Source organism: Pituophis catenifer, unplaced genomic scaffold, assembly GCF_029215685.1.
Source record: "Pituophis catenifer annectens isolate HBS135680 unplaced genomic scaffold, rPitCat1.0.hap2 SCAF_3, whole genome shotgun sequence".
Taxonomy (NCBI): domain Eukaryota; kingdom Metazoa; phylum Chordata; class Lepidosauria; order Squamata; family Colubridae; genus Pituophis; species Pituophis catenifer.
In genome coordinates this window covers 75694718-75761331 of record NW_027256883.1, presented here as the reverse complement: position 1 = coordinate 75761331, position 66614 = coordinate 75694718, and the positions used below count along the sequence as shown (strand labels likewise).

General features: G+C 38.3%; 1 protein-coding gene across 1 annotated transcript; it reads left to right on the top strand.

Annotated features, from left to right (window-relative positions):
• The first annotated feature begins 13197 nt into the window (after positions 1-13197).
• On the top strand, positions 13198-43921 carry ZCCHC2 (zinc finger CCHC-type containing 2). The gene is made up of 14 exons (XM_070940758.1): positions 13198-14396; positions 16434-16539; positions 17199-17275; positions 18532-18603; positions 24707-24819; positions 27208-27302; positions 30500-30583; positions 31236-31293; positions 33441-33573; positions 34573-34637; positions 35345-35439; positions 37546-37674; positions 39105-40532; positions 42171-43921. The coding sequence occupies exons 1-14, from the start codon at positions 13368-13370 to the stop codon at positions 42239-42241; spliced, it is 3555 nt and encodes a 1184-aa protein (XP_070796859.1). The 5' UTR covers positions 13198-13367; the 3' UTR covers positions 42242-43921.
• Positions 43922-66614: the final 22693 nt, after the last annotated feature.

Here is a 66614-nt window from a genome sequence, read left to right as displayed (position 1 = left end):
TGTTCATTTAAAATATTTCATATTCATCACTTAAACATTTGTCCATGAACTTAAATTTTTCGAAAGAAAATTGGAATTTCTCTCAGTCCCAGTTAAGAACTAGCTTCATGTCACCCTACACTCCTGCTGGGTTGTGTCGTACTTTTTTAAAAGTTTGCCACTGAATGAGTAGGAAATTGTGAGTTGTGCTTATAGAACAGCCCCATCATTCACTGTTTCAATTGCTATGAAGCCCGCCATCCCAAATTAAAACAATAACATTTAACACTTTGTGTGTGCCCACAACTTCTTCCCCCCATGTTCTCATTAATGGTGTGAAAAAAGACTGACTGCTCATGAGCACTTTTTCTCAAGACAGGCAGGGAAGATGGGCCTGTCTATTTTAGATACGTAACTTAACAACAATCCAGCATTAGCATTGTTCCCAGTCATGGAGTGGCTGAGCAACTTGCAGTACAGTATACACCAGTGGTGTCAAATTCAAGGCCTGTGGGCCAGATCTGGCCGACGGGTTGCTTAGATCTGGCCCGTAGGACTGATCTGGAAACAGCAAAGGAGTGGCCCGCGGTGCCTCTGCCAGTGCTGGCAGGGGGTTGGAGGAGGCTGTTGTACCTGAAAACGGAGTTCGCAAAATTATATGCGGCCCTCCCGAGCTCCATTTTTACTGACAGAGGGTTGCAGGAAGCTGTTACAGCTAAAAATGGACCTCAGAAGCCTGTTTTCGCTGGCAGAGCGCTTGGGCCACCACAGGCACCCCCAACATGAGTGACATCGAGCTGGCCATGCCCCCAGCCCCTCCCCAGGTCAAACACAACCCTGATACGGCTCTCAATGAAATTGAGTTTGACACCCCTGGTATACACAGAAAAGCTGACTGGTTCATTTAATATCAAATGACCTTAATCCATATCTGAGGCATGAAATACAGTCCTTTGGATTGCATTGAGACTGAAATTATATTGTTCTGTATTGATGCTGGCATACTAAGGCTCCAAAGCTTCAAGGGACATCTCTTGACATTAATGACATGCTGTATGCAGTGTATCTTTTAAAACTACAGTAATAATTTTATGAAATGAAGTCAGTTTTTAGGCAATGTTTATAATAGTTTTATTTGCTAAAATTCTAATTTTGAAAAAAAAAAAACCCCACTAATATTTTACCAGCTGTCCCTTTAAAACTCACTAGCTGTGTATTATCTCAATATTTCCAAAACTTGTGGGTGGCTAGTAATTACTCCAACAACTTTGATGGATGAAGTACCAAAGAGTCAAAAGTTCAGCTTTCCCCCGGCTTTATTTGCAACTTTTCATCTTTTTCATCTACAAGTATCCCTTGACTTAAGACCACAATTCAGCCCAGAACTTCTGTTGCTAAGGGAGATGGTTATTAAATGAGCCATGTTCAACTTTATGAACCTTTCGTTGCTGTTGTTAAAGAGAATCACCATGGCCGTTAAACAAGTCTGACTTCCTCTGTTGACTTTGCTTGTCGGAAGCAGGCTGGGAGGTTTGCAAATGGTGATCATGTGACCCTGGGATGCTGCAACTATTATAAATACATGCTGGTTGCCAAGCACTCAAATTTTGCTCACATGACCACTGGGACTTTGTCATGTGAGGATCAATTGTAAATCACTTTTTTCAGCAGTGGCGTAATTTCAAATGGTCATTATACAAATCGATGTAAGTCGAGGACTGCTTTTATTGAATGAACACCTATGGGTAAGAGTAAGAGTAACGGAACAGACTGACGCAAATATGGCACAATGTCATTCTGCTACTTCTCTAATTTTGAGTGGAAATTAGACTTCATTTATTAGGAATATGGAATGAAAAGAAATGAATGAAATCTTGAATAAAGGGTACAGATTCATACATAGTGAGGTCTGTGTTTTGTACGTAATTTCTTTTCAATCTTGGAGGAAAGAAAAAGGTATAAAATAGATTTGAAGATACTATCATTTACTGTGTACTACAAGCATATTGTGTTGTGAGGACAGATAAAAAAATCTATTCCATGATACAGAATAAAATGTTAAACATAATGGTTCTAATGTTAAATATATACAACCCCACCCCCAAAATATATATAGTGTCCCATTGAAATCCAGTATCCAGAATTCAATAAGCACTGAAGTTGAACACATACCATATAAGCAGCGTTAGTGTTTTTGTAATACATAAGCAAAATGTATACAGGTAGTCCTCGACTTATGACCACAATTGAGCCCAAAATTTCCTTTGCTAAGCAAAACAGTTAAGTGAGTTTTGCGCCATTTTACAAACTTTCTTGCCATGGTTAAGTGAATCACTGCGGTTATGTTACTAACACAGTTGTTAAGTGAATCTGGCTTCCCCATTGATTTTGTTTGTCAGGTTTCAAAAGGCGATCACATGACCCCAGGACACTGCAACTGCCATACATTCCAGTTGCCAAGCATCTGAATTTTAATCATGTGACCATGGGATGTTTCAAAGGTTGCATGAAAAATGGTCATTAAGTCATTTTTTTTCACTGCCATTTTAACTTTAAGCAATCGGTAAACAAATGATTGTAAATCAAGGTCTATTGTAAATCATTTTTAGAATAATCAAGAGAAACATTGGAATGTGCTGCTTTTGGTAGATGGGCTACCTAGCTTAGAAATAACTATTCCACAAATCGGCAGTTCTTCAGTGTCTTCCTATTACCTGCTTTTAGGATCTGTGTGTGGTCTATGTTAATCTTTGAGACACTATTATGATCAATCAGAGGGGTTTTTTTTAATGGATTTTCTTTTCAGTCTTAATCTCTTTCCATTTGTTGTCTGCTATTTTCTGTTATCATAATGAATTTTTTCTACCAATATTAGTTACATATGTGGATTTTAACATAGGTTTTTCCAATGTCTATTTTTAGTGAAATCTCTAGGAAACGTTTAATTTCCTCAATGCAATTTTAAAAGAAAATTCCCTGATGTTGTTCAGTTGCTAATTTGTGTCCGACACTTTGTGATCTATGGACCATAGCTTATCAGGCCTCCTCATCTCCACTGTTTCCTGGAGTTTGCCCAAATTCATGTTCAGTTTGTCAATGACACTAGCTATCTCATCCTCTACCATCCGTTTCTCCTTTTGCCTTCCATCTTTCCCAACATCAGGGTCTTTTCCAATGAATCCTCTCTTCTCATTCTGTGGCCAAGGTATTTGTGCTTCAGCTTCAGTATCTGTCCTTCCAAAAACGAATCGGTATCGATTTGCTTTAGGATTGACTGATTTGATTTTGCAGTGCAGTCCATAGAACTCTCAAGAGTGTTCCCTGATACAATGCATGTTTTATTCACACCTTTGTCAAACATATACTCTTTTGTGGACTCATCTTTTACAAATAGATGTGTTGTGCAGACGCTTCACTGGAGAATAATAGACAGTAGCAGACTATTTATTGTTGCCACGGGAGATTTTTATGAATCACATTCACAAGATATAAATGGTATGAAATCTGAGATCACACTGGCATTATAATATTGAAGTGATTATGTGGAAAATTAGGAATAATTTTCGAGAAATGTATCCTAGAAGAAATTAGCTTCATAATTGACCTAAAGCATTCACTTTAGGTCAACTTGAACTTGAGTATTAAAAATTAATTATTAAAAATCAGGATAAAGTTGTTCAGTGGCACTCAGAAAAAGATATTACAGAATTTAATGTTGCACTAAATATGAGATCAGATTCATATGAATGATACAAAGATGAGGTGCATTTTGGTGCATTAAATAAATATTAAGTTGATATGTAAGACTATTTTCATTTATGAAGAGTATAAGTTCTTAAAACATTTTAAACGCATTTGTGTAAATCTTGATTTGGCAGCAAATCAAGGCTTGGTGGAGGGAAGGCCTGAAGAATTACAGGTAATCCTTGACATGACCATATTGGAGCCTGACCATTAGGCTTGCAAGCCATGATGGTTGTGAGAGGGCAGGCTGCCTAGAAAATGGCCAACACCTGGGCAGCTGTTGCCTTGACTCTTTAAACCCTCTCTCAAGCAGCGCAGAAACCTTGGCTATAAAAGCTGTGTGGAGAGACAACTGAGAGCGTTGAGGATAGGGAAGCAGGTGTGTATTCTTGTGTGGAAATAAAGCAACCTGAAGCAGGTAAAACTTCTCCAGTAGTTGGACTCACAAAGAGAAGTTGGAAGAGCAGTAGTAGGACGTATGGTGGTGGGGAAAAGTTAAGTGGTGATGAACAGTGAGTACTAGATTGTGGATGGTTGTGTGTGTTGGCTAGGAACCTGTGTTGTTGTGTTGGCTCTCTTGTGTTTTGGAGCCCACTGACTTGGGTATACTTAAAAGAATCTATGACAAAGTGAGGGTAACAGTAACAGACTTGGAAGGGACCTTGGAGGTCATCTAGTCCAACCCCCTGCTCACGCAGGAGACCTGTACTAGGGATTCGAACCGCCAAGCTGCCAATCTTTCTGATCAACAAGCTCAGCGTCTTAGCCACTGAGCCACCTAGCCAGGGTTTATGTTAAGTGAGGTGATCACATGATCATCTTAATAACCCCCATCTCTGTTCTCCACAATGTGGTCATTAAGCACAGGGTGCCTTGGCTGGGAGAGGCCATGGTAGGCCTAATGAAGGTTCAGAACTACCTGGCCCATATCTCCCATGGCCTCCCCACCTATCCCAAGGCACCTCATGCTCTGCTTCCCACCCTGCAAACCTTGGGTCTGCTTCCTCCCCCATGTCTCCACAGGAGTTAGGCTTCTTCCCACCCCACCAGGCCTCACATCCTTCTCACCCTTACTCTCCCATCACACACTTGCCTTTCAAAAATGTATGTAGTCCTCAGCTCACATTAGGGAAGCTACAAGCTGAAATAACCTTGAATTTCTAGGACAATGAACCCTATTGTTTGTTCTACAGCAGTTTGTGTTATATCTCTGTTGTGTGCCAGACACAAATGCCTAATGCAATAACTACTGAAGAAGTAGGTGTTTGAAAGGCCACATGTGCTTTATTGCCTATGTTTATAATGCAAGAATGTGTTATGGGCCAGCTATAGTATTGCTTTTGTGGCAGAAGCTAAATGTCATATTCCAATTTTTTTTATTGTTAAAGGGAGCGTAGGCTGCAAAACAAAAATGTATGTTTATTTACTGCAGTACGTTGGCAATCAAATTCCTAATAAGTTATTGCGAGCCAACTATTCCTACAGTTAAATGAAAGCAAATGAAGAAATATGTATCCTACACATAATTAATGAGAACATATAAACAATGAGTGAAAAAGAAAAATTAATAGAATGTTTTAGGGAATATATCATGTATCACACATCTGTATCAAAAATCCTTAATGTAACAACAGATTTAACTCACTTCCGCCATGGTCATTAAGCAAGTCGCCATTAACCCATTACACCACACTGAAACAAAATATCACCAGAGTATATTAATAAAAGGGAATACTTACACCCTGAAGGAATGTTCATCTTTATTTCAGGCATGAATAATACGCAAATGTAAACAAATTATCAATAGGTTGCTGTGATCAGATTTGTTCCCATCTGTTCCTGTCCTACTCAAGATGGGTGTTTCCAGCTATAAAAGCAGCAATTGTAGAAGGATTACTGGGAGGAGAGGAGAGATCAGGCCATCCTGTGACCTTGCCCACCTTTGCAACATGTGAGTTGCAAGAATGTGTGATGTGTGCACATTGGCAATTTCCAATAGTAGTCCTCAGAACCAGAAAGTTGACTCCTTGTATTCACCCAATGCACGTACACACATGCGCATCAGGGGTGGGATTCAAAAATATTAGCAACCGGTTCTCTGCCCGGTTGCTGGGTGGGTGTGGCCATGGTGGGCATGGCTTACTTGGCCTCCTGCACTATGGTGGAAGAGGCGTTTTTGCCCTCCCCAGGCTCCAGAGGCTTTCCTCGAGGCTCCAAGAGGGCAAAAATGGCCTCCCTCGGGCTCCAGAGGCCCTCCAGACACCAGAAATGGGCCCATCACCAGATTTCAGGAAAAATGCCCATTTTTTGTCCTCACAGAGACTCTGCGCGGGCCCTGCACTTATCTGGCATCCAAAACGGGCTGTGTGGAGACTCCTGGGAGGGGCGGGGTGTGCAGGGCCAGCCAGTCCTTGCAACTACTGGTTTGGCGAACCAGATGTAAAATTAGCATCCGGTTCACCAGAACTGGTTCGAACCAGCTGAATCCCACCCCTGATGCACATGCACACAAACATACATAGAGACAACATAAGAGGTAACAGACAACAGAAACACAGATTCAACATGTTGCCAGAAGAAAATATAAATACTACTTGCTGGCAGCTGCTGTGAAAAAGGTTGGAAAAACTTTCAGAAGCTGTACTCTGCATGCTTTACCTATGTTCTAAAATTACTTGAATATTTATTTTTAACAATATCTATGCACATTGTTTATAATCTACCCATAACATCATGGGGAATGACTCAACTTTGTGTGAAAAGGGTACTGATTTGGAAAATATGTATTAAACACCCAATATTATGTACTTGCACGACTAACACAAATAAGCAAACTAAAGTTTTCATTTTTAACAGTTCGTTTTTTAAAAGAAGGAGTTTTATATTGGAAACTTAGAAAGGCAACATAAACATAGCAACAAAGTTCATACCATCTTTCAAGTTTTATAATTTGTAATGACAAATATTATATTCTGAAATAATGGTTATTTCACCAGCAATTTTTGATGAAGTTAATGGCAAAGCAGAATATAAGAAAGGAATATACTAGGAAAGTGAAGAAAACATACACTTTTTCTAATTTAGACTAATACAAACAATGGATTGTATTTCCATCCATCACAATAGACAGTACAGTATTCTACTGCTCATAATAGCAGATTTGTTTGTTCCTGATTCTTTTTTCTAGTGAAAAAACCCAAGTATTGTCTGTTCTGATTACCTAAAAACAAGCTGATTGAATATCTCCTAAATTTCACCAACTTCCTCCCTCTTCAGTACTTAGAAAGGATCAGTAAAAGAGCCAAGTTATAGGCTAGTCTGACTGCAGTATGGAGCATCCCCTAATGGTCTACTTAAGGAATGCTATATAGAGTCCCCCTACTGTTAAAGTCTCAAGAGTGGAGAGATACACATGTTGCATTGTGTCCACCCATGTGCAGCTTCTACATATCCACTTAACTCTTGGGGGTGGAGGGAATCATTTCTCTATTTATACACAGTATGTATCGTATGTGGTATTTTCGGCTACATTGACCAGAAGGAGGCGCCCATGACTGGTTTTGTCCTTATTGAAAGAAACTAATGTGATTTCAATTCTCTCTAGACAGTTCAAACCCAATAGAATAACATCTGGTTACCGTATCTAAGGAATCCTAATATCAACAAAGCCAGTCATGGGAGCTTCCTTGTAGCCAATATAACTAAGGACCTTGCTATATTTTTGGGTAGACAACACAATATATTTCACTACATACTTTAAAGCCAGACATGAAATAACCTAATGCTGAATTAACAAACCACACAGATCAGAGCACAGGTAGTTAAAACTGTAAACCCGTATTTATAAAACAGGGCACGACATCCAGCACATGACTTTTTTTTCATAACCAAGGTATATGTCATAATACCATATTGTAATATATAATGGGCATTTAATATCTATACTTATAAGCTTTTTGCTTCTTTTCCTTTGCCTTCTCTTCACTTAATTTTAAACCCTTCTCAACTGTATTTCATCTCTCAAACTGGATGCTAAAATGTAATTTAACCAGGTCTTCGAAGCAAGCCATAATTGGCCAACCTTGCACAATTTGCTAAACTATTTACTAAACCTTATAAAGCATAACAGCTTTAGTTCACCTAGTATTCTTCGGGAGGAGGAGTTGACTTTATCTCAGTGTTAATTCCTGACTATAGCCTGAACTAATCCCTTTCTTTCTAATCCCCTTCACTGCGTCAAGGGGACGCAGTGGCTCAGTGGCTAAGACGCTGAGCTTCTCGATCAGAAAGTCGGCAGTTCGGCGGTTCAAATTCCTAGCACCTCATAACGGAGTGAGCTCCCGTTACTTGTCCAAGTTTCTGCCAACCTAGCAGTTCAAAAGCATGTAAAAATGCAAGTAGAAAAATAGGGACCGCCTTGGTGGGAAAGTAACAGCGTTCTGTGCACCTTCGGCGTTTAGTCATGCCAGCCACATGACCACGGAATTGTAATCGGACAGCGCTGGCTCTTCGGCTTAGAAACGGAGATGAGCACCACACCCTAGAGTCGGGAACAACTAGCACGTATGTGCGAGGGGAACCTTAACATTTACCTTGATCCTTTCTTGGCAAGATTTGAGAAACGGTTTGCCACTGCCTGCTTCCTAGAGCTGACACAGAGAGACTGACCCAAGGTCAGATGGCTGACTTTGTGCCCAAAGCAGGATTAGAAGTTAAGGTTTAGCCTAGTCTGGCACTTTGAACTACTTCACCAATTTTTTGGTCTCTTTCACATACTAGAGACTAAACCAAAGCCAAGCAAACTGTCTCATATGGCTTATTCACACATGAACTCATCCTGCATCTTCCTAAGTCGTACAAGAGCAAAACAAAAATGTAGATATCAGTTCCAGAAGTAAGTAAGAAGCAAATGTTAATTTGCTTGAAAGACACTACTATAACGGCTTTTCATTGCCTTCTTTTCACTCCAACTAGTTTAGCTAAACTAGTTGATATGTATCTGGAAAAACATCATGGCTTAAGCTAAGGAGGTTATCATCTTGTCATTAGGAAGAAGGGTTAGGGTTTTAACAATATTACCATTTCTGAATTCTTCCCAAGAAAACTACAAAGACTTGCCCAGGCAGTAGCCAAGAATCAACAATGACTTAAAGACACGGACACACAGACATATGGGTATTGTAAAAGCGTAATTAGTTTGTAAGTCTGATCAGACTTCCACTTTTCGTTACCATTATATGCCAGCCTCCCTCCAAAACCACAGACCAGTTTCAGCTTTCCCACCACCCTGACTTAGCTGAGAAAAGTGAATATTTAAATTCTTTTATCTGCTATATTTTTAACTACTTAGCTATTAGCTTACAACATTCCTGCTTACAAGCGCTTGTAATTGCTATTGTTAAATAAACAATAATTTATTGCACTCCATAGGCTATAAGCATAGTGGCGCTTATGTCTGAGTTATACCATAAAAAAGGCTACCATGATCTAAAGCCCTAGCAATCTGCATGATCAGAATTAATTTCCAAATGAATATACTTGCTGGAAAGAAATATACACCTGGTTCAGTTCCAAGCTGGGAGAAAGACACTTGAAACATGGAGGCTGATTGAAAAGATGGTTTAATGATGAAGCAGAACCACTGTTTATTGTTCTGGCGCAGCTGACAAAATGGAGTTGAGAGTGGGGGGAGGATTATACCTTCTTTGGGCTTTGTATTTGAGCTTCATGTTCCTGTGCAAGAACATGTCCTTTAATATTCTATTGGCTATTATCAGATTCCTACGGGGTCATGTAGGGGTCATAGCTGGCTCTATAGGCAAAAGAGGAAATGCAAATCTTAGGTGTTTATTTGAGCTAATCTGGTCAACCTCTGGTTTATTGTTTATCTGAGCTCCAGGTTTCTTTGAAGTTTGGACTGCAATGAAGGGGCTTGTGTTCTGAAAGGGTGTTGGGCAATTCCTATTGTGGCTAATTGGCTTTCGTCCTGTGTTGGATCTTGGGTGAGGGGCTGCTTCTAGTCATATCACTCTGCTGTCAAACTTTGCTGCAAGCAGTTTCAAAATATCCTGTCTTGAATGGATTTCTGCCTGCAGTGTTTGCTTTGCTTATGAATAGAGCTATCTATATAGTTGACTTCTTTCAATAAGCTCTTTATCTCTTAAGTGCTGACATCTGCTATGGGCTATTAAGAAAAGTAGGGGCTGTTTTCTGCCTCTAAAACATGTTTCTCCATTTCTCCCTTTGGAGAAATATAGTAATCTGCCTTTTTAATATTCTTCAAAATATTTCATTCTTCTAGTGGGGGCTTCCCACATATTCAAGCTGATTGTAAATACTTTTTCACCTCTTTCTTCTGCTGGTAGAAAGACAGGCTGCAGAGCAAGCACTCACAGCTTTAGAAATAGCTCTAGGTTTTGCTTTCATTTCACAGTCAGCAGAGCAAGTTAACTTTCATTTCTCCTTCTCTATTAAGTTCTCCTCCCATTTCCTAATGACTTTTCTCATTCAGTTCTGTTTAGTTTCTTTATGTCAGAGTTAACTATTCCCAGAGTTCTGCTGGTTATAATCTAATATCCCTGCAGTTTACCAAGACTTACTGCAGTTTTATTGAATCTAATAGTTTTCACTTCTGGCACCCTAGTTTTTTGACGTCTAATTCTGAAATGTTCTTCCAATTGGTTTACTCACATTTTTCCTGAGCAAACAGTGCTCAGTGGGGGATGAATTTTAATTCACAGCTTGATTTATTTCTCATTGATATTTGCATATATTTTATTGCTGCTTCAGTCTGTTATTATTTTGACAAAATTGCAATTTTTTTTGACAAAAAAGCACCACGACATTTTCTGTAGACCAGAGTGCATGAGATTACAATGCAAAACGGGTAGACCAGTATCAAGCCAATGGATGTGGCCAGGTTTTTCATTTTGGTTTCTTCCTTACAGGAAGAATTACTGGAGAATATGCAGTATTGTCTATTTGGGGCTTATGTGACAGTTTTTGTATGTTTCTCGTCAAGCAAAAGTGCTGCCAATTTTCAACACTCCTACTCAAAGGAATTTAGGAAATTTCAGAAAAGAGGCTTGGAGGCACATGCCACCTCAGGCCGTTGGCTGTCATTTGTGCTCTAATTAGCTGATTCTTGGGGAAACTTAGAACTAGATCACATCTTTCACTCCCAGCCTTCTGGTAACAATTTGATTTTGTGACCTATAATAAATGACAACAATACAGTCTAAGAGCTACACAGCAGTAATGTAGAGCAGCAGTGAGTTTTCAGCTAAATACACATCACAGATTGGGATAAAAATAGGATGATGCCCATGAAAGCTAATGTCATAGTATTTTGAGTCATTTAGATCAGGACTATCAAACTTCCGGGCCATGGGCCAGATGCATCATGTGCTGGCCATGCCCACACCGTTTAGCAAAGGGGGAAAAAGTCCTGATACGTCACATGACGATGCCGTGATGCAAGTTTGACACCCCTGCTTTAGATCAATCCTCCTCAACTTCACCATGTATACTTCAACTACCAGAATTCTCCAGCCATCGTGCTGGCTGGGGAATTCTGGGTTGGAAGTTTATAGTTAAAGTTGATAAAATTTGAGAAACACTGTTTTAGATGAATAATTTATTTAGCTAAGAACCAAATGGCATTTTGCAATTATTCCACCCCTCATATCAATGATTTTTTATGGGGTGGGATGGGTGATGGTTAAAGCATGTGTATTGTAAGATTTAAGCTGGATGTATATAGCACCTGTTTGACTAGTTTATAATTCAGTGTGATGGTGAACCCAGCTTGCATAATTAAATCATGGTTAATTTAACTATTAGCATGTGTCTGTATGCTATTAATGACTAGTTTCAGACAACACACTGGGCCAGATTATTTGCTTGTTTATGTTTAGCGTATTGTGAATTTAACCGTTATTAGCTTAGCACATTATGAAACCACAGCAAGCCCTGAAGAGATATTACATGTGGGAAGCATAATTAACAAATGAAAAGGAACAATCTTTTTGTTCTCTGATGCAGTAACTTTCTAGGAATAATGCTGCCTAAACAATTTAGGGAATTATTATCGCACTGATCTGCATGGCAGCAGCAGGAAAATGCTTCTCTAACCTAGATACTCAAATTAGAAATGGTTTCAGTATATTGTCTAAATTAGATATTGTGGGATGATGAATGCTAACCAAATTTGGGGGTGGTTTTTGTGCTACCCTAGGGTTTGGGGGTATATCTTTGCAGAATTCTAGCTGTTCCATGTAAACATGGCTATTACCATGCTTAAACTGATTAGTGGTTTGTATAATCAGCTAACCCATGATTAATTGAAACATGACTGATTGAATTAACCCAACTTAGATTAATACAAGTTTTTAAACCATAACTGTATATTGAGAAAATTTACACATGTTGAGGTACAAAACTACATTTTGGTAAATGAGCTGTAAATCCAGCCATATTCTACTAGTCACTGTATTATAGAGTATGTGCTTACTAACGCGTTTAAGATTTGCCCAGTGTTGCTGTATCAGTGAGATGGGTAACATAGAAATTTAATAAAAATATGCATTTGCAATGAAGAATTTATGGCATATATGTATTTCTTGTAAATCCACGATTTTATGAACCATTTTTTACGGTGATAGAAAACGAAACTCGGTTATAGTATTAAGTTTATCCATCCAGAGATTCAAAATTACAAGAGTATTGAAATAGCATAGAATCCATATTCAAGAGTGTTATTTCTCAGACTAACTTCCTAGGAATATTGTTATGTGGAAGAATGGGAGAAGCAATGGCTTTATACGCTACCTTGAGACTTTGGAGGAAAAATATGATATAAATTCAATAAATCGACTGAGTCACTGGGTTAAGCTCCCAGTAAATAGGAATAGCATCGCAGCCTCCATAATACACCGCTGAAATACGAAACTTATTTCTCTAATCATAAGATGGATACAAATATAGGCTGCACACATTACCCACAGCCGATTACGAAAAGGAGACGATTAGACCGTAGAGCACTTTGCTGGACCTCGGCGGGACGCTCCCCGCCAAGGCTGTGAGACCTCCCGAGGGATCTCAGAACTACGCGTAGTGACGCCATTGGCGAACTCGCCCCCGATTGGCTGTCGCGGAATGTTCCACTTCGATTTCGTCTTCTCTTTGCCTTGTTCGCCGATTTTTCTCTTCCCCCCTCCCTACTCCGTTGAACTCTCCCGGTTCCTTCCCCGCCCCTCCTCCTCCCTTCACACTTTTTTCTTCGCTGGGGTTCAAAAAGAGAATTATCGTAAAGCGACAAGGGGTGACTTGCGCAATCCGGGCCGTTCTCCCTTTCGCTCGCTAACCCCGCCCGCCAGGTCTTCACGCGCTGCTTCAGCGGCTGACAGGAACAGCGGCCGCCATTGTCGTCATTGCCTCCTTTCCAGCCAGCGCCGTTGCAAAGCCCCCCCACCACTCCCGCCGCCCTTCCTCAGCTCGAATCAGGGTTTCCTCTCTGAAGGGCGGCGGGAGGGGAAGGAGATGAACGGCGGCGGCGGCGGCGGCTCTTGACTACCAACACGGCGGCGGCTGCGGCGCTGAGCCCGCCCAATTCACGCCCTTTCCCGTCCCCCTCCGTCTCGAGGATGCTGAAGATGAAGCTGCCGGCGAAGCAGCAGCCGCAGCAACGGCAAACGATGAGCCGTAAAAGGGCGGAGGAAGAAGACGCGGGAGCGGCCGCCGGAATCCCACTGAGGCCCCACGGCAGCTGCGGGGGCGGAGGCCTAACTAATCACCCGCCTCGCAGTGAAGCTGGATCCGGGGCGATGGTGGCTCCGGGCTCCGGCGGCTCTTCGGCGGGTCTCCGCTGCCTTTGCGGCTGCTCGGCCGGTGGGGCCCGCGAAGCCGTCTACGAATGGTTCGGCCTGGCTTTGGGCTCGGCTCAGCGGCTGGAGTTCGCCGTCGGGCTGCTCGACTTGCTCAACCCGCTGGAGTTGCGTTTCCTCGGCTCGTGCCTGGAGGAGCTGGCCCGAAAGGACTACCATTGCTTGAGGGACTCGGAGGCCAAAGCTAACGGGGCCGGGGGCGCCGCTTCTGGAACCGCCGACGCTGCCCCGGCGGGAAGCAATTCCGCGGCAGCCGGGGGCAGCCGAGAGCAGCAGCAGCCGCCGCCAACGCAGCTGCTGACGGCGCCGCCACCCCCGGCTTCTCCTCCCGGGGCTGCGACCGCCGGCTCCCCCCCTCCGTCGACTCCTCTCCTGGCGTTGGGCGGCAGCGACTTCCGCGACCCTGCGGTCCGCTCCAAGCTCATCGTCTATTTGGCCCTCTTGGGATCCGAGAACCGCGAGGCTGCCAGCCGCCTGCATCGCCTGCTGCCCCATGTGGATGCCATCTTGCAGAGCTGTCGGTCGCTTGGGCCCTTGCGCCCGGGAAGAAAACGAGGGGAAGAGGAAGAGGAGGCGGCGGCCGCCTTAGCCGGACCGGAGGCGGCGACGGCGGAGGGTCTGGGGCTGGTGGCTCAAGAGGAGCTTTTGCTCCTTTTCACCATGGCTTCTCTGCACCCTGCCTTCTCTTTCCATCAGAGAGTCACGTTCAGAGAGCACTTGGAGCGGTTGCGGAGAGCCCTCTGCCGGGATGAAGACGACGTGGAGGCCTTCCCTTGCCGTGGGTCACGGGTAAGGGGTATCCCTTCCGACATTCGCACCGCTCTGCAGCCCTTCTCTTGTCTATGGAGATTCTCAGTCATCCAGGGCATGGTTGCCCCAAAGGTGCTTTTTTTCAAGAGGCAACTGGACTTTCTGCTTTTTCTGTGAAGACGTTTCGCTTTTCATCCAAGAAGCTTCTTCAACTCTCCTGAAGGCCATCCAATAAGCTTCTTGGATGAGAAGCAAAACGTTTTCAAAGAAAAACCAGAAAGTCCAGTTGCCTCTTGAAAAAAGCACCTTTGGGACAGCCCTTCTCTTGTTTAATCCATACTCTTTTTCAGAAAGCATCTTTGTGCTGCTTCTACCTGCTGTAATAAAGGCACAAACACACTTTTACTCTGATAACACAGTTTCCATCTTCCTCATCCAGCAAGGTTAATAGCAACGCTATCTGAGGAATTGTAATACGTCATATGCAGAGGAAGCTTGTTTGGGGAAGGCCAGTTGAGTAGTATTGTCAACTAAAGGCTGTTTCTCATCCTTTTCTAAAAACTCCTGTGGTTTTGATTTTACCTGTTTGTAAAGTAATGCACAAACAGGATTAGGTTACTGTAATTAATAACATAATCCATTGGTAGGTAAAAGGTGGTTTGGTGAGCTCTTTCCCCATGACCTACTAACTTAAATCTGGAGGTGTCTCAGCACCTGTATTGAGGGGACAGAAAATTAATAATGCCATCTTTTGCACTTCCTATCACAATAAACGTAGAGCCCAACTTCACTTGGTTATTTGGGGTGGTTGTGAGCATGTCCCTTCACCACTTGGTCCTTGGCTGCTAATTTTCAGTGCCATTTGCCTTTTGCATGACCTTGTCAAGCCTCTTCCAAATGTACCAAATAGTAATCTTTTACAAATCCTGCCAGACCTGATAATAGATCCTTGGGCTACTAAAGATTGGAGTTATGAAAACAGAAATAGGGGGAGGGGCTTTAATTGTTGATTCTTCTGTCTTTTGGAAATGTTTTTATATAATTTTATTAAAATTATAATTATAAAACTAATACTTCTTGTGTAAAAAAAAAAAAGTGCAGAAAAAAATGTAAAAAAATATATGAAGAAATGACTTCCCCCCTTCATCACAAGTTTAAACAATTTTAGTAACTTATACTTTCTTTTAACATAAATAATTTCTTATTCCCATATCTTACCTTATAAAGAAATCCTTAACATTTCATCATTTCAGTCCTGATCAGCAGAAATGCATTAAGGGTTACCAGAGATAACATATCAATTTTAACTTTGGTCACCTTTATATTCCTTTCACTTTGAACAATCTTGATCTTTAGTTCCTTCAAATAATCATCTAGCACTTGATTTCTTTTCATTTTTTTCTTTGACCCTTCTCACAAAATTTGAATATAGGAAAATTGCCTAGGTTACTCTCTTGGTTTGTTGTTTGTATATTCTTTTTAATTATTAAGACATTAGCCAGCTTCTTTTGTATGTCCAATGTATCTTTTTCCATATCATTCTTACAACCTGCTATTTTTAAATCCACTTTCAGAGAATCTCTGGCTTGTCAGATATAACTTGCTCCTCTTTTATAACATCCTTTAATCAGTCTATGTTCAGAAGCACACACTCTTAAAATTAATTTCTGAGTTCATTGTTCAAAAAAACATCCTTCAGTATGTCCAGTTTTAAATATTTTGCTTTGTTCTACATTAACCAAATTACAGTGTTTTTGTCCTTTAGTTTCTTCTGGATCCCTCTAGAGGAGGGCTGTCAAACTCCCGGCCCATGGGCCAGATGCCTCACGCACTGGCCACGTCCATGCCCGGTTTAGCGAAGGGGAAAAAAGTCCTGATACATTACGTGACACCACAATGAGTTTGACACCCCTACTCTAGAGCATCTTAACTTTGTGGAATGCAAGTAGGGAGTGAAAAATACCTGAAACTTTAAGATTGCAGTACATTTTTGAGTTAATGCATTTTGATTTTCTGTATTTCTAAAAGTGATGACATTTATATGTAACACTGTAATTTTTCTTTCCTTCAATTTAGAACTTCTCCCATAACTGCATGCCAACAAGTGAGAGCAGTTTACTTGAACCAAGGGCAGCAGTTCATGATAAACTTATGGTGGCCACTCACAGACCACAACAAGAAGGTATTTCAATATATTTATATCTTGAAAAGCTTGACTTCTAGGAAAATCATTTATCATTTTATATTATTACAAACTAGCTGCGATAAGTATTCAATTAATGTCTGGTAAACTTGTAGTTTCCTCCAATTTTTGTACCTGATTAAATGAGTGAGAACATTCAATAATAACTATTGACCATTAAGCATTTCATTAAGCCTTTTGGAGGCCAGAAGTAGAAGCATAATTTATATACTTTGTATTTGTTTGCATTGTTGAATCTACGTTAACTATTTCAGGGACAAGACCTATTTAGTAACAGAGTTCTATGCTATATCCAGTCTTACATGAGAAGTCTTTCATTTCACATGCTCAGATTTGTTTCAGACACTTGGACTGCTCAAAGCAATCACAGAATGGATAATAATGAGGGGGAAGACCTTCAGTGCAGTTACACAGTTGCTTATAATCCATAATTAAGGATAATTATGGATTGTAATTATAATTAAGGTATTTATTATAAAACAAAGTGTAGAAACAAACTGATATCCCATTGATCTCTTGAAATTCTATTAAAATTTAAATTTCCAGTAATAGTGACATGATGGCCAAATAAATGACAAAGTTCTATTAAATTTTAAACAGTACTGTGAATTACTGATTTGTGTTTTCTTTATTTTCAGCTGTACACATTCAGAAAATAATGCTGAAAGGAATACCTAGGAAAAGATCTGATAAACATTTGGAGTATACTTTCAAAGTAAGTTATCTATCTGAAGGTCATATCTATGTAATTTAAAATTACATGAGATCTAAAAAATTGACTCATGCATGCATTAGTCATAATGGTAAATCTTAATTTAGCACCATGATTAAAAAGGACCCTGTTAAAATGCTGGACTTTCATCTCCACTTTTTTTCCCCACATAGCTGGGAAAAAGGAATAAAACAAATTTATCTGTCCCAGAATAATGACATTAAATACGAATAATGGGTAAAATTTGTGAATGAAACAAAGACATTTATCTGTGTTTTAGGTTTATAAGGGTTCAAAAGTTGGTTTGTTCTTGTAATCTGGCTCAAAGCCAGATTAGTGATCTTGAACCAGTCAATTTTCTCTCAGCCCTAGGAGGGGAGCAATGGCAAACCACTTCTGAAAAACCACTTGCCCAAAAAACTGCATTGACTTGCTCAGGCAGTGTTCAAGAATAGGACATGATGGAATGAAGTAAAAAAGAAATGGATAAGCTGTGGAATTTTTACATGTAGCAATGATCACTAGTTTAGATAATTCTAAAGGGAGATTAAATAAACTCATGGGGATCTTAAATGTTGCTAACTACCCTGGAAGTATGGTCCAAGATTAACAATAACCTCTGAAATTAGCATAGCTGCTTGAGATCAGCAGCAGAAAAAGGCTATCCATAGTTGTGAACTTCTTATATCAGATTGGTCACTTTGTGTTAAGACTGCCGGACTAATCAGGCTATTGATTGGAACCAGTAGAGGGTTTCTTAATTTTTCTTGGTTTTTGTTTCTAAAATCTGTCTTAGTTACTTAGTGTTTGAGTATGAAATGCAGGTAGTCCTCAATTTACAACCGTTCATTTAATGAACATTTGAAGTTACAACAGCACTGAAAAATGTGACACATGACCGTTTTTAACATTTACTACTGTTGCATCATCCCTGTGGTCACATGATCAAAATTTGGATGCTTGGCAACTGGCATGTATTTATGACTATTGCAGTATTCTGGGCTATGTGATCACCTTTTGTGACCTTCTGACAAGCAAAGTCAATGGGGAAGCCAGATTTACTTACTGTGTTACTAACATAATAAACTGCAGTGATTCACTTAACAATTATGGCAAGAATATCATAAAATGGGCAAAATCAATAATTGTTTTGCTTAGCAATGGAAATTTTGGGCTCAATTGTGCTCATAAGTTGAGGACTATCTGTATCTTAGTTTTATAGAAACAGAACTCTTAAGGTTTTTTTCTTTTTCATTCAGGTAACCTGGTCTGATCATTCTTCATCCTGTGTAAAAAAAACACACCAGGAACTACAAGAATTTCTCTTAAAGGTAAATATTCAAAGGCTTATGTAATAAAGCTAAAAGGCATGATGTTTTACTTCAAATTACAGTGGTAGATTGGTTTTGATATGCAGAGTTGGTACGTTAATCTGTCAAACATTCATATATTCAATTACTAGATGAATATATACAGATATTATTTCTTATGAAATATTAACTATGTTATAATTGTTTAGGAAGCAATAAATTGTTTCTAGTGATACAAATATTGTTCTAGTTGCAGAAAAACCTTTCTTCAACGTGTGCAAGATTCAAATCAAATATTTTGATTCCACTTTGAACAAGTTTATGCATATCACTTTATAATTTCATGTGATTCTGTGCTTGTGCTGATTTTGCTGATTTTTTTTAAAGAAATAACCTATCAGGGAATGTTGGGGTAGTTGCAAAAAGTTATGAGTTGAATGTGCACTATTGAGACCAATTGAAAACACAAAGAGAAGGTACACTTCTGCTCATCCAATTTACTTTTGATGAATATGAAAATATAAATAGAGCCAAGTACCATCATAGTTCAGCATTTTGTTACTCACATTGCTGACCATATTATTCTGGAACCAAAATGCCCGTTTTCTGCCATTATTCTCTTACAATTAGTGTTTGAAGACATCTACCCCAAATATAGATATAATACGAAGTTTTCAAAATTAATTGTCTCTGATAAACCTGTGTTCCACGAATTTGTTCATCATTTATTTAAGCCATGCAACAGAGGTCATCCACATGTCAGGGTTCCAAGTAACACCCCCAACAAAATAAGACTCCAAGGCTAGAAATTCCTCAAAGTTCCATTTGGTACATATCATATTGGCACATCTGGGAAAACCCGAATCTGAAAGTTTCCAGGTTTTCCCCACTCAAAGTCAAAAGACCTTTCTCCCTGCACCCACATGTCCATCACAGGGTGCGATCAATGCACCATCCCAACTGGAGATGCCTCCCAATCATGCCACTCCAGGTGCAGGCTGGATGTCCTTGACTCTCAAAGAAAGAATGTTATTATGGCTAAATATCCCTGCAACTCCATGCAACCCCCTTTCCCAATTTTCCACAGCACTAAGTGTGGCAGCCCTGAAGATCCAAGAAAAAGATGGCGTCTAGGGCTGACAGGCTGCTCCCCCTCAACCAATGATCGCGTCCTGCAACAAGAGGAACATAGGGGGTTAATTCCATATTCCCTAACCATCTCTTCCCCCCCACCCACCCCAGGGGGACCCTTTGGCTTATCAGGAAATTTATCATGGAATTGCTTCACTAATCTCTCTGCATTTACATCCCAGCTTTTAACCCAAGTAGCTTCAGACAAAGGGTACCCTTTCCAATGAATATTGGATAAATATTGTAATTGACCTCTATACAGTCTAGGGTCTAGGATTCTCTTAAGTTCATAGTGAGTCTCCCCTTGCACCACTATAGGCTTGGGCGCCAGTTGGCCCTGTGGTCTCAGTCTTGACCCGACTCACCCCCATCTGCTGTTCTCAAAGCATCATCCCAGTCATCAACTCTTGGGGTGGGGCGGCTCCCGCAGCTTCACCCCACAGAAAGGAATCCAGTTGAATGGCTTGCCAGGACGCCGGCTCTTTGGGCCGGGCGCCCTGTCGGCGTTCCGCTTTGGTAGCCTCCGCTGCCTTCATTACAGATTTAGAAGGGGAGTAGAGGGTCTCTACGTGGACTATTGAACCAGTCTTGGTGGTTCCCTCTGTGATCGCCATTCTCTCATCCATCTTCCCTGAGTCTTCACGCCGTCCGGTGTCAGGTTGGCGCTCAGGACTCAGACCCCGGACAGCACCCCAGAGGTTGGGGAGCTGGTTGAAGTTTTAAGGCAGATTCGGGTTAATGTCAGGATTCCAAATAACACCCCCAACGAAAGAAGACTCCAAGGCTAGAAGTTCCTCAAAGTTCCATTTTATTAGAGATGTCATATTGGCACATCTGGGAAAACCCGAATCTGAAAGTTTCCAGGTTTTCCCCACCCAAAAGAAAGTCAAAGACCTTTCTTCCTGCATCCACATGTCCATCACATGGTCCAATCAATGCACAATTCCAACTAGGGATGCCACTCCCAGTCACACCACTCCAGGTGCAGGCTGGATGTCCTTAACTCTCAAAGAAAGAATGTTATTATGGCTAGATATCCCTGCAACTCTATGCAATCCCCCCTCCCAATTTCCCACAGCACTAAGTGTGGCAGCCCTGAAGATCCAAAGAAAAAGATGGCCCCCAGGGCTGACACATGTACTGTGGGAATTAACTCCATAGATTAGTTAAGTGCTTAATCTTCCATTCAGTTTTTACTATCATCCCTAAATTTGCCAGCTCATGTTTATCTATACTTCAAGATGGTTTATGAACAAGTTAAAAAGCACTGGTCCCAGCACAGAGTCCTACTTTTTATTTCCCTCCATTAAGAAAACTATTTAACTTCTCTTTATTTTTCACTTTTAAAAAAGTTAGTGATCTATAATATATTTGAGTTCTCTTGTTCCATGACTGCTAATTTAATTGAGCATCTTTGAAGAACAATTTTGTCCAATATGTGTTTTTTTAAGATACATTATTAACAGTTCCACATGCCTCTTAGTGCTCTCAAATCTATAGCATAAGGCTAGTGAGGCAGGATTTACTTGATCAGAATTCATGTTGATTTACCTTAATTCTTGTTTTATATGTTGGTATTTGTATGTATTTTAATTAGGTTACCATATGTACTAATCTTCCTGGAATAGATACTAAGATTACTGGCCCTATAATTTTCCCAGATCCTCTTTGAATCCCTTTGAATTGGCTACATTCCAATACTTTTGCTGCTTGAGCCCAGTTTGAGGGCCAAGTAATTAATTTTTATTAGGAAGTCAGCATTTTTGAGTTATTTAATTCTTGGATGGGATTCTATCAGGATCTGATGGTTTGTTATTTGTATTCTCTCAAGATGACTTAGAATTCAGATAACTATATTACCATAGTTTACTTTTGTTCTCCTTGCTTCTAAAAGTCAATATAAGCTTAGGTATCTATCCAATTTCTTTCATACTAAAGATGGATAGAAATAATTCATTCAGTTTCCCTGCAGGCTTCATACTGTCTTTGAGTATTCCTTTTACTCTGTCATCTAATGGCACAACCACTTCTTTTATTGGTTTTCCATTTATATATTTTGAATACTCTATATACTCTAATCATCTACCAAGAAGAAAATCATACCTCTATCGATACCATCAGGACAAGCTTCTATATAAAAATGAACAAGCACCACACTCACAGGCATTGATGATGTTATCTAGTTGGGTAATGAAATGTCTGCAAGTGAACAACCAAGCTCAGGGGGCATCAAGAACTCTACATCAAATATATATTTCAAAATTCTTAGTGATTCCCTTAAGATTTGTTGTATGCTGCTCAGATTCTCTCTGAGAACCTGTCATCTTAACATATCTTCTGACAAATCAGAATGTATGTTTTACTCCTTTTCGGTTTTTCATTGGGGCAGGCTTTTCATTTCTTCATATTAAGACTTCTTAACTGTTAAAAGTTTCCTGAACCCTGCTATAAAGTCACTTCAGCTTCTAACTGGAGCTTCAATTATTGCATTTTGATAAAATCCTGATGTATTATTTATTTCATTTATTTAATTGATATCCCACTTTTATTATTATGTTTTATGAACAACTTAAGGCAACAAGCATATCTAATAGTCTGTCTTTATATTTTATGCACATCAATAACCCTTTGAGGCGAGTTGGGCTCAGAGAGAATGACTGACCCAAAGTTACTTGGTGGCTCTCATGGTTAAGGTGGGATTAGATCTCACAATCTCCTTGTTTCGATCTTGATGCCTTAACCACTAGATCAAAGGGCTCTCTGGTCCCTTTGACTTTTCCTTTCAATCTTTTTATTTCACCAGTCCCCCTTTTAAAACATTTCCTCTTTTGTAGCAAACTGTTATACTTGCTGCAATTTTTCTACTTCCATGTATTTTGAATGTCGTAGCATTGCGTTTATTGTTTCCTGTTGGTTCTTCAAAACTTGCATCTTGCACCAGATGATGCTCACAGTTTGGGATTAAGTCTAGTTTAATTTTCAGACTGTCCATTCCAAGAAACAGTCATTTAAAGTTTCTGAAGATATGGTTTCTTTGTCATGGCTTGAAGATGAATATACACGCTCTAAGTGAAGATAATTGAAGTTTCCTATTATTACAACTTTTCCTTTGCATTCCTTCTCATTTCCTTGCACCATTTTAGGAACGTTCTTGACATTTTGATTAGGTGGACAGTAATATATCCCTAGATTTATCCCAAAGGTGCTTTTTCAAGAGGCAACTGGACTTTATGTTTGTTTGTCTTTTAAGACGTTTGGCTTCTCAGCTAAGAAGCTTCTTGGATGAGGAATGAAATGCCTTCAAAGAAAAAACCAGAAAGTCTAGTTGCCTCTTGAAAAAGCACCTTTGGGAGAATCATGACCTGGATGACTGAGAATCTCCATAGACATCCCTAGATTTATTTTCCTTTTGACTACATGTTGCCACTGGTGATTCTGTGAAAGTATCCAGCTTTTCAATATTTCATACATTCATATTGTAAAGAACAATATCACCACCTATGTCTTTCCATGTATGTATTTTTTATTAAGTTGGATTCAGGAATGACTGGATTCTACTCTGTTCCACCTAGTTTCTGTTTACCCATTATATCTATGTTTTTGTTTACAATCAGATATAATTTCTTCTTCATGGCTCAGAGACTTGCAGCACTAGAATAGAAACATCTATATTATATTCAAATGTTTTTGGCATTTGATTTAGCTTGTCCTAGAATGTTTCTCCATGCTTAACAAAAAACTACATTCCTATTGCTGGCTCGAGCAGTTCACCCACACAAATTCAAAAGCTTTGCCTATCTAGCTGACCCTGTATGTGAAATAAATAGGACTTTTGAGAATACTGTTTGGCAGCCCTGGAATTCAACCTGCTACCTAGCAGCCTAGATTTGGCTTCCAGAAGTGACCAATTTTTCAATGGTAGAATACCAAAATGGAGTATGTCTTCTATTTACAGTCTAGCAACTTACCTGGGCAGTGCATGACATTCACTCTATTTGCATCAGTCTAGTAAATTATCAAGTGATTTACATACCTGTCACAAATACATTTATCTATTTTTCTAATGACTGAATTATCTACAAGCAAAAGTTCTCTATCTTTCTAGAGAAGGTTCCCTGGTACAAGATACAGGTTTATTATCCAAAAATTGTATTCCTCCTATAAAACGTATCTCTCTCATCCTCACAATTACATCCTTCTCCCCAAGACTCTTGTTAGAAGAGTAGCTTAGTAGAAAGGAGGATGTCATCTTGAAAGTGAATCAAAGGTGTTGACTTGAAGGTGTTGTTTACAATCTCTGTGGCACTTGTGAACATTTCCAGTAAGAAAAGTTGTGAACAGGAATGGGCTTGTTTTATGGGAGTCAACAGCGCATTGCATGATGGATAAAGACATGCTTTTGCCCCAAAGGCAGATAATAAATTTGACATGTGCCCTAGCACACGAGTGCACGATCTCTCTCTCTCTCTACACACACACACACACACACACACACACCCCTTTATAACATATTTTAAAGCGCTTGGATACTGGCTTCCTAACATAATTCACCTTGTTATTTGGATATCTGGAGATTGAGTGTCAATATGCTTTGCCTTGCAAAACTCCATCTTTACCCTTTTGTTCCTTACTCTCATCATAACTTATAATTGTATCTCCTGTTTCTAAAGATTTCTGTCTGGGTGGGTTTCATCTTTCATTAAATAAAGATTCCATATCCGATTGTAGAAAATAAAGTTCAGTTGACTATTCTACTAGAACTGGATACTCTGCATATGGTGAGGGCCTTTTCACCTTCGACATGCTATATTACTCGGTGTACTGATCCATTTAAATAAAAATAAGTCAAAAATAAATCAAAGCGTTGATCTGTGAATTTCTGGAATGAAGAAAGGAGTTCTAATAGGGTCAGTTAAATGTAACAATCATCTATCCATTTACCTATGATAAATGTTATTTTTTCTACAATAATTAATAATGTGCCTTTCATCAGCTTCCAAAGGATCTTTCTTCTGAATCATTTGACAAGACTATTTTAGCGGCATTAAATCAGGGATTACAGAAACAAGAAGAAAGGAGGCATTCAGAGTTAGAGCCTATGATAAGGTAAAACTTTTGAGCAATGAATATAGTTATTTTTACTGTAAATTTATCTTGAATTCATCACTTCCTTTATTATGTATGTTGTTCAGTTAGAGATCTGAGAAATCAATGTTTTATATAGTCATGTTTAGTTCATTTACCTCAGGGTAAAGCAATCTACATTTTTCTCAATTCTGCCAGGTCCAACCAATGTGTCTTAATTACCAGGGGTTGCTGTATACTTAACATTCAGTGGGTATCAAGATATCTATTCCTGATCCAGCTAAATACTGCTAACTGTGTTGAACATACAAATGTTTAAATGTTGACCATATTTTGTACCATTAAGCTATAATCCTTCTCCCTACTTTGCTATAGGCCCTAAGCATTTTATAAAAGTCTCTATACAAAATCTGCAAAATTCCCATTTGTGTGAGGCTTTGTCTTTAAAATAATATGCTTATATATAGTATCATTTCTGTCCCTGTGTATGTAGAATGTGTGTTGGATGCAATATTTGAATTATACATATGTAGGCATGGATATTATGAAAAAAACATGAGTCTAAATGGCTTAAGTCCTTTAACATCTAGATATCTGCTATGTCTTTTGGCTCATACTATAAGATTTTGTTCACATGGTTTCTGTAACATTTTATTATACAGATGTACTTAGAATTTTGTGAACCCTTTTGATTTTTTGTATTTCTGCAAAAAATATGATGTAAAACATATGTTTTCCACAGAAGTCCTAAAACTACATAAAGAGAATCAGTTAAACACATGAGTCAAAAGCATTATACTTGTACATTTGTTTATTGAGGAAAATGATCCAAAAGACATACTTGTTTATGGCAAAAGGATGTGAACCTCTGAGATTATCAGTGCATTTGAATGGGAAATTAGAGCCAGGTGTTTCCAACAATGGAATGATAATCAGGGGTGACTAGAAAGTCCTGCCTTATTTAAAGAACAGAATTCTGGGTATTTGCCATTAAAATCAGATCTTCGTGATACAGGCCTATCGGTCTGTCATGGCTTGAATAAAACAGAGCTGTGAGGACCTCTCAGAAACAGTTAATGCTTACTAGACTGGAAAAGACTACAGAACTATTTCCAAAGAATTTGGACTCCCATCTGTTCACTGCATGCAGATTATATCTAAATGGAGGCAATTCAACAACATTGTTACTCTCTCTCCAGCAGTAACAAAGCTCAAACCAAGAGTAAGGGTTGCAATCCTCTGGGAGATTTCAGAGAACCCCAGGGCAGGGTTTAAGGACCTAAGTACCTCTCTTGCACTGATAAATGTCAGCGTTCATGGGCATGCCATCAGGAGAATGCTGGACAACAATTATTTGCATGGCAGGGTTGGACGAATAAAGCCAATATTCTCCAAAAAGAACACTGCTGCCCATCTACAGTTGATGAAAAAACATGTGGAGAAGTCAGAAGACTATTGGAAGAATGTTCTGTGGAGAATGATACTAAAATAGAACTTATTGGCTTGAATGAAAAGTGCAGTGTTTGATAAAAGGCAAATTCTGCCTTCCAGCATGAGAACTTTAGCTATGAAACACCATAACAATATCCTAAATTGGGCCTGCTTTGCTGCCCTTGGATCAGGACAGCTTGCCATCATTGATGGAACTATGGATTCTGATTGTACCAGCAAATTCTATGGGATAATGTTAGAGTATCTGCCTGTGGATTGAAGCTCAAGAAAAAGTTGATCATGCAGCAAGACTAGAGCCCAAAACATACAATTTATACAACCAAAAAATGGTTAAAGCAGAAGAAAGTTAATATTTTGAAATAGCCAAATTAAGTCCTGACCCTTAATCTATATTATAGAAATGTTGTGGATGGTCCTGAAGTGGGCAGAACGTGCAAGGAGCCCACCAGCATCCTCGAGTTGAAGCTGTTTTGCAAGGAGGAATAGGTTAAAATTATTTCAAGCCGACATGCAGGACTGATCAACTGTTATTGGAAACATTCAGTTGCAGTTTTTGCTGACCACAAGGGGAAGGGGGGAATATCACTTTCTGAAAGTAAAGGTTCACATACTTTTACCATACACAAATATGTTTGGATTATTTTTCTCAATAAATAAACAAACAAATATATTTTGACTTGTTTATTGAATTTGTTTGAGTTCTAGGACTTACGTGGAGAACAGATAATGTTTTAGGTCATATTTATGCAGAAATACTGAAAATTCAAAAAGATTCACAAACTTTTAAACATCCATGACTTTGACCATAATAAAATCTCCTTTCCTTTATTTCCTTCCTGTTTATGTAAATCTGTTTATTTGCAATGGAGAGGTTTGATGCACAGTGGCATTTCTCTATGTTAAATATTAGTCTTAAATATATTCCTTTGTACATTTGATTTTTCTAATATGTTTTAGGCAACTTTTTGCAAATACTTCCCCAGCTTTTCTCCAGAATCAGAGAGTAAACAACTTCTTTCAGACTCTGTCTTCAGAAGATTTACATTCTCATAGTAAGAAACTCTGATTTTTGTATTCTGTTATGAATTTGTATACAAGTTTCCTATTTAGAAGCATATTTGATCTTTATGCCAGTTAAAATTATAGAATTTGAATGCTATCTCAAGTTCTTGATCAGTTCATTTTTATTAGGTGTTCTTGGTATATTTGCTTTCAGGATAGTTGTTAATGGGTGGCCTCTTTTAATTGTATGTATTGTAACTTGGTGCATGCAACCAATTTTTTTCACCTTCTGCAACCCTCTGGACTCAAAGCATCCTACTAGCATCACATTTCTGTTGAGTGCAGCATTTAGATTATACATATGTATGCATAAGAAACAAAGACAAATGTTGGGTTATAGCAGAGAAGGTGATTGTATTACCTGAAATGACAAGAGATCTGCAATGAAGAGGAGTGAAAGAGAATGATTGAACAAACTACCTCCTATTTGCACAGCCATAAAATACAACCCTATTTATTTATATTCTTGCATTCATGCATTCGTTCATTTACCACCCATCTTGCCTCAAGGCGATTCTGGGTGGCTTAACGTTAAAAGCCAATAAAACCATGAACAAGAAATATTTCTAATAGTAAAATTACAATTAAAAAGATGGGGAGGAAGTGAACAGGATGCTCAGAGGGGAGGTGAACTCCTGATACACCCTGTTGGGGCCCTAAGCCAACTGGCAGAGCCAGGCCTTCAAGCCTTACAGAAAGTCAGAAGGATGGAAGCGAATCTTTCTTCAGGGAGCAAGATGTTCCAAAGGGCAGGCACCATGGCAGAAAAGTCTTTTCTCCTGGGCCCCATCGGCCAAGATTTCTTGACCAATGGGGCCTCCAGCATGCCCCTTCTAAGGCTGGAATGGGTGGGGTGAGCCAATCCCATTGGGGAAAGAAAAAACCCTTCCTTTTTATGACCCTGTAATCCCTTAATTCGGGGTAGAGTCAGGGTGACTGGATGGAGCTGAGCATTTACTGGCTGGATGCTCTTTCTGATGCCACACAGAGTTCGCAACAGATATTTTTTCCTTGCGCCCCAGCAGAGAAACATCTGCAGCTACCTAGGATTGAACCCTCAACCTTATGAGTAGGAGACATGCGTCTTCACCACTATGCCATCTGGGGTGAGACAGTTCCTCAGGTAGCCTAGATCCATGCCATGCAGTGCTTTAAAGGTGATAACCAACAGCTTGAATTGAATACAGAAGCAAACTGGCAACTGGTGCAGCTCACGGAACAACAGTGTAACATGGGCCCTCTAGGGGCCCCAAGAACTTCCCGCACCACCACATTCTACCACTTGCAGCTTCCAAATGCTCTTCAAGGGTAGCCCCAAGTAGAGGACATTGCAGTAGTCTAAACATGAGATGACTAGGGCTTGAGGGCCTAAGTGGAGGGCCTCCCAATCTAGGAAAGGGTGAAACTGGCACATAACATAGAGTTGTGCAAAAGCTCTTGTAACTTCGACTGCCACCTGCTCTTCTGGGTCTATCTAAGGTAGTGCAACCCCACCCAGAACTAAAAGTCCTGGATCTTGAAGCTCCATGCACCAAAAAGCCATTCTGTCTTGCTGAAGCCAGTTACCCTCTATCCGGACCCCCATGACTTTGCTTGTCAGAAAGTTGTAAAAGGGGATCACATGACCCCGGGACACTGACTATCACAAATGTGAGTCATTTGCCAAGCATCTGAATTTTGTTGACTTGACCATGGGGATGCTACAACGGTTGTAAGTGTGAAAAATGGTCATAGGTCACTTTTTTCAGTGTTGTAATTTTGAACAGTCACTAAACGAACTGTTGTAAGTCGATCACTACCTGTATAGATAAGATGCAGGTAATTTACTGAATCGTGTGAATTATTTTTCCTAAATTGTATGCACTGTTGACTTCAGCTCCAAACTATGAAGGCATTCAAATTGTGTGTATATCAGCTTGAATGAAAATTAAGTGAATTATTAAATGAGAATATATGAAATGAACACTAACATAATGCTTATAAGTAGTCTTTGACTTATGACCACTCATTTAGTGACCGTTTGAAGTTACAATACAACTTCAACAGAAGGAAAGTGACACATGATTTGTCCTCACACTTATGACCATTGCAGTGTTCCTATGGTCACATGGTTGCAGTCTAGGCACTTGGCAATCAGCTTACACTTACAACAATTCATGTGATCACCGATTTGTGACCTTTACAGCTGACCTTCAGCAAGCAAACTGAATAGGGAAGGTCACAAACCATACTCATGTGATGTTGTGCTTTAACAACCACAGCAAAAACATAAAAGGGTCCAATTGTGCAATGCCTCACTTAATGACCACCCCAGTTAATGACCAATTTTCCAGTCCCAATTGTGATCATAAATCAAGGATTACTTATATATAAAAAATACCTCAATTCTTAATGGATGCTAATTTATTAGGAAAGCTACATTCTGTGGTAGCATATAATATCTGATTTCAAAATGATAAGCAGGGTCAGCCCTATAAATACTTAAGTGGAATACCAGGAAGAAATAGTAGCGCTGTAAGCTTGCCTAGAAATTTGAAAAAGATTCAGAAGAAGATAATGCCAAACCACTTCTGTAGACAAGAAAACTAGATGAACATGCCCATGATGTTGGCAGATATTTGATAAAGACTTTTTTTTTTATTAGGAAAAATTCCAAAATTGCTTATTAATTACAAATATACTGCTCAAAAAAATAAAGGGAACACAAGCAGAAGACATCTAAGATCTGAATGAATGAAATAGCCTTATTAAATACTTTGTTCTTTACATACAGTAGTTTATACACTGCTCAAACAATTAAAGGGAACACAAAACTACTGTGTGTAACGAACAAAGTATTTAATAAGGCTATTTCATTCATTCAGATCTCCAATGTCTTCTGCTTGTGTTCCCTTTATTTTTTTGAGCAGTGTACATTAAAGTACACATTTTTTTCATTGTAGCCTTCTAGTATATATATTTCATTTGGCGTGCCTATAGATGCTGTTTAGAAGTATTATAAATACTGTCTTCCTGTGAGCATTGCATTGAGTATTGCTAATAGCAAGCATTGATTTCTGCTGACGGCAGCTGTTAGAATTCACTTGTTCTAACTTCAAATGTTCAGATTTTTGTATATCTAGTTTATTGTTCTACTTAAGCTTTTAAAATAATTATATTTTATTGTTTAATGGCTGTTACTCTTCAGATAACTACCAGTCTTCCCTGAAGACATCTAAAATGCCAGAACATTTCAAGGAGGATAGCTCAGAAGCCTCAAGCCAGGAAGAAGGTTTGTTCCAAGATTAAATGAATGAAAATCTTGGAAATCTTTCTGAGTTGTATTTTGTGGTTTCTCAGTAATATATCTTTCCTTTGAGAGGTGTAATAAATGATGCTAGTATAAGATAGTTTCAGATTTTCTTCTCTTTTTTTATTCACCTTTTATCACCTGCTTCCGATTTCTATTGCTCGCTACTATTTTTTTTCTGTTGTTTTCATAGAGTTTTTTACACCAAAGGGGAATAGTGTGATAAATATAAATGTATGTTTTAAGTAGAAGATGCTCAAGTCTAAAAATGTTTAGAAAGTAAAAACCAAAACATTACATAGTTCAGTTTTTGAACTGAATGTTGGCTATACTGTGCCATCGGACTTGTATAGGTGTAGTACTTCATTTTAACCATATTGCAATGTTATGAACAAGAAAGTTACATTTACCAGAATAAATATAGGTAATTGTAAAAGATACTAATTAGCAATTGAGTTGATTACTAAGTTACTAAATGCATTACTTTATAGTACTTCAGGTATTGCGGTCATGATAATATACTAAAAACATAATTCTGTAATATTTTATTTGAAGGAATTTGTATGATATTGTATAATAAAGCCAGTATAATGTAATATTTAACTAATAGCAGAACACTTTATTTTCTATCTAGATATGATACAGCACCCAGTGATTCATAAGAAACATAATGGGAAATGTCCTATTGCTAAGTAGGTGTTAAATGTTTTGTTTTCATTTAAAGTAGTGTTTGGTATTTGATTCATTAGATGAATTTAAAGTTATTTTCATAACTTGCTAAACCTGGATAAGTTTGGGAGTTGTTAAAATAGGAGCTGTTATTATACAAATGTTCTGATGGCTGAGTGACTTTGGGCCAGTCATTATCTCTCAATCCAACCCACCTCACAGGTTTGTTGTTGTGGGAAAAATAGGAAACTAGTATGTATGTTTGCCACCATGAATTATTTATAAAAATAAAGGTGGGATATAAATAAATAAATACATTGAAATTTTCTTGAGAGCACAGAGATTAAACAGTTAGGCATAATTGAAGAATCCTGTTTTGAAATTTAATTCATAATGTAGACCTGATAGTTGCAAAATAATAGCTGCCCAGGCTAGAACATACAGGTAGTCCTTGACTTACAACCACAATTGAGTCAAAATTTCTGTTAAGTGAGACATTTGTTTAGTGAGTTTTGCCCTATCTTACAGCCTTTTTTGCCACAGTTGTTACGTGAATCACTGCAATTGTTAAATTAGCAACATAGTTGTTAAGTGAATCTGGCTTCCCCATTGACTTTGCTTGTCAGAAAGTTGTATCACATGACCTTGAGACACTGCAGCTGCCATAAATCTGAGTCAGTTGCCAAACGTCTGAATTTTGAACATGTGACCACGGAGATGCTGCAATGGTCGTAAGTATGAAAAATGGCCAAGTCACTTTTTTCAGGGCCATTGTAAATTTGAGCGGTCACTAAATAAACTGTTGTCAATTGAGGACTACTTGTACTTAGCTTGTTTTCAATATAATATATTATTAAAGCTAAAAAATTCTAGTAGGATTCTTTAAAATTGAAGAAATTAATCAAATCCATCATTTCATATCAAAGTAATAATTATGTTCTATAGAAATGTAAATTTTATACCACTCTCTGCTTATGCTCTATTCCAGGAACCTTTCTGGTTTTCATAATTAATATCAAAATGCCTGGAATGTTACAGATACAGCTAAATTTTTTGAATGGACATTGGTTTTTTTGAAAGTTTTATTCTGTTTTAAAAAAACGGAGAATTTCAAGTACCAGGTATTCTGTAATTGCAGAATATAAATTTAGACTGAGAATAAATTTCATTGTAATTGCTATGAATTATACTCAGTGAATCTTTTATTGTAAGTACTATATTATTCTGTTAAATAAAAAAATAATGCTCTGGAACTATGTGGGGCAATAAAGCCAATAAATCAGACAACTGGCTATGACAGCCATATTTGACATCATCCAAAGGAGGCATAGAAACTTTTTCTCACCCAGTACATTCACTATAATACTAGTGCATAAGGAACCAAACTTCATGTTTTAGGCAAACAGAAAAACTCTGGTGACTTTATATTAATTGTATAATTTATATTGTACCATTCTCTGATAAACAAGTTGGCTAACAAAATTTCAAAGGACGTAAAGTTAAAAATGTACATTATAATCAAGACTGAGTACATCGAGGCCTAATTTATCTCTTGAAAGTAGTTTTGAAATCTCATTTTTACAAAAAAAAAATTGAACTGCTCTTTAGAGACTCTGCATCTCTGATAAGATAGACAATGACTATAGTTGTATTTCTTCAAATGGACATCTGCATATATACAATATTTCTCTTTCCCTGATATAGGCGATATCTTTTGAAAGGTATTTCCTATGCTGATATTTCAGGCCTACCCATATTGGTTAGTGAAGCAACTATTGTGAATGAATGGGATAAGAGTAGGTCTACTATAATAAAGGTCAGTTGAAGATCATTCTGAAATAATAATCTGCACAAGTCCAAAGTTAATCACCCAAAGCTCTATAGTCAAAAGATAAGCAGCAATCATTTTTCTGGAGGGAAATATACTTTAGGTCTACAATTCTTAAACTGTTTCATCCAATTACCCTCTTTCTTAGTCTCAAATAATGCTCTCATTAAAAAAAAATGGAAAAACAAGATAAAACACAAATGTCTTGGCAGCAGTAGCCATAAACTGGATGCTTTGCCCCAGGATATGCCCATTTTATTCCCAATAAGAACTACTGGTTTGGATGGTTGAAAAGTCAGCAATCTGTTTAATTATTGTTTCTTATTATTCATTTTATAACAGCACTATTAATTCCAGATGTTCTTCACTGGATGGTTTTGACATAACACATGCTGAATATAATGGTGTAGCAGACTGGAGAAGAAAAGGCTGGGCTCTGCAGCAGCATCCAGAGCATTGCACAATACTGGATCAGGTATTCTGTTTTTTTCATCTTAGAAAACCTATGCAAGAAAATGACAGGAAAACTTCATATAAAGAGGCATATTTCTGACACATTGAATTGATTGGTTTCATTTTAAATATTAGATTTTTCTAGTAGAAATTTGTCATCTCTTTAAGGTGGGAAGATAATGCAGATAACTTTCCACACTATTTAAGTTGGGTAGGTTGCAAGTTATTTCATAAGAAATAAATAAAAGGGACGTAGACTAAGTTAGAATTAAAGTAGAGGCTTTTCAATCGTTTCTTCTTTTTTGCTAGAAAATAGCAAGTTAATACATCTAAATATGTGGATCTTTTTCTGTTGTTTTCTTAACTTGGGCAGTGCTATTTCTTATCTGACACAGGGTGTCAGGAATTGTTGTTTTCATGAAAGCACTGATTACTGTTGAAGTTTTTATAACTATTTACTGTCAGACAGTGCCATATGGTTTATCTTTCTGATGTGATTAAATTTATAATTTCAAAATTGTAAGCAGGTTAAACATGTTAAATAAAACATAATCACTCTTCCGTTCTTACACATATACACTCTATGGCTGAACTGCTTATTTCATATGGTATATGAGACATATACAAACATGTTACAAACCTCAGCCTGAAAAATGACACCCAACTTTTGTTACTCAAAAATAGAAGGGTGACTTTCAAAGATTGAAAGAGGAGAGATGATATTATGTATCTTAAAAAGACACATAAAGATATTACGTGTTATTGTTTCAGATTGTATCTAAATTCTTTAGCACTGATACCAGAGAATGAAATCTTTTTCATTCATATAATACAAAGTAAAGAGGTTTGCTGTGCATGTATGACAATGCTAAGTTCTTGGAAGGCTTAAAGCTGCCTCTAAAGTAATTGCTAATTGGCAACTGTTACATATGAAGGCAACAAATGCAACTAATATCATTACATTTTTAAGTGAAATTGTACACAGATGGAAAACTTCTGATCTGTTTTTTATTTCATCTAGCATGCAGGAGAGAAAAGGAATTTACCTGTATTAAACAAAAAGAAAGGAAAACAGCAACCAGAAAAGTAGGTGTTAATTTCATTTTTAAAAGAAACTGAGTATTGTTTAAATGTTTTCCTCAAATATACCCAGTATCCCTGGAATCAATTATATTACTATCTGTTACTAAAAAGTGAATATTTATAATTCAGACAAATGTGGTTGATCTTGATTGCTAGCAATATTAGACAGATGAATGCATATTAAGAAAAAATTGATAAATGTAACTTAAAATTAAAGTTGAACGTAATAGGATATAGTAGATTTCTGAATAAACACAAGGAGGAGTTTGCTACTATTAATAGTTAATAGAAGTTTGAAGAGTTAGTATTTTTTAATTTTTAATATTCCCTGTGGACAAAGTGATATCCCATTTCAAAAATAACTAAATTGACCTTATGTATTTTTCATAATTCTGAACAACTTAGGTTTTGCAGTTTGATGAGAAATTGCCTAAAGAATTTCGTTGAGTTTGTTTGGGGCTTTGAAAGATTGGCTATTGTAGAATTAACCATTTGAAAACTCTTATTATTACCATTGATTCATATTTTGGAGTTTCTGGGCAAGTTTGCCTTTGTTAAAAAAATATTGGAGAGACATGTTCTAAACACAACCTGAATATCATGTCATTTTAGACCTTCACAACTTGATGATAGTAGATGTTTAGAATTCATGGTTCCATGAAGATAATTTTATACTTATCCTTTTGATTAATGTTTTTATCCCTGCACAGAGATAAAATAAAGAGGACTGATTCCAGACTAACCATGAGAGCCAACTATGTAAGAGTTGCAGATGCTCATCACCTGCATCCAGGAACCGCAAAAGGTACAAAACACTTTTCGAATACATTAGAGATTATTTTAATATTCTTCTTTGATTTATATAGTCGGCAATACGCTTAGCAAATATGCAGCATAATACTATTACTTGTGGAATAGTAAGGGGAGATAGCAAGACATATAGAGATGCTGTTAGTCAGAGTTTAGTTTAATTCATGTAGATTCTCTTACATTATGAGTCACCTTTGTTCAGTCTTCATATGGATTCTGCATGTTCATGCAGTCTACTTGGCATATCAGGGAATTGCTGCCCACAATCCTTTATTATAGCAGGAATGTTATTTCTTTTATTTTCTTTGTTTTTTGTTTATTTCTATTCTGCCTGTATTATTTTTATAAATAATTCAAGAGGGCAAACATACCTACTACAATGCTTCTTCCTCTTCTTATTTTCCCCACAACAATAAGTTTGAGAAGTGGTTGGGCTGAGAGAGTATGACTAGCTAAAGTCACCCATAATATCTCTATGCATGGGCTTGCTTTGAAAAGCAAGGCAAATGCCCATATTCTTTCTGACTGCTATGATAGCGGTGACTTGGAGGACTTAGAAGAGAACATTTCCTATTGAATTCTTGAGCTCTAGCATATTCACTGGAGGACTTTTCCTTTTCTTCTATTTTTCTAAGACAGCAATCCTGTCTTTTTTTAATCGGTGATTTCAATGGTTGTGTACCCATGCCATAATAGGAACAGAAGTTGCTTGAAAAATGCCATTAGTGTCAAGATGTTAATAAATAAATTGCTAATTTTGTGCGGTCATAACCTTTACTTCTGTGAATATGACCAAGAAAAACACTGTGATACATACTGGTCTGTGTGAGCCTTTGTATTTTCATTACCATCAAGAAGCTCAATTTATTATCCAGCTTATCCTCCAGTTTCTAGCCAAACCACCTATTTTCAAAAGAATAAATAGAGATTCAAATTATTATTCTAAATTCATAAACATCAGCGCCTGAAATAATAAACTGTATCAAGCCCTTATAAGAATCTTGAGAACCAAAAATATACTGCTATATGATTCTCTCAGTCAGTTCCTTTTCTTGTGAAATAAGAAAGTTGACTGGGTTTGTTTTTTTTTTACAGGATTTCTTTCTTGCTCATTAGTCTCAAAACTTCTCCTCAAAATGTATTCTCATATGCTTTCCTTGAGCCAAAATATCTTAAATATGGCTGCCATAGGTATGCCTATAATTGAGTAATGGTTGTTTCTATTGCCTGTTAGAACATAAATGCATCTGGGGGAAAAACTGTCAGACCATGCTTCCCACAGTACACATTTGATGGATTTTCAAGAAATAATGTAGCATTTTGCAGAATTGTCATTGGAAATATTTTAGCTAGCCAATAGAGGCAAGGTTTGCTTACCTGTAGTACATGTTTTTCTCATGGTCATTTGCACAGTCATGCAACTTGTCATTCTTTTCTGCTGCAACTATTTTATGTACTTGAAGAAAGCTTTGCTTCATAACTGGAAAGGAATTGTATATGAAGTTGTTATCTTTTTTTAAAATAAAGTCATGTGCAGACTTTCCTTTTAAGCGGGAGCAAAAAGTGTCTGCTTCCAGATTAGAATGTGCAATCTCTGTGGATACATACAAATCATAAGTTAAAAAGCAGGAATCTGAACTCTTACCAGAATCAGAATATATTATGGAGTTCAGAATTTATATTCAAGACCTAATTAAAGACTGCATAATATCAGCATTGATTTTTTTTTCCTGAATAAAAGGCATATATGTTACTTAAGATTGCTTTTCAATTATGGGAATTACAAAAGCCTTTTTGTATGTTGAATTTTGGTTGTCTGGGGTGAGAAAACTAAAAAAAATCTACTCGGTACATCTAGGTTTCTTTAGTAAAAAAAAAATAGGTTTTAGAATCTCACCCCCATGTATTATATATATTGTGACAATAATTTTGTGCAGTCCAATGGTTTTTACCCTTTGATATTAGATATTTTTTGTTTATTGGCTGCAATATACAGAGTTGGTGCTTGGGTAGCAAGTAAAAATGCAGAAAACCCCAAGTTAATTTGCATATTACTTAGTGGTGTTTAGCAGTAATCTTGCTGTTATGACATCTTTTCTAGATTCAAATTTAGACATTACAATTGGAAATGACACATGTGGAGAAACCTCTTCAGAGAGTTACAGTTCTCCTTCTAGTCCACGGCATGATGGAAGGGAAAGTTTTGAAAGTGAAGAAGAAAAAGACAGAGGTTGTATTTTTGTATTTAAAATAAGAACATATAGAATCACTTTAGTATGCTGCTTCTTTAATTTGGTTTTGTGTCCCCAAGTAACAGTCATCAGGAATAGACTTTAACAATTTCATTGATGAAAGTTTACAGCATACAGTTATATACAGTAAGTTATAGATGAGAATGCAAGAAACTGTATTCTATACATAGGATGAGAATTACATGTGAATTGTCCTTCCCTCTCCCTTGTCATTGTAGAATAATAGTTTTGATAAAACAAGACATATTTAGAGAAGTTCTTATAAATTGTAACAAATCTTGCAAAATGCCCAAATTTAATCTTGACTTTTATCTGTGGAACCATGTTCGTGGTGTCATCAAAACTTTTTGCTCACAGAGCATGCGGTTGCTGTTCTGTATAGCTGCATCTTTTACATCTGCTTCTTAAGTCAATCTATTTCTTCCCTTAATGTTGTTGAAAAAAGAAAAGGGGGGAAGGTAAATTTAAATTTATGCTAGAATCGTAATCTTTATGAAAAGTAGGCTGTTAGCTTTGTTAAAGATCTGCTTTATTTTTCTAAAAGTATGTAATCATTTTTAATAATTATTTTTCCAAAATATGCTTATTTTTTTTAAACCCATACATAACTAATTTGCAGCTTTCCCACTGGAAAGTTAATAAATTACAGGTGGATAAGGCTATTAATCAAGATAACTATTCCTTATAGTAACAGCATCAGAATGGCTTTCAGCACCAGCTATGGGATATGAGTGGAAATGAGGATGATGTAATTAAGTCCTGCTTATAGTCTACTACAAGGGTGTCAAACTCGCGGCGTCATATTGCCGTCATGTGACATTTCATGACATTTTTTCCCTTTGTGGTGCTGGGCTGGGCGTGGTCTGTGCATGATGGATCCGGCCTGTGGGCTGCCAGTTTGACACCCCTGGTCTACTGAGAAGCATGAGCTTTGCTGTAATGAGAACAGACGGGCTTTTAGTGTGACACAGCCTAACCATTTTTAACAGTTGTTACAGATGAAATATGTCTATTCATGATTTTCAAATTTGCAAAACCATGCTTATTACACAAAAGCTGGTTTTGTGCATGAATTAAGCCATATTTTTTGTAATTAATTGTTTCCATATATCTGTTAAGATGTTTCAAATACACAATTTTCATATAGTTGTTCTCTGCAATTGCTTTTTATAACATACTGTTTTCTTTTAAAAATAATAGTAATTTGAAATACCAGGTTAATTGGTCAGTTGTAAATGACACCTATTAGATCATGCAGTCTTTTACAACTCTGTATTTTTTATTATTATTGACTTCTAATGTTTTATTTTAATTACTATAAAAATTGTACTTTCAAAAGTAATGTTTTTGTCTAGGGAACATTGTTTTTCTAGAAATCTGAATATCCTGTTTAATGCCTTTTTCACAGACACAGACAGCAATTCTGAAGATTCTGGGAACCAAAATGTGCTGAGGTTTACTGAATATGGTGCTACGGACCTCAATAAGGCACCAACACAAATTTCAGTGACATCAAACAATAAAAATAGTGTGGAGGATCCTTTGAGTTCACAGTTTCAACACATTTCATTTATGCCTGCCCTGCACTGTGTTGTGCTCAATAGTGCACAGAAGCCTGAAACAGTAATGCCACCACCTATATCTGCTGATGGGAAAACTTTGGGAATGGTAGTTGCTAATTCCGCTCCTGTTGGATTGGGATCTTCAGTTGAATCTGAGAAACACATCGAACTTATGTCTTCCCCTTTGCCAGCCACATTTTTCCCATCTACAGTCCAGTCTGGTAGCCCTGCATTGCAGTTAGCGATACACAGAATGAAAATATCTTCCCCTCAGGCATCATCTGAAAATTGTGGAGTTAATGGACCCCAGCAACAAACTGGAAGCTTAAATATTGGATCACCAAACACTGCCTTTATTCCAGTCCACAGCCCAGGTAATTTTACAGGAACTCCTGTTCCGACAGCAGATCCAGTCTCAAAATCTGTATCGCATGTGATGGGCTTAAATCAAATGGTGCCTCATGTTGATGGAAACACAGGAGTGATCCCTCAGCCTCCAAATCTAAAAGTAGTGGTTCCTGCAACTGGGCTCTCCACAGCACTTCCACCAGCTCCTTTTACTGTACCAGTAACTCTTCATGCTACCAACGTTTTGCCTAATCAAAGTACAACAGTGCTGAATACTGTGGCATCAACACCACCATCTCCAACAACAGGTCTTTGTGTTAGTCAAGTGCAGCCCACTATTCCTCCTGCAATACCGACCCACACTCCTGGTCCTGCACCTAGTCCAAGCCCGGCTTTAACACACAGCACTGCCCAGAGCGATAGCACATCCTATATTAATGCTGTTGGGAATACTAATGCAAATGGGACACTGTTGTCCCCGCAGCAGTTGGGGTCTGGGCCTTGTGGGTCTTGCGGTCGTAGGTGTAGCTGTGGCTCCAATGGAAACCTTCAGATTAACAGTTACTTTTATCCTAATCCAATTCAAGGACAAGTCTACAGAGTTTCTCCTTTCTTCCATCTGCCCTTTTGCAATGGGAGCTACCTCAGCCAAGGACATCAGACCAATGGAACACAAATTCCTTATTTCTTCTCTCGGGGCCCATATTCAATGCATGACCCTGTAATGGGGAGCCAAATCAACTATGGTGTGCAGCAAATGGCAGGATATCGGGGGTTTTATCCTGTGTATCAAGCTTCAAATGTAGTTGCCAGTTCTAATGGATCAGGTCCCAAGAAGAATGGGAATGTGTCCTGTTATAATTGTGGTGTTACTGGGCACTATGCACAGGATTGTAAGCAGTCATCTATGGAAGCCAATCAACAAGGTAATCATAACAGCCAACACAGTTGCTTCTGAGTCTACACAGTTTTTGTTATTGGCCAAGTCATTCTCATTCTGCTATCTATGGTTTGTATGTCTGTGTATGCATGTATGACTGACTATTAACAGAGGTGGGCAGCCCGCAGTCTCCAACCACTTTGCTGAAAATTCAGCAGCAAAGACTGACAACTGCAGGCCACTTTCTGCTGTTTTATGGGTTGTTTTGATGTTTTAAGCCTTAAAATAGGCATAAGACATTAAGATAAACTGTACCCTGGAAAAAAGTGAAAAATTGTCAAGGAGGGGAAACCTGGCAAATTGTGTCTCTGCCACATGTCCCTTAGCACTGAAAATAAACAGTGTAATCCCTAGGCACAGAAAATCTAATGGGAGGAGTATAAAATCACTATATCCTTTTATGTCTTGGCTCCAAGTAACTATTTGGAATTGGTTCAGAATTACATTGCTTCAACAATAATGTATTGGAATTAATGGATAGCTAAGCACCATTTCAGTTAACCTATTCACTGATAACCGTAATGGAAAGCAAACTAAAACTTAATGCATTTGTCTAATTGCTAACAATTATGATGCCAAAATTTCATAGGTACATTCAGAGCAGTCAGGCAAAAACATCCTAGCTTTTAAAAGTAAGTCACATTTGTTATACGTTATAAGCTTATTTTTTAAAAAGAGCATATTTTTATATTAATGCATAGGTAGATTTTGTTTTCTCTTCCCTGCAAATGTGACTGACCAGAGATATTTTCAGAAAAAGAAAATTAACTTAAATGCATAGGTGTGAATTAAACCATTAAAAGCAAGGGATGTTATTAATTTTATACCTTAATTCTTTATATTTGTAATTGTAAAGTATATCCATTTTCATATTTATTATTATTTTGTTTCTGTTGATACTTGACTACTAAAGACCAATTTTGTAAGCTGATATCTGGAAGATATCGTTTCTAGAACAGTCCCCATTGCACAGTTAAGTCCATCCAAGGATTTTGAAGTTGTTATAAGTTTGTTTGGATGTCATGCTGAGTCAAGATAGCTTTCCCTTTCTGACCACATTATGTCCACCATAATGTTTGCTGCAAGTAGTTCAGGAGTTTTTGCTTGGTGGAGCACCTGAACATAGATGCAGATGAACAGATATTAATTTTCACCTTTAGTTGTGGGAATGCATAGCTTTCAAATAATAGCTGATGAAACTACCTGACTTTCATGATACATAATTAATCTTAACCATAACCCAAATGTTAAGTTAGCATGTGAAATTGACCAATCTAAAACAGAATGGGAAATTTTGAGGTCCTCTCTAAAGCTACATGGGAGGATGGGGAAAAGAAGCATCGAAGCCAGAGAACACTATATGCTAGGTTTATTCTCAAAGCTAAACCATGATTTGGTATTATGTCGGATTGTGGCCATTATGTGTTTATTTGTTTAGGAAAACTTTGAAAGATTTTCCTTTAAAAATAAACTGATTTCTACATAGGTTATATACACGTGGAATTTCTTTGGGATAATAGTATAGCATTTTTGGAAGACAGTATTCACCTTGGGTTTTTGTAGTTTTTCTCATAAATTTATAAAATGTAAGCAGTGACTTAGTAAGTTCTTTTTCCTATTCTAGGCACTTACAGATTGAGATATGCACCTCCTCCCCCACCCCCTTCTAATGATACGTTGGATTCTGCTGACTGAAACCAAGTAAACATTGCCTACATACCAAAATGAAGTTTGAGAAATCTGGGAAATTCTTTGGATTTGAGAGATTCTTTGTGTGTGTTTATGTTTTGTTGCATTTTTTTTCATTGCTTGTGAACATCTGTTGTAATAGAAAAGAAGAAAGCAATTTTACTCCTGGTCTGACTTGCATAAAGCATGTTGCTATCTCAGCCAATCATTCATTTGAATTAATTGACTTTTGCACTGAAGACTTGAGAGATGCGATGTTTACTACATTTTTTAAAAGGTCATTTAATCTCCAACTACACTGGTGAACAGCCATACGATTAAAAGGAGAAACTGGGTTGTGTTCCCAAGTCATGTTTCCCTTCCTTTCTCTTGTCTTAATGCTGCTAGTCTTCCCTCCTATCCTTGCTGAGTGTACCTGTCTCCATGGGACTGGGTAGATAATCAGCTCATTAATTCTAGTAAATCCTACATTTGTGAATTGATGGGGGTATTGCTTACTCTCCTTGAGAGAGATGACCATTTACAATATATATACGGTTCTTTAATTTGCCTGTATGCTAAAATTGGACGAGGAACATTTAAAATGATATGGTCTTTAAAATTTCTGAAATAGAAATACATTGAACAATTTCACATTGGTTTTCAGTTCTTTTTAAAACCTGTTAGGTTCAGAATAAAAAATTAAAACGAATGCCTTAGTTTATGTCTGCATTTGTAATGGATATTGGCAGCAAGTATCTTTATTAACCTTTCAACCTTGTCAGTATAAAAGACACACAAATGGGGTGTTAAATGTTTTTAACATTACTCCTCTGAAGTTACTACAGTGTTGTGTTTAGAATGTAAATGGTATAGCATTTTGGACAAAAACCTTGTATGTATTCTAAAAATCTGTTGAATATTTGTATGCTAGAAAAAGTCTACCAAATAGCGATGTCACTTTCTTATGACAATTTACCACTGTGTGATCACAATATAATGTGAAAAATTCCAATGAGTGTGAAAATTGATCATGTTAGTGTCATATTGCTAACTTTATTGCTGCTGTATTTTATTTCTCAAAGCCAACTTTTACTAAATTGCACTGAGTTTATCTGGAAGAAAACTTTTGACTGTTTAAATCAACACTGAACTACCGCCGTATATGTATATCTCCATGTACCACAATTCATTAAAATGTAGATTTTACTTTTTTAAAAAATTAGATATGCAGCAAATGAATACCAGTCAGAACATTTGATTCATTCTAATTGCTAAACAAACTTGAAGAAACTTGATTTATTACATTTATTCATAGATAGCATTTATATTTATAGCACCAATATATTTTGAAAGTAAAGAATAAAGGGGTAGAAGAGAGCTTTAATTTAAAAGAAATTAGTATAGGAAATTATTTTGATTAAAAATTGTTTGTGCTGGGTATGTTGGACCATATTTAAGTAAAATGACTGCTTCTGAGTTCAATAAAGGTGTAAAGCACCTTGAACTTGAATTCTCAATTATCTTCCAGTTTACTTTATGGAACTTATTTTGTGATTTAAAATACTGTACTGTAAATAGGAAGTATGTTGCCTTCCTCTTTATTTGTATGTTTACCATATACTTTGATATTTGAAATGTTATGTACTGGAAAGGTCACTTATATTTCTAGAACAGATTGGATTTTATGCAGCATTTTTCCTTGAATTAACAGCAATAAAAACAGAAAAAAATCGTATTTAGAAAATAATGTATTATTTATGACAGTGAGAAGTTGTGCTGATTTACTATTTCATGATTTCAAGTTGGGAGTTCATTTAGCTTGCTCCAAACATCTCTAATGTAAATAGAAGTTTCTTGAGTGTTTTAGGGATACACAGGAAGAAATAACATATTTTTCCATTGTCTCAAATTATTTCCAAAAAGGTTTGGCTCTGAATGTACAAGGAAAACAATGTTGGGTCTGATATCCCCATGTACAGGTTACCAAGGTTTGTGCGTTGTCATCCCAACAATGTTCTTTCTCTCAAATAATCTTGCTATATTGCAAGAATGTGTACCACATGACTTGTTATAATGGGTAGGTCATACAAATCTAATGTTAAAAACATTGGTTTTAGATTGTGGAAAAGATGTCTTAGAAGTACAAGTGTGCAAACAACAGTTCACCATACATCCAGTATCATGTATCACCATATCCTCTGATCTGAGGCTTTCATATGTAGTGTTTGCAATAAACGTGACCAACATTGAGCTATGGGGAGCAATAACAGCATTGACAAAAGGGTATCTACTCTTACACAGAATGCTATAACAAGCTATAAGCTTATTTTTTCTGCAGATCAAGAATTCACTGCGATCAACACAGGGATGATGTACAGTTTCTCTCTTAAATAATAATATTTTCTCCCAGAGTAGCAGTTACATTTTTCAAATTGCCTTGGATCAAAACAGCTCAAGAGTTACTTTCTCTCACAGGTCCTTTATTACAATTGGCAAAGAAATTGCTCTGAGCCTCTTGAAGTTAAACAAGCAGTTCCAAGGCAACTTATTTTTTTCCCAGAGTTTTATTTATTGTTGTGAGTTCTCAAGAAAGCAACCTTCATGCCATGGAAGAATTGCTGCATTCACTGTTACTTAATGAATTAATAACTTCTTCTTGCTGTTCTGTTTAGTAGCATGTTTTAATAATTTTACTTGGATTTTATTATGTAAACATGTAATTGACATAAAGCACTTTGCTAGCTTGCTTTTTTAAAGGTAAACTGCAAATGGAACAGAATTTCTTGAAGAGGTAGATAAACAGCTTTAACAAAACAGTAAATAAATTATTGTAGCTGACCAGAATAGTATGCAATTGTAGAGCAAGATTTATAGACTTCAAATAAGAGTACAGTTAATTTAGGAAGAAATAAATGTAGCAGTAAAATAGAAATACCAGAATGCTAAAAAGTTAAATACATTATCACTAAATTGTACAATTACTACATACATTTAGCATGGTGGGAAACTGGTTGCCTAAAATCCAGAATTTACTGGAACTAATTCAAGGATTAGTCACTACAGTATTTGGAATAAATAGAGACTGAAATAGCTCATTATAGACAGCAATTAGATTCACATGTTGTTTTAAGTCATTGACTGTCTTCTTGTGCAAATCACAACTGGCCAAGTTCTTGTAATATGCAAAGCCATAAATTGTGATTTAGAAACTGCAATGGCTGAGTTCATAAACATGCCAAGCCAAAATAAACAAGTGTCTTATGTTTTAGTCTTCTGGGTGAACCCAGTAAGTAATTTTGCATTATTATACATTTACTAAAATTATTCATCTTGCTTTATAGGTTTATCTTTAAAGTGTGTCACGTTCATTTGGAATCATTAATATACCTAGATCTTTGTAATCTATTTCTTTAGATGCTTTTTTCCCTTGATTTTTATTTTTACTCCTTTATTTTGTAATGACATTTTTCCTCAGTGACTTCTTACTATCTACATGCAACACATAATTTTCTTCAAGCTGCAGAACCTGTTTAAAAATATCCCGAAATGCCTAATCAAAAAGCAGTGTTTCTTTAAAGCCTTGTTTTTCAACCTTGACAATTGCCTGGACTTTAGTTCCTGGAATTCTTCAACCAGGGCTCAGACATCTTAAAAATTGCCAAAGTTGAGAGATGTGGCTCTGGAGATAAAAAACTGGCTGCATTTGAATTAACTCTCCCCCTTTTTTTTTTTTTTTTTTTAATGGAACTTCCTTCTCATAGCATCCTAACTTCACAAATCCTATTAGAATAACCCTGCCTGAGGTTAATCCCCACACAATCTCATTTCCCTCTTGGCACCACAGGTGAATAACACCGATTTAAACCTTTCTGTTCTCTGCATAAGGCTGTAGTTTGCTTTCTACTTCATGCAAAAGAATTTGAGGAGTATGGCGGACAGATGTTCTGATCAGAAATAACAAGTAGTTTTGTTTCCTCTGACCTAAAAACAATTGCTTGCTTCAGAGGGGTTAAGGGCACAGGTGCAATCTCCATTACACATAAAATGTCCTTAAAAGGAAGAGTTGGGATACTTAAAACAGCATGAGGGCTTGACTTCGTCTGCCATTTTTCCACAGCAAAAGCCATTTTATGTCTTCCTTTCCCCCTCCAGTGGTAACGTGATCAAGTCAGCTTTTGACTCCTGGCAGCTGCTTGGACAAATTCCTGTAGTTTTCTTGGGAAGATTTTTCAGAAGTGATTTGCTTTTGCTTGCTTCAAGAGCTTGAGAGAGTATGACTGGCCCAAGTTCACAAAATTGGCTTTGTTCCCAAAATAGAACTAGAACTTGGGGCTTCCTGGTTTCTAATTTCTCTAAGCTGAGTCTTTTGGTAACATGACCAAAGGGATATCCACATTTACCATTTAAATTGTTTCTGTTGTGTGATCACGTGACAGCTTAAAGCAGTTTAAGCAAAACTGGTCCAGACTAAAAGAGACAATTTGTTAAACATGCAGCTGCTGGATTATAAGTAATTCTAGAAGGTGATTAGATAACCTCTCCTCTCCACTCCAGTTCCCAGTCACCTGTATCAATTAAGCTGCTTTCCCTTCCCGTGAATATCAGGATTTTGTTTTTTGCTTTGCCTTTCCTTATTACAGTCCTCTGAAAAAGTGTTTAAATGGGCTGCTCAGTTTTGCATTTCATGAGTGGATTCCAGTCAATATTTTAAATAACTTTCTGAAAGAATGGCTCAAATTGCTTTGCATTCCACCGAAGTGGAGAAAAATCATGTCAAGAGTTCAAGATCGTGCACTGATCGTCAAGAAAAATGGTGCTTCAGCGCTGAAACATCCTTGGTGAAAGATGACTTGTGGTTCTTGACAATGGAGTGGCAGCCAATTATCTGCTGTGTTTAGCTTACCATCAATTTAGAAGCAGCTATTGCAAATGGATGAGAGCACCCAAGGCAACATTGGGAAAAATATATGCTTTGGAAGTGGTGCAGAAAAATATGCATGGAGGATGCTTTGGAGGTGAGTAGAAAACCACTAGAAAATTATATCAGATGCTGCTTCTCTCCAGAAATCATTGCTGTCCAGTTCTGTTGATGGGATGAGCAATAAATCCAGATGTGTCTTCAGTTGAGTAGAATGTTTACATAAAACTATGTAAACTAAAACTAAAAACTAGTTTTTAGTTGAAAAACTAAAGAGTCTATTTTAGTAGCCACTATACAATCCCTAATAGTTTTCTGCAATCACATTGATAAAATAAAGAGTAGGTGAACAAAGGCATGTTTTTAAGATGGGTTATAAAATGTGCCTGTTGTTTAAGGCAGCTTGAACATCTTGTTTTTCCTTTTGCCAGAATTTATACACATTTGTTTAAGTACCGATATAGGTTTCTATAGAATCAACACGTGTTGATTGTCCAATTTTAATGAGATGCCCCAACCAAAATGTTTCACCAGTTTTCTCTCATGTTCCTCCTCTGTATGTGTGCATGATATTTTTTCTCTCACAAAGGGACTTTCAGAGAAACTGGTGACTTCCTATTTCTTTGCACCTGTTCTCACAATGTTTTTACTCAGTGGTTAACTTATCCTTGGACTACTCTCTTAATTTAATGTGTCCATCTGACATACAGAACCACTGGCTAATCATAAAGGCTGAGTTCATAGAACATAGTAAGCAGTGGTGGGTTTCAAAAATTTTTACTATCAGTTCTGTGGGTGTGGCTTGGTGGGTGTGGCAGGGGAAGGATACTGTAAAATCTCCAATCCCACCCCAATCCAGGGGAAGGTTACTGAAAAATCCCCATTTCCTCCCAATCAGCTGGGACTTGGGAGGCAGAGAATAAATTGGGACGGGGCCAGTCAGAAGTTTTACTACCAGTTCTCCGAACTACTCAAAATTTCCGCTACTGGTTCTCCAGAATTGGTCAGAACCTGCTGAAACCCACCTCTGATAGTAAGTCATAATATGGCTGTGTTGGCTAGTTAATAGTAGGGTAGTGTGTCATGTGAACCCAACCTGTATTGTAATTCAACTCAGCAACAGGGAGAACTATGAAAAATTATTTATTGTAGGGAAGTAGTGTGCATGGCAGCTGTGAAATCCAGTGCCACTTCTTCAGTGTAAGTTGCCTCTTCAGAAATATTTGTACATTACTTTAAAGGTTGTGTTACCTTAGATCTGGGTGTAACTCTAGTTTAGCCCTTCAGGTGGCAGTAAAGTCTTCATCCAGCATGGACAGCCTCTTCTGCAGCCTTCAAAAGATTGCCTGAATAATATTTACATTTTTTCCTCGTCTATCTATCAGGTTTAGCAGAAGCCTTGATTTTGACATGAATCATTCATTATAAAGGTTGGAAGTGTCCTTCTTGAAATATTGTTGGACTACTGTACATAGTGAAGGATGCTGGCAGATCCTTTTCAAAATTACAATTCAGCAACATATGAAGAGTCACAGGTTCTACATCCCCAAGTAGAAACTTAACATGAAGGAATAATACCTTGAAACACTTTAAACTCAGAATTAATTGTTTCCTCCTGTAAAACAAAGCCAAAAAAATCCACCATATTTTTTAAAAAACCTGTCATATTTGGAAACTATGCAGTTTTCTATGCATAGTGAGATTTCAATTTTGTTCCTTCAATGGGAAAAAAATAAATAAATGTCTTTTCTGTGTATTCTGGAACAGTCCATTCTTTCACCTAGCATTTCCTGCCATCTTGTCTGCCTTTCTAGATTAATATCAATAATGAGTCTATATATATGTTTGTGTGTGTGAGTGTGCATGCACACGCAATAATACTTAAATGGCTAGCTCTATCATTAGAATGGAAAATCTCTTCTAAAATGGCATAAAAAAAAGTAAGAATTGTTATTTTATTTTTATTACCCTGCTGAGATTTTCTGACAATTACAGTGTGCCAAAATCACTTGTCTAGGTTTGGCCCATAATGCACCTTGTTTTAGAAACAGACTTTCTTCCTATGTCTAAATTAAACCAGATCTATCTCCTTGTCAGGGGTGGGCTTCAAAAATTTTAGCAATAGGTTCTCTGCCCTGTTGCTGGGTGGGTGTGGCCATGGTGGGTGTGGCCTAGTCGGCCTTATGCACCACGGGGGGGGTGGGTGTTTTTGTCCTCCCCAGGCTCCGGAGGCTTTTTTTGAGCCTCCAGGAGGGTGTTAACGGCCTCCCCGGACTATGGAGGCCAGAAACGTTTCCGGCCTTCCCAAACTTCCAGTAGGCCCGTTTTTCAACTTGCCTGAGCCTCCGCGCATGCCCTGCACTTACCTGCATCCAAAACAGGCCATATGGGGACTCCTGGGAGGGGTGGGGTGGGAGGGGCCAGCCAGGATTGGGATTTGGGGGTTCTCCGACTGCACAGAATCTTAGCTAGAGGTTCTCCCGAACCCTTGCAAACCCCCAGCAGCCCACCCCTGCTCCTTGTTCCAGGAACTAGGAGACAGCTGAATATACCTGCCCTTTTGAATTACTTAATGCCTACAGTGGTATTACAATGGAAAGGTAAAATAGAGCTAGTCCTAATTGTGCTGTGTGGTGTGCCACTTACCAATTGAGTAAAGTATGCATCAGAGGGCTTGCTGGTCTTAGCTCCTTCAAATCTAGAGCAAGTATACCTGTAAGTTTTATTACTCTATAAGGAAGATAAAAATACTCTTGCAGTCATCAAAATACTCAAGAAAAGTACTTTTTTAAAAAAAGGTAGCTAGCAGTTCATATTAACTAATCTACCCACAAATTGTTCTACAGCAACATAAAAATATTTTGTATTATGTTACTGCTTATATAGGTAGTCCTCGACTTATAACAGTTCGTTTAGTGACCGTTCAAAGTTACAACAGCACTGAAAAAAGTGACCCCGGACAGTTTTTCACACTTACGACCTTTGCAGCATCCCCATGGTCACATGATCAAAATTCAGACACTTGGCACCTGACTCATATTTATAACGGTGGCAGTGTTCCGGGGTCATGTGGTCCCCTTTTGCGTCATTCTGACAAACAAAGTCAAGGGGGAAGCCAGATTCACTTAACAACCGTGTTACTAACTTAACAACTGCAGTGATTGGTTTAACAACTGAGGCAAGAAAAGTTATAAAATGAGGCAAAACTCACGTAACAAATGTTTCACTTAATAACAGAAATGTTGGGGACAATTGTTGTAAGTTGAGGGCTACTTGTATTGTGAAATATATGCTCAAATAGAAAATGCACCTCAATGCAATTCCTAAATCTATCAAGATCACAGATTTGGGGATGTTACCAAAATCCTCTTAGATGTGTATCTAACCACTTAATATATGAATAGCTTGACAGGTTTATTATATACAGTGATGTGTGCTGGGTAGGCATTTAACATTTAAACTGTTTGCTTATTCCAAACTAATCCTGAGGTACCCTGCCAACAGTTTTCTCATTAAGATAGTGACACAGCATGGTTGTTCCTGTAACTAGCAGGTTGCCTGCAAAGCTGCAGGAGCCCAGGAGAACCTACTGTGTAATGCTCAAAAGAGTTGTTGTGTAGTGGCAGACCGTGGACCACATAATCAGTGTTTGCATAACACATGAACTCAGAAACCAGCCAGCCACATCCTAGCTTACTCTATCATGTGTGCATAGCCTGTGGGGTTTTATTTTTGATTCAGCAGAACCTGTGAACAACCACCCCCTTCAAAAAAGCTCAGTTCAAAGTTGAGCGTGTGTAGTGCAGACATAAAGCAAGCCACTCTCGGAAGTCTGAAGGGCATTCGTTTTTTAAGTCTGTTAGCTAAAATGCTTAAAATCCTGGCTAAAATCCCAGCTTCAGATCCTCCAAAATCCCAACAAAACACTTTGTAAGGTCTTTTGAAACTCTGGCTAAAATCCTAACCAACACTTTAAAAGTTTTCTTTTTGGCAACGTTTCGACAAGCTCTCTAACTTGTCATCATCGGGCCCCTACTTTCAGTTTAGAAGCTGTGGGTATGCTGCAAGATTGGAGTTGTCGGAAATCTCATTCACAAGTTTCTGGGCCTTTTTTCTGCTGACAAACTGCAACAGGCTACTTCTGCTGACTGCCTACTGCCCACAGTTCAGCAGTTCGATTCCCACCTGCTCAAGATGGACTCAGCCTTCCATCCTTCCAAGACTGGTAAAATGAGGACCAAGATTGTTGTTGTGGCAATATGCTGACTCTGTAAACCACTTAGAGAGGGCTGTTAAGCACTATGAAGTGATGTGTGTCTAAGTACTATTGCAATATATAATATTAATATAATATAATTATTTCATCTTATGGCCAAAGAACATGTTATAACAACAGAATAAACAGATTTGTTTTAATGGAGGGTTTGGTACCTGCTAAGCCAAGGGCAAATATTTTTCTTTATGAGATTTTTCTTTCTTTCTCTTTCAGTAATTCAATTAGAAGATTAGCAAATTGGCAGAGACTTTGTTTCTAATTGGGAATAATTTTGCTCTTTTGTAGCCCTTGGAGTGTTTCGGTTTGAACTGTTGGCGTCTCTCTCAGGGCACATTTTTAGAATATTTTGTGCAGTATTAAAACTAAAAGAGGACATAGGAACAGAGGGAGCTAGTTAGATTTGACTTCTCAGACTACACAACTTTCTACCAACACATTCCAAGAATATCTTGTTTTTTTATGTTTGGCAACTTTTTCAACAGGTAAACTGCTTCCTACCTTAGAGGCAAAAGAAGACTCAACTATTAAATGTGCTCACATGTGCATTAACTTTAAAAGAGAAACATGCTAGGAATTTAAAGTAAAGGAAGATTTGTAGGACCCCTTTTTTCAGGATGTAGCAAGAACTCCATGTAAGTAATGCTTCCTTTTCTTCTAATTTATATGGGTTCTACATGGAATATCTCAAACACTGCGCTTATTATAAAATAACATATTAAAATTACTATTGATACACTATCTTTCCAGATATGCATACACCAGAGAGCAACCATCTGCCATAGAAAAGTGTATTGTAATTAAGAAATAATTTTAATTTTAACTCCTTTTCAAGGCAGAACATACAGTATTTGATCTGAATTCCTAAACCTCAGTTAGAAATATTTCACAACACTTCCTTCTCAGCTTTTCTTCTAAGGGACATTTGAACCAAGAGGAAAAAAAATAGTAAGACGTTTTTCATATTGATTTTTCCGCCCTTAATATGCTTCTGTGCGGACATTAAAACTAGTACATATCAAATGTAGGCTGTGCTTACCTCAATGGTTAACAATACTTCATTGTCTTAACAAATTTTCCAGGTTTACACAACACTCTGTACCATAAATAAAGAATTCAGGCTGAGATTGTACAACTCAATCACATTAGCTACTTCATGGGCCACGGAATTGGGCCAACCCCAAGGTTGACTCAGCCTTCCATCCTTTCTAAGGTAAGTAAAATGAGGACCCAGATTGTAGGGGCAATAAGATGACTTTGTATAAAAAATATACAAAAGTATGAAGGCTATTGCTTAAGGCATTGTAAGCCGCCCTGTCTCTGGAGAAGAGCGGCATATAAAAAAAAAACCCACTCATGCTCTGTGAATTCATGGAGACGTAACCCTAACCTTAAGGAGATTTGCCTCCCAATGGGATTTTCCCATGTGTTTTACCAGAAAACGTAGATAAGGCAGGCTCGAAAAGTCAGCACCCACCTAAACATAGCCATACACTCCAAATCCATTGACAAAATCCATTGTGCTCTCCAAATTCATGAAGACCTAACATTAACCATAAGCGGACTTGCCCCTCAATGGGGTTTTCTCAAATATATTACCAGGAAATATAGATAAGGCTGGCTTAAAAAGTCTTAATATATATATATATAGAGAGCAATAGCACTTAGCACTTATATACTGCTTCCCAGTGCTTTACAGCCCTCTCTAAACGATTTACAGTATCAGCATATTGATTCCAACAATCTGGGTCCTCATTTTACCATCCTTGGAAGGATGAGAATCGAACTGCTGGCAGTTGGCAGAATTAGCCTGCAATACTGCATTCTAACCACTGCCCCACCTCAGGTTCATATACAAGGCCTATTACTATTATACAGAAAATGCATACCCATTACAGAATAATGCCAGATTTATTCACATATACAATATTCTTCAGTAAATGTTAAAATATTGAGTATAACTACAAAGCTTAGTTCAAGCCATTAGCAGCTTAAATGAAATTGTGTAAATTCTGAAAGAGCCACTCATTATACTGAGCATACGGTCAATGTAACAATGTTAACATTATTACAATATCAGTTCATATCAGGTGACATGATATTAAACGAAGAACTAAACATACATTTCTATTTTACTGTCTGGCAAAAAGACAACAACCATCATAATCATAAAGGAAAATACCTGTAAAATACTCAAAATCTACAAGGTTTGTTGCAAGGTCAATTTTATTACTATTAGTCCTTCATAGATTTTTTTTAAAGCAAAGTTTAGTGTGTGTGTGCTGTTTTGAGAGAGAGACAGACAGAAAAGGCACGAAATTTTAGCAAGTTAGAGATGGACTGGACAGTGAAGGAATTATTTGTCTCTATGTTGAATGACAGACTTTCCAGCTGCTACAAGTCCATTTGCACCTAAAGATTTCACCAGGTTTTCCACTACGAATTTTTGACATGAAAGATTCTCCAAATAGTCTCTAGTTAATTTAGATGAAAGCATCAGGTCAAACATCCAGCATACAAGTAGCTTGCGATAACGGTTGTGGAACAGGAGCACATCCTGTTGTTCTGTGATGCTTGGGTCTGAAACCTGGGCTGTCAGTTTTCCAGCTGACAAGCCCAGTGTCTAAACCACTGAGTCATCGTACTGTCCCCTAAATGTAAAATACATTTACAGTATCTGTGTGCATGTGTGTGTGTATACATACACTCATACACATGCATACATACCCGTACACACAATAATATCTGTGTGATCCTATAATGACTGGCAAGCAATCCCATTCCAAGAGATTCAGACACTGAAAGAATTAAGAAAAAAAAATCAATGCAGGTAGTGGGCAAAAAAAAAATGGAACCCCAGGAAAATGAGATTCCAAAGAGTCAATCAGACTGTCCTTTGTTCAAGGAAGGCAATTCTCTCTCTCTCTCTTTCTCTCCCCCTCCCTCCCCCCTCCTCTCTCTCTCTGCATTTCTTCTCCATGCTGGCTGAAAGCCGCATAATAACTTCAATCCATAGTGGCCTGAATTGAAGATTGGAAAATTAATATATAGGAAGCTAGGAACCAGTAATTCTGATTTTATTTTGCAATCTGTGATTGGTGTTGAAGGACTTTGTTTTGTGTGTGATCTGAAGAGGCAGATCCCTTCCCTTCCCTTCCCTCCTCCTCCTCCTCCTCCTCCTCTTTTTCTCTCTTTCTCTTTTTGTGTCTTTTAAATTTTATTCTCCTTTTTTAACTTGGTTGTATCCTTTTGTGCCTTTTAAATTTTCTTCTTCCTTAACTCGGCTGTATGTGATAAAGTTCTGGTTTTTTTATGGGCCAGTAACACTCATTCTTTTTGGACTTTAGCCTTGGTAATAGAAGAGGCAACTGCACCAGGTCATATGGTCCCTTTTTCAGTGCTGTAGAAGAAGGAACTAGGAGGGCTACTCTATTAATCAACTTGTGGCACCCAGCAAGCATCATCTCTATCAGTTCAGGAGGGTGAGGATTGCTGGGACCTAAGCTTAGTAGCTATTCTGATGGCAAATGATGAAAATTACAGTTTAAAATATCTAGACTTGTAGATGGAAGAAGAGTCTGTAGAAAAAAAAAATCCTCTTCTAGAGACCTGGCTGTGATGCTTGATTGCCGTTGTTATAGGAGTCCCTTTGTCTCTATCCTTAGAAGAGTACAATGAAGTTTTCCGGTACTGAAGTAGTAAATCATTAATTCAATAAATGACTCATCTTGTACTGAGTGAAGACTTGAACCTTAATGTAACAGCCTAATTAGTTGTTTGCATTTAGCCAAGCTTGGCTAATATAAAAAAGTTAGAATGATTAATACTTGGATAGGAGACCACCAGGAAATCCCAGAACTATAGTCTAATTGAAAAAACAAATATTAGAACAAATAATGGCAAACTATATGATTACTAAGAAGACTGAACGGATGTAGCTGAAGGACCTGAACATGATCTTTACTGAACCTCTCAGATAATGCATTCTATCAAATCTTAAACATCGTTTTTCAACACCAACATCTTGGCTAACTTTGGGGCTAACCATTCTTTAGGGAAAAAAACAATGATCAAATAAAATAAAAAGACAAAACCAGAATGACATTTTCTGACATGACTGCATTTACAGCTTTAGATGCAATTTATGAACCGGGAATCACATATATTGTGATGTGACCTGACCTCCCTTCTATTGGCCAATACACAAGAGAGAATTCTGTGTTTTCTCTCAAATTTGTTTCTGACCTGTTCTTAATGCAGTTGAGAGCTTTATTTTTTAAAAGGAGCTTTTATTGGTTTTTTTTTACTTTCTCATTGCCCTCATTCTTTTCTTATCCTCTCTTATTTTCTCCTGAAACTGTAGGTCAACACAGTTCTGTGGAATTTACACAACTTCTAATCCTGCCAATTGGTGGTGGCCTCAAAGGAGTATTTTATTGCTTACTTCCAGGAACATTTAAGTTTTGCTTCTGCTGCGGTACTCTTACTAAGGCTTTAGATTGAGAGTCACAGAAACCTAGGGCTATTCCTTAGAGAGATTACTAGGAGTTCATGGTCTGATTGTCTGCTCTTACTATATATGTGTGTGTATGTGGGTGTGTGCTTAGCCATATAAATATAACTTTAAACTATGATGCACAAATAACACTCTTCCATAATTTCTATCTGAAGAGCAGTAAACGTACTTCATATATTAGATGAAGGCAAAACAAATAGGAAGGGCATATGCTCGACAGACTACTACCCTGATACTATGATACATCGGTCAGACTAATAATAAACCATATTATTATCAATGAAAAAGTACACATTTTCCAAAGAAAAACTCACACGTTTCAAACATGGGATATTCCACGAAAGGTCTTGCAAAGTAAACAGAATTGTAGTTGCAATTGTCGACTTAACAACAATTCATTTAGTGACCATTCAAAGTCACAATGGCACTGGAAAAAAAGTGGCTTCTGACCATTTTTCACACGACCTTTGTAGAATCCCCATGATCATATGATCAAAATTCAGATGCTGAATCAAAATTCAGATGCTTCTGGGCAGGCAGGCAGGCAGGCAGGCAGGCAAATGGTCTTCCTATGCAACACAAAGCTCTTCAGGCTATTAAAACCACTTGCACTAGCCTGTTGAGGCATGTAATATTATGTTAAATAGAACTTCTTGTTGTTGTTCTTTGAGAACTGGGTATAAGCATCTTTCTTTCTGTAAAATATAAACAGTTATGCCTTCCATGCTCTTGCCAAAATCAAAGAGCATTGAGTAGAGGCCAAGGACTAATGATTGAAAAATTAAGCTAATCCTCAAACATTTCCTATTCTACTTTCATATCGCCATTCTTGTACTCCAATATGAAAGTTGTTAAATTTTGCCCAGGGTAAAATAAGAAATCATATCATTTTCATCATTACTAAATGTTGCTATCTGTTGACATTTTCAGCTGCTTCAAGAGCCATGTTTTCAGTGGAGAACTAATGAAATTCTGGTATTGGCTTTTTCAAATATTGCCAAAATATTACCTGTCATATACTGAAATTAAATTTTACTTGCATACCAAATACTGTTATCGCCTCTACTTGGATGTTTGATCTGATACTTTCATCTAAATAATCTAGAGAATATTTGGAGAATCTTTCATGTCAAAAGTTCATAGTGGAAAACATGGTGAAATGTTTAAGTGCAAATGGACTTGAGGCAGCTGGGAAGTCTGTCATTCACAGTAGAGACAAATAATTCCTTCACTGTCCAGTCCATTTCTAGCTTGCTAAAATTTCCTGCCTTTTCTCTTTCTCTCTCTCAAAACAGCATACACAGTAAACATTGCTTTAGAAAAAAATCTATGAAGAGCTAATAGTAACATAATTAACACCTTGCAGATTTTTAGTATTTTACAGATATTTTCCTTCATGATTATGATGTTTGTTGTCTTTTTTGCCAGACAGTAGAAATGTATGTTTAGTTTTTCCTTTTTATGGTAATGTCACCTGATAAGAACTTATATTGTAACAATGTAATATAGTTACATTGACAGTATGCTCAGTATTATGAGTGGCTCTTTCAGAATTCACACAATTTCATTTTAGCCATTAATGGCTTGAACGAAATTCTGTAGTTATATTTAATGCTTCAAAATCTAACTGAGGAATGCCTATGTGAATTATAAATCTGGCATTATTCTGTAATGGATTTTGTATGCATTTTCTGTATAATAGTAATAGGACTTCTATATATTTGCAAAGTAGACACTAAACTAGATTCTGTATAGTTTGTCCTTTGTAGTATACTTTGTACTTAAATGTTACTTCCAAAATAATAATTAGTACTATAACCTTTTGGATTTCATGAATGTATGCTTATGGACAATTACATTCTATTACAGATATCTGAAGTTTTTTGTTTCTCTTCTGGATAATCAAGTTTTTCAGTACGATGGAAGGAAAAGTTTGATTCTCAGTCCATGGCCTTTTCCTGATATTTTGTTGTTGTCTAGGGAAATTTTCAGTCATCCCCTTGGCTGCCTCTAGTTGTCCGCCGGCGTTCCTCCCTCCGGTGATTCTCTGCTGGCTATTCTCCTTGGCTGACATGCCTCCACCGATTCACCATGGGCAATGGGCCATGGTCACTCTGTCCTATGTGTTTCGGAACAGCCGATACACAGAAGGAGGGTTCGTCCTGTGTTTTTCGATGCCCGGGACAGTTAGCACCCAACTAATCGGCTAGGGCACTGATGGCTAACCTTTTTGCCGTTGCGTGCCAAAATGGGGGGGGCGGGGTCAAGCACGCATGTGCCCACACTCATAATGTGATGTGCCCCACCCCCGTGCATCACGCACAACCAACCCTGCGTGACCCCTGCTTTTGGCACGTGATGGCCCAGTAGGCCCGCTTTTTGCCTTCCCCAGGCTCCAGAGACTTTCTAGGAGCCTGAGGAGGGCGAAAACAGCCTTCCCCACTCCCCTGGAGGCCCTCTGGAGGCCAAAAATGGCCCATTTCCCAACTTCCAATGGGCCCAAAAGGCCCAAAAATCAGCTGGCCAGCGCACGCATGGGGGCTGGAGCTGAACTAGGGCAATGCTTGCGTGCCCACAGATATGGCTCTGCATGCCATCACGGGGCTAGTGGGTGGAAGTAAGGAATTCTTTAGAGTTAATAGAAATCCAGCGAAAGGGGAGAGGCATACAAGAGTTTGCCAAAATGCCTTCCTCCCCCCCTTCTCTCTTCCCCCCTCCTCTCTCCTCCCCCCCCCCTTTGGAGTATGGATAAAGAATTGCCCTAAAGCGTGGAATTCTGTGATTTGATTGCTGATGATAAATCCTGATACTTCCTCCGGATGATGATTCGCACGATGCGAACCGGTAGTAAAAGGTAAGTAGAACCCACCCCTGAATTGAACCCAACATTTCCGTTGCTCAGTGAAACACTTGTTAAGTGAATTTTGCCCCCTTTTACAACCTTTCTTGTCACAGTTTTTAGGTGAACCACTGCAGTCATTAAGTTAGTAACGCAGTTGTTACGTGATTCTGACTTTGCTCATCAGAATCCAAAAGTGATCATATGACCCCCAGACACAGCAATCATCATAAATATGAGTCAGTTGTCAAGTGTCCGAATTTTGATCATGCGACCATGGGAATGATACAATGGTTGTGTGAAAAATGGTCGTAAGTCACGTTTTTCAGTGCCTTTGTAACTTTGAACTGTCACTAAACGAATGGTTGTAAGTCAAGGACCCACCTGTAGTAAAATCTTTAACATTGACAATAGGATAGCATCTTCTAAACGTATTTACGGATGCTATTCTGTCTTACAGAACCAGCCTCATAAGATGCACAGGTCTGTTTAAAACAGAAGGGAACAGCTGGGAGATTTGGAAGGAAAATATGCTGCTAATTGCAGCCCCACCCTAAAATTTGCTGCCTGTGTCTGCAAGACTGCTTTGTGTTTGGGTCAGCTCTGAGAGCAAACAGCAGCTTTAGGTTCTAGGATAAGGAGGGAATTTTGCTCTTCCTTCCCTCACAGCTGGTGTGCCTTCTCCGTATCTTCGCTCCCCTCTTCTAAAGGAGCCATAATTCTAGCTGCAAAGAATCTTGAGAAAGATTATTGGAATTCCCTAGAAAATTTGAGTTATTTTGCCTGAGGTCTTAACAGCTGTTTCCATAATTCCTTCACAAACTGGCCCATCTGAGACCTGCTTTTGGCATTGCTGAAGGAAGTTACACTGTGAGGGGTCCAAACCAATTTTTTTTCATTTTTGCACAGCTGCCGGCCACTTTTAAGGAAGACAGCTAACAGTCCATTAATATTTGAATCATATTGAATTCCATTTATTTTTCTTATATTTCTCCGGTTGGGTGAATTATTTTGGAAGGAACGGAGCCACTCTGAGGAGAATACTATTTGGATTTGAACCAAATTCTTTTATTATTAGTCATGTAATTTTGACTCCACAGATTGTTACTATCTGGGAGAAATTATGCCCATTACGAAATGGCAGTTGGGTCACCCAAGAACAATAATTCATTCAGAAGGAAGTTGCTTTTCTCTGAGTATACAACTCTCTTTTCCAACTTTATTTTAAAAAGTGGCCATAGATGTTTTTTAAGTACTTTGACAGTATTGGCAAAGCACCTGGACCAATAATTGCATTAAGTGCTCTCAGATGAATAAAACAAAATAAAATTAGGAACTGATTTATGCAGAACTTTGTGCTGTATTCAGTGCTGGGCATCTCCCATTTATCTTCAAGAATACTGCCTTTTTGCCTTTTCCCACAGGAAAGATATCAAGGGCATAGTACATTTCAAGATCATAAAACTGACTGTGGGCTATACCAAAGGACTTTGGATGGCAAACTGTAGGGGTGTGGTTGTATAAGTGAAAGTACCATTATCTGGGGGGGGGGACCCCCGTCAAACAAATCTACCCCTTTTCAACTTGATAACCAGATGGAAGCGGAGAATTCTGGCTTAAACTAGTATCTTCACAACTTCAGGTTTTATTATATACAACCCATGTCTCTCAGATACACTTTAAAAAAAAATGCTGCAGATTGAAACTGGGACCTCCTGCGTGCTAAGAAATGCATTGTATTTATTATACACTGCTCAAAAAAACAAAGGGAACACAAGCAGAAGACATCCGAGATCTGAATGAACGAAATAGCCTTATTAAATACTTTGTTCGTTACATACAGTTTTGTGTTCCCTTAAGTTGTTTGAGCAGTGTATAAACTACTGTATGTAAAGAACAAAGTATTTAATAAGGCTATTTCATTCATTCAGATCTCGGATGTCTTCTGCTTGTGTTCCCTTTATTTTTTTGAGCAGTATATTTATCTGCTGCCCATCTTTCTGTCAAGTACCCTACAACAGAATGCAGTTTGGGCAAAATAGTAAAGTCTAGAGATTTATTTTTCCTACACTGAGGATAAAGTATAGATAGTCTTTGACTTACAACAGTTTGCTTGTTATAATGGCATGGAAAAAAGTGACTTATGACCATTTTTCACAGTTATGACCTTTCCATGATCCCCATGATCAAGTAATCAACATTCAGATGTTTGGCAACTGGTTCATATTTATAACCGTTGCTGGGTCCCAAGATCATGTGATCACTTTTTGCGATATTCTGACAAGCAAAGTCAATGGGGAAGCCAGATTCACTTAACAACCAGGTTACTAGCTTATCAACTCCTGTGATTCGCTTAATAACTGAGGAAAGAAAGGTTGTAAAATGGGGAAAAATTCACTTAACAAATGTCTCACTTAACAACAGAAATGTTGGGCTCAATTGTAAGTCATACTACTCCATTACAGAGGCCAAACCAACAGTTCAGCAAGTCTAAGCCACGCTCAGACTCCAAACTGTCTCTTATGGCTCCATACAAACAAATACTATGTTTCAGTTTCCAAACAGTCCCCATTGGCTGACCTGTTACCATTTCCTATTCCAGTTCATTAATATACTCTGACAAGTCAAACTGTGTTTTCAGAAGCTTATAAAGAAGGAAAAAGCAGTAGAGTTTTCTTTTTAGGCAGGAATGGAACAATTTAAAGTTGAACTTTACACTGAATGCTTACTTATTAGCCTAAACCAGTGGTGGGTTAAATGGTGGGTTGCCCCCCGTTTGGATTGGTTCGCAAGAACCGGTAGTAAAAGCAGCAGGAGGCTCCGCCCACCACCCTGGATGTCATCATTGGCATTCTGTGCATGCACAGAAGCAAGGCGCACATGCGAGTGAAGTGAGCGCATGTGCACGATCGCAAGAACCGGTAGTAAAACCAGTGGGAGGCTCCGCCCACTGACCCGGACGTCATCAGGAAGCTTCTGCCTATACACAGAAGAGCGCGCATGCGGCCCCATTGCGAACCGGTAGTAAGGATAAGTAGAACCCACCCCGGACTAAACTCATTGTAATTAGGTGCTAACTCCTAATGGTGACATAGATTCCTCTTGGTCTTTTCTGCTTTTACCTGTCTTGGAGATAATCTACAGCAGTTTAAGAGGCATTTCAGTGAGATCCCTGATTCCATTCACCCACCTTTTTCCATCTTCTTTTCCTTCTGTATTTCCTCAACTTTGCCAAGCAGACATTTCTTCTACTGGATCATCCATTGGCAGGTCAAGTCCAAAATATGCGAGTTTCTGCTTGCTAATCACTCCTCAAAGGAACTGTCAGTGTTTATTTCTTCCAAGACTGGTTACTTGGTACAGCCCGTGGTATTCTGAATAACCCCCTCAAATAATAATTTGAAGTCATCTGTCTTCTTTCTCGTCTCCTTTTTCACTGTCAGGCAATTTTCTATAGTCACAGTTGAAAGAAAATGTTTTAGAGCAGCTATGTTGGAAACACTTCCTCACTTCTAGAAACTGACAGTTTCTCACATAATAACGGACAGACAGCAGCTAAGAATAGCAATCAGATCAGAGATTTACTTACAAACAATGATTGAATCTCCGTTTCCCACCTTGCACAACAGAATATTTTATGTTATTTCATGTTAGCCCATGTTTGGACAGGAGACATCCCGGTTCAAGAAATTTAGTGATTTAAATGAACGCAAAATAGTAAGGAATATGCTCTCCTCACCTTTTGGATAAAAAAAAATGTGTTGATTAGGAGAAATATTGCTGTAACTCATTCTAACGTTTTGATATTGGCCAAGTTTGGCTAAATGCTAATTTAGGCTATTAGATTAAGTTTAACACCTCAACAGACTTTCAGTTTGTAGACCTGATACATTCAAGGGAGGAAGTATCTGGAACTGAGGAAGTAGTATTTCCAGGAAAAGAGCCTTTGTGTTGCACACCTCTTTGCCTTTTTTAATAGATGGAAACCATGATGATAAACTTGTGTGACCACCATTAAGATGTTCTCAAATAAAACTGGTCTTAGTAGATAATGAAAAAATTCGTCTTGTACCTGTTCTGTCCCCAACCACACGCACACACACCAACAGACGTTCAAGAGTTAAAGACCAAACCAGCCGGCAAAATCCTTTTCCTTATGATAACGGAACTTGGCAACAACCTAGTGGCTGCCTGCCAAGAGTTTATTATTTACGAAGAGGAGAGATAACTTCTCCCCACTTCTGATACATCAAAAGAAACAGCTCAATAATTACAGAGTCAATCAAGTCCAGAGATAATCCAGCAAAGTCTATAGCCAAAAGTCCGGCAATGCAGAATGGCGTGGAAGCTTTCAGCTTTGTTCGTCACAAGGTTTGACTGGCCACCACGCTCCCTTTTATATCCTGTGGGGTGTGGTCCAGTGACTCAGCCTAATCTCGGGCACGCCTTTTCTTCTGTTGCGTGCGCTTATCTCTGCGACGCTGGCGTGGATCCAGCCAAGACTCATTACCCTCATCACTGTCCATCTGTGGCTGCGTGGACGTACTTGGCCCCGGCCCTATCTCTTGTCCTTCGGCGGACACTGAAGGCATTGCCAGAAAGGAGGGTCCTGGAGAGGGAGGCCTTGCCAACTCCTCTCCTTCACTCTCGGAGTCCTCTCCTGCCGATGACCCAGGCTCAGATAACGGAGCCACAACAGTACCTCAGATACAGGGTATCTGGTCAAAAGTAGAATCATCACTGGTAGAAAAGGAGCAAAGAGGCAACCAGTAGCATAGACTGCACCTCTGTTTCTTTTCATCTTGTTTTGAGTGCGCTAAATCAAAATATTTTTGTGTTTTTCTTCAAATAATGTTACCTTACTTTTTGTCCAAAAAGTATTCCACAGTGGCTCCAAACATCAATGATGCAACAATTCTTTCCCGCACAGACACAACACAGAGATTGTGTTTGTTTGAATTACAACTAGCTAACCACATTTTAGCCAACTGTCAGTGAGTTCTGGAAATTCAGGCTGTGTGGTTACTTTTATGGTTTGATATTTTATACTGAGTTAACCATGAGCAGCATATCATGGGAATAAACCAACAGGAGTCAAGGTTTGAGGATGATGGACTGATAAAGGGACATTTTTCTGGAATTATAACCGTAAACTAAACTAACTGGAGTGGGTTACTATCTTCTAACCTGAATGCCAGCATGACTATTTTTTAAACCAAAAAAACCCTCTTTGTACAGTGAGGCATATAGTTGCAGTAGCTTGCTTGTAATTCTGGCATGTAGCTTCATTTCTCAACTGAGTACTGAGTTTTGTTTCTTGATTATGATTTGACAGTCCCAGGGTGCCTATCTGTTCTCCCAGGAAAGTCTCCTACACATTGCAATAAAGAACAAAACCTTAGATTTCTGCCTGGAGACAAATCACATTTTTTCTGGAAAGACTGGGGGAAAAGATGAATGTGAGACTTATAACGAAAACATTCCCCTGGGGGCCTCTGCCATTTGGAAAGCATTTATTGCATGCATATCTCAAAGCTGTAAAGGATGAAAAATGCCATCCACCCACTATCATGAGCCTACACCTCAAGTCCTAAATTCCTAACTACAGGTAGTCCTTGACTTACCACCACAATTAAGCCCAGAATTTATGTTGGCTAAGTGAAAAATTTGTTAAGTGAGTTTTGTCCCATTTTGCAGCTTTTCTTGCCACATTTTTAAGTGAATCACTGCAGTGGTTAAATTAGTAATACGATTATTAAGTGAATTTGGTTTCCCCATTAACTTTGCTTGCAAGAAGGTCACAAAAGATGATCACATGACCCCAGGACACTGCAACTGTCATACATATAAACCAGTTGTTGAGCATCGGAATCAGTGGTGGTATTCAGCCGGTTCTATCCGGTTCGGGAGAACCGATAACGGCGGTGGCGGGATGCTCTGCCCACCCGCCCAGATGTCATCATATCCCATTTTTGACGTTCTGCACATGTGCGCGCGTAGGTGGTCCTGTGCACGCATGCTCACATTTGCGAACCAGTAGTGAAGGTAAGTGAATACCACCCCTGATCTGAATGTAAATAATGTGACCATGGGAAGGCTGCGATGGTCATAAATGTGAAAAACGGTCATAAGTCACTTTTTTCAGTTCTGTTGTAACTTTGAACAGTCACTAAATGAACTGTTGTAAGTTGAGGACTATCTATACTTTTACCCCACCACTGATAAGTGCATTCTCAATTTAAATTAGGCAATTCCTTGGCCCCTTGTTTTCTTTCCTTACCTCTGTTCTGTGCAAGCTCCAACATCTTTGGATTTCCCAAGCCACCACCATGGGGGATTGCTGGTGGTTCTCCAAATGTTCTTGGACTCCCTCTCTGACTGCAGGCTAGTTGAACTAATGAAATTTAGCTCCAACAACATTTGAAGGGCCAACAGATGCTCCACCCTGGACCACTGGGATTTGAGTCTGCAGTTAGTGCCAAGTCCAAATTGATATCTTGATAGGATCCGGAAGGAATAAGAAACCAACGTAATGAAATGCTCTTGGTCCAGGGAATTTTATTTACATCGTGTGGAAAATGGGCAATTTGGGATCTGCAGAATGACCTAGAACGATTTCAGAATCACGATCGGCTTTATTAACTCAATTCAGAAATGTTCATCCCTTTGCCGGAAGAAATGCCTGGCCTCTGATAAATATAGTATTGCTACAGGAGCAATGGTTTAGCAGTTGGTCCTTCAACACTACATTTGTTTTCTCTGGCTGTGTGTCAGCAACATTGTCCTGTATAACCCACAATGAGTAAATGGCTTCAATGATATAAATGAACCAAGTCCAAAATAAGGAAATTAGTCACAGGGAAATAATAATGCTAAGATTCTCTGCTGGTTGGAAGCATTTCTCTGTTTTCTTAAGATAGGCTGCATAAATATTGATTTCACCCCTACATGTCCCAAATTGATTTGTTCAGGCTTTAATAAATATGCTTGAGAATGACATCAATCTGGTTTTCTTCCAAGCAAATTTTTTTTTTCAGTTCTGAATGCACAACAAATTCTTGACAAGCACTTGGCACTTGGTTGGGTAACAAAAAATGTTATTTGTAGTCACCCAACATTGAAAAGATACTTGTATTAATTCTTATGCAAACAGGGTTTTAACCACATTCAGAATGTATTTCGGGTTATTATTCCCCGATTAGAAAGCAGCGGGAAGTGGAAGTTTCCTCTTAATGACCCTCTGCATTAATTCACCTTGTTTCTAGATAGCACTGATCCTATCATGGACAGAATGAGCTGGTTGTCTGGAGAAGTAGACTGGGGAGACAAGGGATACTGGAAGACAAAGTTATCCATGTCATTTTTTCCACTTTGCATGCTTTAAACTAGCTTGTGATTTGTAGAGTCTATGGCATATGTCCAGGACAGTGGCACACGAGCCGTTGCCCTAGCTTAGTTCCAGCGCACATGCATGCGCCAGGCCGCTGATTTTTGGCTGGACCCGCCCATACCGTCCCTCCCCTCCCAGGAGTCCCCACATGGCCCATTTTGGATGCCAGGTAAGTACAGAACTCACGTGGAGGCTCTGGGAGGGGAAGGGTGGCATGGGCAGGGCCAGACGAAAGCCTCTGGAGCCTAGGGAGGGTGAAAACAGGCCTACCGGGCCTACCGTAAGTCAGGAAACAGGCCTGCTAGGCCCAAAGCATGGCGTGGTGGGGTCATGTGTGCATGCGCGAAGGCGTGGGGCATGGTGGGCATTGAATTATTGGTGTGGGCACACATGCGCACAACCTCACTGTGCTCCCCCTGCTTTTAGCACGTGATGGCAAAAAAGTTAGCTATCCACTGGCA

Excerpts from the sequence above, each read along its gene's own strand:
- ZCCHC2 (XM_070940758.1), top strand. The coding sequence starts at position 13,368 with ATGCTGAAGATGAAGCTGCCGGCGAAGCAGCAGCCGCAGCAACGGCAA. Across the intron at positions 24,820-27,207 it reads GAGTTAGAGCCTATGATAAG|GCAACTTTTTGCAAATACTT; the intron begins GTAAAACTTTTG and ends AATATGTTTTAG. Across the intron at positions 37,675-39,104 it reads TGAAGAAGAAAAAGACAGAG|ACACAGACAGCAATTCTGAA; the intron begins GTTGTATTTTTG and ends CCTTTTTCACAG.